Below are 55559 nucleotides of genomic sequence, written 5' to 3'. Positions count from 1 at the left end.
TTCACCCAACATGCTTTATCTTATGGGAGAGACACCTCTAGTGAACTCGTGGACCCCGGTCCTATTCTTTACATAGCATACAATCTACCGCAATTGTGTTTTACCGTTTTCTTTGCAAACATCTTCCACTCGATACGTTTAATCCTTTGTTACAGCAAGTCGGTGAGATTGACAACCTCACTGTTTCGTTGGGGCAAAGTACTTTGGTTGTGTTGTGCGGGTTCCGCGTTGGCGCCGGAATCCTCGGTGTTGCGCCGCATCACATTTCGCGACCATCAACCTTCAACGTGCTTCTTGGCTCCTACTGGTTCGATTAAACCTTGGTTTCATACTGAGGGAAACTTGCTTCTATACGCATCATACCTTCCTCTTGGGGTTCCCAACGGACGTGTGCATCTACGCGTATCAGTCCTCAAGAACGTTTGGTCATTATAAGTAAACAAACCGGCTTGTCCTTTGTGCTAAAAAGGATTGGGCCACTCGCTGCAATTATTTCTCTCGCATTTTACTTACTCGTACTTTATTCATCTATTACATCAAAACCCCTTGAATACTTGTTTGTGAGCATTTACAGTGAATCCTTCATCGAAACTGTTGTCAACACCTTCTGCTCCTCGTTGGGATCGACATTCTTACTTATCGAAGATACTACGATACACCCCCTATACTTGTGGGTCATCAAACCCCAAGTTCGTAGGTAAGAGAGTTTCAGCCTTTTCCTTTCCCATTCCTCAAAAGGAGTAATGGTTTTGTTCTTTGTGGGGACACGGTTTAGGACATGACATGCAGTCAATATCGCCTCCTGATACGTCGCAAACGTATCTATAATTTCTTATGTTCCATGCTACTTTTATTACAATACTTGAGTGTTTTACACATACTTTACAACATTATTTTACATTTTCCGTCACTAACCTATTAACAAGATGCCGAAGTGCCGCTTGTCGTTTTTCTGCTGTTTTTGGTTTCGAAATCCTAGTAAGGAAATATTCTCGGAATTGGAAGAAATCAACGCCCGTGGTCCTATTTTTGCATGAAGCTTCCGTAAGACCGAAAGGGAGACGAAGTGGGGCCACGAGGCCGCCAGACACCAGGGCGGCGCGGCCTGGGCCTGGGCCGCGCCGGCCTGTTGTGTCGGCGCCTCGTGCCGCCCTTTGACCTACCCTTCCGCCTACTTAAAGCCTCCGTCGCGAAACCCCCTGTACCGAGAGCCACGATACGGAAAACATTACTGAGAGGCCGCCGCCGTGAATCCCATCTCGGGGGATTCAGGAGATCGCCTCCGGCACCCTGCCGGAGAGGGGAATCATCACCGGAGGGGCTCTACATCATCATGCCCGCCTCCGGATTGATGCGTGAGTAGTTCATCCTTGGACTATGGGTCCATAGCAGTAGCTAGATGGTTGTCTTCTCCGCTTGTGCTTTCATTGTTATAGATCTTGTGAGCTGCCTAACATGATCAAGATCATCTATTTGTAATGCTACATGTTGTGTTTGGCGAGATCCGATGAATATAGAATATTATGTTAAGTTGATTATCAATCTATCATATATGTGTTGTTTATGTTCTTGCATGCTCTCCGTTGCTAGTAGAGGCTCGGCCAAGTTGATACTTGTAACTCCAAGAGGGGGTAATTATGCTCGATAGTGGGTTCATGCCTCCATTAAATCTGGGACAGTGACGTAAAGTTCTAAGGTTGTGGATGTGCTGTTGCTACTAGGGATAAAACATTGATGCTTTGTCTAAGGATATTTGTGTTGATTACATTACGCACCATACTTAATGCAATTATCTATTGTTCGCAACTTAATACTGGAAGGGGTTCGGATGATAACCTGAAGGTGGATTATTTAGGCATAGATGCATGCTGGATAGCGGTCTATGTACTTTGTCGTAATGCCCTGATTAAATCACATAGTAATCATCGTTGATATGTATTGAATCTTTATTTGTCAATTGCTCGCCTCGTAATTTGTTCACCCAAAGCATGTTAGTTATCTTATTGGAGAGACACCACTAGTGAACTGTGGACCCCGGTCCATTCTTTTACATCTGAATACATTCTACTCGTTTCTATCGTTCTTTGCAAATAAACACCATCTTCCACTCGATACGCTTAATCCTTTGTTTTCAGCAAGCCGGTGAGATTGACAACCTCACTGTTACGTTGGGGCAAAATACTTTGATTGTGTTGTGCAGGTTCCACGTTGGCGCCGGTTTCACTGGTGTTGCGCCGCACTACATTCCTCCACCAACAACCTTCACGTGCTTCTTGGCTCCTACTCGGTTCGATAACCTTGGTTTCTTTCTCGAGGAAAACTTGCCGCTGTGCGCATCATACCTTCTCTTGGGGTTCCCAACGGACGTGTACATCTACGCGCATCAAGCACTTTTTCTGGCGCCGTTGCCGGGGAGATCAAGACACGCTGCAAGGGGAGTCTCCACTTCCAATCTCTTTACTTTGTTTTTGTCTTGCTTTATTTTATTTACTACTTTGTTTGCTGCACTTAAACAAAACACAAAAAAATTAGTTGCTAGCTTTACTTTATTTACTGTCTTGTTCTTTATATCAAAAACACAAAAAAAATAGTTACTTGTCTCTACTTTATTTGCCTAGTTTACTTTTTGCTTATTTCATCATGCTTAATCCTAAGTTTACTTTGGAAAAGATACCGGTAGGACGAGGGTGTATCATTGGAAGAGATAATATAGAAGAATTTTTCACCCATGTTAGTATGGATGAAGATTTTGAAGATATACCATTATTAAAAACTGCTCCTACTTATGAAAGTGATGCTGCCTGTTTAATACACATATTGGAAACTAGATTTGTTAATCTCAATCCCATAATACAACATATGTTTCTTACACTTTCGGATATGGAGATGGGAGAAAAGAGGAATTTTGTTTTAAAAGTCCTTGTTAGAGAATTTGAGGATATAGCTAAAGAAGCTAGAAAAGTTTTTATTAAGCATAAGAGGCTTGGTTTCTTTCCTGATTTTAAACAAATACTTGAAAAGATGGATATGGATAGAATTAAGTATACTAGTAATGTTAATGATGGTAGGGAAATTAAAGCGCCAATACCTAGTAAGCTACTAGGGATGCATGAAGCTTTGGAAAATAACTATGCTTGGCTTGTTCCTGAAAATTTGTTTGATGAGAATAGTAAGCCTAGGAGCAATGAGAGAGGAGCTACTTACATAGACCAGATACAATGCATTGTTGAGAAAACTCCCAACTCCCAAGGTAATAATGTTGATGCTTCGTCTCTTGATGTTACTTGATTTGCACTTTCTGCGCCTAGCTGAAAGGCGTTAAAGAAAAGCACTTCTTGGGAGATAACCCATGTGTTTATTTTACTACAGCAATTTTTGTTTTGTTGAGTCTTGGAAGTTGTTTACTACTGTAGCAACCTCTCCTTATCATGTTTTTGTGCCAAGTAAAGTTTCTATGCTAAAGTTGATGTTATATTTGGGATCGCTCGCGTGAAACATGATTGCATGTCTGTCACGAATTCTGGCATAAGTCTCCGTAAAAAATTCGAAAAAATCTGCAAAATTACGAGCGTGATCCTCAGATATGTACGCAACTTTCATTAGTTTTGAGTTTTTCCATTTGAGCAAGTTAAGTGCCCAGTCCAGATGCATATTTACGGACTGTTCTGTTTTGACAGATTCTGTCTTTTATTTCGCATTGCCGCTTTTGCTATGTTGAATGAGTTTATTTGTTCCATTAACTTTCAGAAGCTATGTGAAATGTCCAGAAGTGTTAAGAATGATTGTGTCACCTCTGAATATATGAATTTGTGGTTATGCACTAACCCTCTCATGAGTTTGCTTGAAGTTTGTGTGAAGGAAGTTTTCAAGGGTCAAGAGAAGAGGATGATATACTATGATCAAGAAGAGCGAAAGGTCTAAGCTTGGGGATGCCCCGGTGGTTCATCCCTGCATATTTTAAGAAGACTCAAGCATCTAAGCTTGGGGATGCCCAAGGCATCCCCTTCTTCATCGACAACATTATCAGGTCACTTCTAGTGAAACTATATTTTTATTCCGTCACATTCTTATGTTCTTTACTTGGAGCGTCGGTTTGTTTTTGTTTTTGTTTTGTTTTGAATAAAGTTGGATTCCGCCATTCTTATATTGGAGATATTACGCTCCGCTTTTTCTTATGGAACACTTGTGTTCTTAATTGTGCTTTAATGTTCATGGCGAAAGCTTATTGCTTCGTTAGATTGCTATTTGGTTGGAATTGGAAAATGTTGCATATGGTTTGGCAATTTGGCAATTGTTTGAGCTCTCATAGATCATGTTTAAGCTCTTGCATCATGTAGTTTAATCTATTAATGAAGAACTACTGTAGAGCTTGTTTAATTTGGTTTGCATGATTGTTCTCTCTAAGTCTAGATATTTTCGGGTAAAGTGTTTGAACAACAAGGAAGACAGTCTAGAGCCTTATAATGTTTGCAATATGTTCTTGTGTGAGTTTTGATGTACCTGTTCATACTTGTGTTTGCTTCAAACAACCTTGCTAGCCCAAACCTTGTACTGAGAGGAAATGATTCTCGTGCATACAAACACCTTGAGACAAAATCCATGCCATTTGTGTCCACCATATCTACCTACTATGTGGTATTTTTCTGCCATTCCAAAGTAAATTACTTGAGTGCTACCTTTAAATTTCATTCCTCTACCTTTACAATATATAGCTCATGGGACAAATAGCTTAAAAACTATTGTGATGATGAATATGTAGTTATGTGTCTTAATTCTTATAAGTTGCTTGTTGAGCGGTAACCATGTTTTCTGGGGACGCCATCAACTTTATCTTTGTTGGATATCATGTGAGATGCTATGCATGTTCGTCTTGTCTGAAGTAGTGGACTTCGCGATCAAATGGTTTGAGTATGCATATGTTAGAGAAGAACATTGGGCCGCTAACTAAAGCCATGTATCATGGTGGAAGTTTCAGTTTGGACATACAACCTCAATCTCTTATGAGAATATTAACTATTGTTGAATGCTTAAGCATGAAAAAGAGGAGTCCATTATCTCGTTGTCTATGTTGTCCCGGTATGGATGTCTAAGTTGAGAATAATCAAAAGCGAGAAATCCAATGCGTGCTTTCTCCTTAGACACTTGTACAGGCGTGCATAGATGTACCCCTTTGTGACACTTGGTTGAAGCATATGTTATGCGATGAGAATCCGTGTTTCCGAGATAGTAGGACAAGGTGCGAGCACTATTGGTACTCTATGCATGAGGCATGCAACTTGTAGGAAGTATTATGCATAGCACATATGAATTATTACTACCGTTGACAAAATTGTTTCTATGTTTTCAAAACAAAGCTCTAGCACAAAAATAGTAATCAATGCTTCCCTCTGCGAAGGGCCAATCTTTTACTTTATTGTTGAGTCAGTTTACCCATTCCTTTCTATCTTACAAACAAACACTTGTGTTAACTGTGTGCATTGATTCTTACATGTTTACTTATTGCACCTGTTATATTACTCTATGTTGACAAATATCCATGAGATATACATGTTACAAGTTGAAAGCATTCGCTGAAACTTAATCATCCTTTGTGTTGCTTCAATGCATTCTACTATGAATTTATTGCTTATGAGGTATCTCTTATGCAAGTCTTATTGATACTTGTCTTGAAAGTACTATTCATGAAAAGTTTTGCTATATGATTCATTTGCTTAGTCATTATCTTTGTTAGCAATCTTTTGTTCAGATCACTCCATTCATCTCATATGCTTTACAATAATGTTGATCAAGATTATGTTGGTAGCATGTCACTTCAGAAATTATTTGTGTTATCGTTTACCTACTCGAGGACGAGTAGGAACTAAGCTTGGGGATGCTTGATACGTCGCAAACGTATCTATAATTTCTTATGTTCCATGCTACTTTTTTATTACAATACTTGAGTGTTTTACACATACTTTACAGCATTATTTTACATTTTCCGGCACTAACCTATTAACAAGATACCGAAGTGCCGCTTGCTCGTTTTTCTCGCTGTTTTTGGTTTCAGAAATCCTAGTAAGGAAATATTCTCGGAATTGGACGAAATCAACGCCCGTGGTCCTATTTTTGCACGAAGCTTCCAGAAGACCGAAAGGGAGACGAGGTGGGGCCACGAGGCGGCCAGACACCAGGGCGGCGCGGCCTGGGCCTGGGCCGCGCGGCCCTGTTGTGTCGGCGCCTCGTGCCGCCCTTTGACCTACCCTTCCGCCTACTTAAAGCCTCCGTCGCGAAACCCCATGTACCGAGAGCCACGATACGGAAAACATTACTGAGAGGCCGCCGCCGCGAATCCCATCTCGGGGGATTCAGGAGATCGCCTCCGGCACCCTGCCGGAGAGGGGAATCATCACCGGAGGGGCTCTACATCATCACGCCCGCCTCCGGATTGATGCGTGAGTAGTTCATCCTTGGACTATGGGTCCATAGCAGTAGCTAGATGGTTGTCTTCTCCGCTTGTGCTTTCATTGTTATAGATCTTGTGAGCTGCCTAACATGATCAAGATCATCTATTTGTAATGCTACATGTTGTGTTTGGCGAGATCCGATGAATATAGAATATTATGTTAAGTTGATTATCAATCTATCATATTGATACGTCTCAAACGTATCTATAATTTCTGATGTTCCATGCTTGTTTTATGACAATACCTACATGTTTTGTTCACACTTTATATCGTTTTGATGCGTTTTCTGGAACTAACCTATTGACGAGATGCCGAAGTGCCGGCTCTCGTTTTCTGCTGTTTTTGGTTTCGAAATCCTAGTAAGGAAATATTCTCGGAATTGGACGAAATCAACGCCCAGCATCTTAGAATCCCCGGGAGCTTCCAGAACACCCGAGAGCCGCCAGAGAGGGGCCACAGGGGGCCCACACATGGTGGCGGCGTGGCCCAGGAGGGGGGGGGCGCCGCCCTAGTGTCTGGTGGCCCCAGACCCCCTCCGAGGCTCCCCTTTCGCCTATATAAGGTCCCTGACCTAAAACCCCGAGACGAATAAGCCACGGTACGAGAAAAGTTCCAGAGCCGCCGCCATCGCGAAGGCAAGATCTGGGGGACAGGAGTCTCTGTTCCGGCACGCCGCCGGGACGGGGAAGTGCCCCCGGAAGGCTTCTCCATCGACACCGCTGCCATCTCCACCGCCATCTTCATCACCGCTGTTGCTCCCATAAGGAGGGAGTAGTTCTCCATCGAGGCTCGGGGCTGTACCGGTAGCTATGTGGTTAATATCTCTCTATGTACTTCAATACAATAATCTCATGAGCTGCTTTACATGATTGAGATTCATATGATGATGCTTGTAATCTAGATGTCATTATGCTAGTCAAGTGGGTTTTACTTATGTGATCTCCGGAGACTCCTTGTTCCACGTGTGTAAAGGTGACAGTGTGTGCACCGTGTGGGTCTCTTAGGCTATATTTCACGAAGTACTTATTCACTGTTATGAATGGCGTAGTGAAGTGCTTATTTATATCCCTTTATGATTGCAATGTGTTTTGTATCACTATTTATCTATGTGCTACTCATGTGATGTTATTAAAGTAGTCTATTCCTCCTGCATGATGTAATGGTGACAGTGTGTGCATTGTGTAGTTCTTGTCGTAGATTATGATCATAATTTCTTGTAGGTTATGGAGTTGATTATCGCTATGATAGTATTGATGTGATCTATGCCTCCTTCATAGTGTGATGGTGACATTGTGCATGCTATGTTAGTACTTGGTTTATTTTGCAAAGATCTATTATACTCTAAGGTTATTTAAACATGAATATCGAATGTTGTGGAGCTTGTTAACTCCGGCATTGAGGGTTCTTGTAGCCCTACACAATTAGTGGTGTTCATCATCCAACAAGAGTATATGTAGCACAAAGGAAAGAGAACTTATTTATTATGTGATCAATGTTGAGAGTGTCCACTAGTGAAAGTATGATCCCTAGGCCTTGTTTCCACCACAAAGAATTGCTTCCTACGCCAGACAAGCTATTTTCTCGGCACCGCTTGTTTACTTGTTTTACTGCATCTTTACTTTCTGCAATATTACCACCATCTATACCACCTGTGTTTTACTATCTCTTCGCCGAACTAGTGCACTTATACATCTGACAAGTGTATTAGGTGTGTTGGGGACACAAGAGACTTCTTGCTTTGTGGTTGCAGGGTTGCTTGAGAGGGATATCTTTGACCTCTTCCTCCCTGAGTTCGATAAACCTTGGGTGATCCACTTAAGGGAAAACTTGCTGCCGTTCTACAAACCTCTGCTCTTGGAGGCCCAAAACTGTCTACAGGAAAAGAAGCGTGATTAGACATCAAGCTATTTTCTAGCGCCGTTGCCGGGGAGGAAAGGTAAAAGGTACTCACACTCCGGATCTCGGCTACTAAGCTATTTTCCGGCGCCGTTGTAAGTACTCGAAGCTATTTCCTTTAGACTCTGCAATTGCGACATTTGGTTTCTTGTTTACACTAGTTAGGCATAATGGACAACAATGAGCTTCTTATTCTATTTCCTGAGTTAAGACATGGATTGTTTGCTGCGAAAATTAAAAAAACCTATGGAATCTTATTTGCATGCTAGTAGCAATGATATTAGTATGAACGCTTTGAACACCATTGTTGTTAATGATATGGAAAATTCTAAGCTTGGGGAAGCTGGTTTTGATGAGCTTGATATTTTTTGTTCCCCAAGCATTGAGGAGAAAATTTTCTTTGATGATACTTTGCCTCCTATTTATGATGATTATAATGATAGTGGTCTTTTGGTGCCGCCTACTATGGAGAGTAAATTTTATTATGATTATATTATGCCTCCTACACTTGATGAGAATAATAATGATAGCTACTTTGTTGAATTTGCTCCCACTACAACTAATAAAATTGATTATGCTTATGTGGAGAGTAATAGTTTTGTGCATATGGCTCATGACAAGGATGTTTTATGTGATAGTTATATTGTTGAGTTTGTTCATGATGCTACTGAAAGTTATTATGAGAGAGGGAAATATGGTTATATGCATCTTAATAATATTAAGTTTCCCCTCTTTATGTTGAGAATCTTGAAATTGCGCTTGTGTTGCTTTTCTATGCTTGTCACTTTGTTCTTCATGAATTTATTTGTGTACAAGATTCCTTTTCATAGGAAGTGGGTTAGGCTTAAATGTGTTTTGAAATTGCTTCTTGATGTTCTCTTTTACTTCATTGTCTATTTTCATGAGAGCATCATTAAAACTGCTGAGCCCATCTTAATGGCTATAAAGAAAGAACTTCTTGGGAGATAACCCATGTGTTTATTTTACTACAGCAATTTTTGTTTTGTTGAGTCTTGGAAGTTGTTACTACTGTAGCAACCTCTCCTTATCATGTTTTTGTGCCAAGTAAAGTTTCTATGTTAAAGTTGATGTTATATTTGGGATCGCTGCGCAGAAACAGCATTGCTGTCTGTCACGAATTCTGGCACAAGTCTCTGTAAAAAATTCAAAAAAATCTGCAAAATTACAAGCGTGATCCTCAGATATGTACGCAACTTTCATTAGTTTTGAGTTTTTCCATTTGAGCAAGTTAAGTGCCCAGTACAGATGCATCTTTATGGACTGTTCTGTTTTTGACAGATTCTGTCTTTTATTTCGCATTGCCGCTTTTGCTATGTTGAATGAGTTTCTTTGTTCCATTAACTTTCAGAAGCTTTGTGCAATGTCCGGAAGTGTTAAGAATGATTGTGTCACCTCTGAATATATGAATTTGTGGTTAAGCACTAACCCTCTCATGAGTTTGCTTGAAGTTTGTGTGAAGGAAGTTTTCAAGGGTCAAGAGAAGAGGATGATATACTATGATCAAGAAGAGTGAAAGGTCTAAGCTTGGGGATGCCCCGGTGGTTCATCCCTGCATATTTTAAGAAGACTCAAGCATCTAAGCTTGGGGATGCCCAAGGCATCCCCTTCTTCATCGACAACTTATCAGGTTTCTTCTAGTGAAACTATATTTTTATTCCGTCACATCTTATGTACTTTACTTGGAGCGTCTGTTTGTTTTTATTTTTGTTTTGTTTGAATAAGTTCATCCTTGTGTGGGAGAGAGACACGCTCTGCTGGTTCGTATGAACACATGTGTTCTTAGCTTTTAATGTTCATGGCGAAGGTTGAAACTGCTTCGTTAATTGTTATATGGTTGGAAACAGAAAATGCTACATGTAGTAATTGGTAAAATGTCTTGGATAATGTGATACTTGGCAATTGTTGTGCTCATGTTTAAGCTCTTGCATCATATACTTTGCACCTATTAATGAAGAAATACATAGAGCTTGCTAAAATTTGGTTTGCATAATTGGTCTCTCTAAGGTCTAGATAATTTCTAGTATTGGGTTGAACAACAAGGAAGACGGTGTAAAGTCTTATAATGTTTACAATATGTCTTTTATGTGAGTTTTGCTGCACCGGTTCATCCTTGTGTTTGTTTCAAATAACCTTGCTAGCCAAAATCTTGTATCGAGAGGGAATACTTCTCATGCATCCAAAATCCTTGAGCCAACCACTACGCCATTTGTGTCCACCATACCTACCTACTACATGGTATTTCTCCACCATTCCAAAGTAAATTGCTTGAGTGCTACCTTTAAATTTCCATCATTCGCCTTTGCAATATATAGCTCATGGGACAAAATAGCCTTAAAAACTATTGTGGTATTGAATATGTACTTATGCACTTTATCTCTTATTAAGTTGCTTGTTGTGCGATAACCATGCTTCGGGGACGCCATCAACTCTTTGTTGAATATCATGTGAGTTGCTATGCATGTCCGTCTTGTCCGAAGTAAGAGAGATCTACCACCTTAATGGTTAGAGCATGCATATTGTTAGAGAAGAACATTGGGCCGCTAACTAAAGCCATGAATCATGGTGGAAGTTTCAGTTTTGGACATATATCCTCAATCTCATATGAGAACACTAATTGTTGCCACATGCTTATGCATTAAAGAGGAGTCCATTATCGGTTGTCTATGTTGTCCCGGTATGGATGTCTAAGTTGAGAATAATCAAAAGCGAGAAATCCAAAATGCGAGCTTTCTCCTTAGACCTTTGTACAGGCGGCATGGAGGTACCCCTTTGTGACACTTGGTTAAAACATGTGTATTGCGATGATCCGGTAGTCCAAGCTAATTAGGACAAGGTGCGGGCACTATTAGTATACTATGCATGAGGCTTGCAACTTGTAAGATATAATTTACATAATACATATGCTTTATTACTACCGTTGACAAAATTGTTTCATGTTTTCAAAATAAAAGCTCTAGCACAAATATAGCAATCAATGCTTTCCTCTTTGAAGGACCTTTTTTTTACTTCTATGTTGAGTCAGTTCACCTATCTCTCTCCACCTCAAGAAGCAAACACTTGTGTGAACTGTGCATTGATTCCTACATACTTGCATATTGCACTTGTTATATTACTTTACATTGACAATATCCATGAGATATACATGTCACAAGTTGAAAGCAACCGCTAAAACTTAATCTTTCTTTATGTTGCTTCAATACCTTTTACTTTGAATTATTGCTTTATGAGTTAACTCCTATGCAAGACTTATTGATGCTCGTCTTGAAAGTACTATTCATGAAAAGTCTTTGCTTTATGATTCATTTGTTTACTCATGGCATTACCATTGTTTTTGATCACTGCATTCATTACATATGCTCTACAATAATGTTGATCAAGAATATGATGGTAGCATGTCACCTCAGAAATTATTTGTGTTATCGTTTACCTACTCGAGGACGAGTAGGAACTAAGCTTGGGGATGCTGATACGTCTCAAACGTATCTATAATTTCCGATGTTCCATGCTTGTTTTATGACAATACCTACATGTTTTGTTCACACTTTATATAGTTTTGATGCGTTTTCCGGAACTAACCTATTGACGAGATGCCGAAGTGCCGGTTCTCGTTTTCTGCTCGTTTTTGGTTTCAGAAATCCCAGTAAGGAAATATTCTCGGAATTGGACGAAATCAACGCCCAGCATCTTAGAATCCCCGGGAGCTTCCAGAACACCCGAGAGCCGCCAGAGAGGGGCCACGGGGGGCCCACACATGGTGGCGGCGCGACCCAGGAGGGGGGGCGCGCCGCCCTAGTGTCTGGTGGCCCCAGACCCCCTCCGAGGCTCCCCTTTCGCCTATATAAGGTCCCTGACCTAAAACCCCGAGACGAATAAGCCACGGTACGAGAAAAGTTTCAGAGCCGCCGCCATCGCGAAGCCAAGATCCGGGGACAGAGTCTCTGTTCCGGCACGCCGCCGGGACGGGGAAGTGCCCCGGAAGGCTTCTCCATCGACACCGCTGCCATCTCCACCGCCATCTTCATCACCGCTGCTTGCTCCCATGAGGAGGGAGTAGTTCTCCATCGAGGCTCGGGGCTGTACCGGTAGCTATGTGGTTAATCTCTCTCTATGTACTTCAATACAATAATCTCATGAGCTGCTTTACATGATTGAGATTCATATGATGATGCTTGTAATCTAGATGTCATTATGCTAGTCAAGTGGGTTTTACTTATGTGATCTCCGGAGACTCCTTGTCCCACGTGTGTAAAGGTGACGAGTGTGTGCACCGTGTGGGTCTCTTAGGCTATATTTCACAGAATACTTATTCACTGTTATGAATGGCGTAGTGAAGTGCTTATTTATATCCCTTTATGATTGCAATGTGTTTTGTATCACTATTTATCTATGTGCTACTCATGTGATGTTATTAAAGTAGTCTATTCCTCCTACATGATGTAATGGTGACAGTGTGTGCATTGTGTAGTTCTTGTCGTAGATTATGATCATAATCTCTTGTAGGTTATGGAGTTGATTATCGCTATGATAGTATTGATGTGATCTATGCCTCCTTCATAGTGTGATGCATGGTGACAGTGTGCATGCTATGTTAGTACTTGGTTTATTTTGCAAAGATCTATTATACTCTAAGGTTACTTAAACATGAATATCGAATGTTGTGGAGCTTGTTAACTCCGGCATTGAGGGTTCTTGTAGCCCTACACAATTAGTGGTGTTCATCATCCAACAAGAGTATATGTAGCACAAAGGAAAGAGAACTTATTTATTATGTGATCAATGTTGAGAGTGTCCACTAGTGAAAGTATGATCCCTAGGCCTTGTTTCCACCACAAAGAATTGCTTCCTAGGCCAGCAAGCTATTTTCTGGCGCCGCTTGTTTACTGTTTTACTGCATCTTTACTTTCTGCAATATTACCACCATCTATACCACTTATGTTTTACTATCTCTTCGCCGAACTAGTGCACTTATACATCTGACAAGTGTATTAGGTGTGTTGGGGACACAAGAGACTTCTTGCTTTGTGGTTGCAGGGTTGCTTGAGAGGGATATCTTTGACCTCTTCCTCCCTGAGTTTGATAAACCTTGGGTGATCCACTTAAGGGAAAACTTGCTGCTGTTCTACAAACCTCTGCTCTTGGAGGCCCAACACTGTCTACAGGAAAAGAAGCGTGAGTAGACATCACATATATGTGTTGTTTATGTTCTTGCATGCTCTCCGTTGCTAGTAGAGGCTCTGGCCAAGTTGATACTTGTAACTCCAAGAGGGGGTAATTATGCTCGATAGTGGGTTCATGCCTCCATTAAATGCGGGACGATGACGTGAAAGTTCTAAGGTTGTGGATGTGCTTGTTGCTACTAGGGATAAAACATTGATGCTTTGTCTAAGGATATTTGTGTTGAGTACATTACGCACCATACTTAATGCAATTATCTGTTGTTCGCAACTTAATATTGGAAGGGGTTCGGATGATAACCTGAAGGTGGATTATTTAGGCATAGATGCATGTCTGGATAGCGGTCTATGTACTTTGTCGTAATGCCCTGATTAAATCACATAGTAATCATCGTTGATATGTATTGAATCTTTATTTGTCAATTGCTCGCCTGTAATTTGTTCACCCAGCATGTTAGTTATCTTATTGGAGAGACACCACTAGTGAACTGTGGACCCCGGTCCATTCTTTTACATCTGAATACATTCTACTGTTTTTACTTGTTCTTTGCAAACAAACACCATCTTCCACTCGATACGCTTAATCCTTTGTTTTCAGCAAGCCGGTGAGATTGACAACCTCATTGTTACGTTGGGGCAAAGTACTTTGATTGTGTTGTGCAGGTTCCACGTTGGCGCCGGTTTCACTGGTGTTGCGCCGCACTACATTCCTCCACCAACAACCTTCACGTGCTTCTTGGCTCCTACTGGTTCGATAACCTTGGTTTCTTTCTGAGGGAAAACTTGCCGCTGTGCGCATCATACCTTCCTCTTGGGGTTCCCAACGGACGTGTACATCTACGCGCATCACCTCCCCCCACCATGCCTTGGATAGACCCGATGCATCTAACATGGCGTTAACCAAATCAGTTAGAGTACGGTTCTTTCTTTCGGCCACCCCATTTGACTGAGGTGAGTAGGGAGGCGTCCTCTCATGGATAATACCATGTTCCGCACAAAAAGAATCAAACTCGTTGGAAAAATACTCTCCACCACGATCAGACCTTAGCCGCTTGATCTTTCGATCAAGTTGGTTTTCTGCTTCAGCTTTAAAGATTTTGAAGTAATTAAGAGCTTCATCTTTGGATTTCAGGAGGTACACATAACAATTTCGAGTAGAGTCATCAATTAAAGTCATGAAGTATCTTTTCCCACCTTTTGTCAATTCACCATTCATTTCACAAAGATCCGAATGTATAAGCTCCAGCGGTGCCAAGTCTCTTGCCTCCGCAGTCTTCTGAGACTTACGTGGTTGCTTAGCTTGCACACATACTTGGCACTTGGATTTCTTGACAATAGCAAATTTCGGAATTATATTCATATTCGCTAGCCGCGTCATGCACCCAAAGTTAATATGACAAAGTCGTGAATGCCAAATATCGGACTCACTATCATTGTAAACATGATTAACAATTTGAGTACATAAGTCTGACAAAGATAAGCGGAACAAGCCTCCGCACACATAACCCTTTCCAACAAATTGTCCACACTTGGAAATTACAACTTTATTGGACTCAAACACCAACTTAAAACCATCTCGACATAAAAGCGATCCACTAACGAGATTCTTATTAATAGAGGGAACGTGCTGCACATTCTTCAGCTGGATGGTTTTTCTCGAAGTAAACTTCAGATCCACCGTACCAACACCACGAACAGAAGCACGTGAGCCGTTTCCCATCAGCACGGAGGAAGTCCTTGCGACCTGATAAGAAGAAAACATAGACATATCGTAACATACATGTGTATTGGCTCCGGTGTCTATCCACCAATCAGGAGAGTTACATACTGAAAGGACAGTAGGGGAAATACCGTACCCAACGTCCTTCATCTCAGTATCAACGCCAATAACAACATTTGCGGACTTGCCGCTGTTCCCACGCCGATCATGGCGTTCTGGGCAATCAGGAGCCAATGTCCAGGAGCACCACAAACATGGCAGTTCCCTTTCTTCTTATAAGGAGTCTTCCTTTTGAAGTTGGTTGAGTTGGAGGCTTTGTTCTTCTCGTCAAACTTTCCTTTTCCATTGTTCTTATTCTTAGACTTGTGAGATTGGAAGTTTTTCTTCTGTACCACATTGGCACTAGAACCTCCCTCAAAACTACGAGCGCGTGTGTCCTTTGCTCTCGCCTTCTCTTCCACATGAAGCGAGCCAATGAGATCCGAAACGGAAAACTCTTGTCTCTTATGTTTCGGAGAAGTAGCAAAGTTCCTCCACGAAGGAGGAAGCTTGGCAATAATGCCACCGGCCACAAATTTGTCCGGTAAGGTACACTTAAACTCGCTCAAGTTCTTTGGCAAGGGATCGAATCTCATGAGCCTGCTCAACCACGGAGCGCTCATCGGTCATCCTGTAGTCATAGTATTGCTTCATGACATACAATTCAGTGCCAGCGTCCGAGACCCCAAATTTGGCCTCGAGCGCATCCCACGCATCTTTACCATGGTCGAAAGCCATGTACGGGTCAACAATGTTGTCCCCAAGAATGCTGAACAAGGCCGCCTTAAACATGGCGTCGACCTTCTCAAACTTTCCCTGCTCCTCTGCGAGAGAGGCCCCTCGGAGTCTAGCATCTGTGGCGCTAAAACAGCCTAGGTTTGTAAACCATAGGACTGCCTTTGTGCGCCACCTCTTGTAATGCATACCATCAAAGGAGGGAGGTCGAGTAGCGGCAGCAATGCTGCTTGAATTGATTTGCCTATAATCAGGTTTTTGGATTGTTGAATATATAAGCAAATATCCATATGAAATAATCCGTACGAGTAATTGATAAATCATGACTATGAAAACAATAAGTAAACTAATCGTGCGGACTAGTAAGGTAGATGAACAGATCACATCTAAACAAGACAAACCGATCGCATCTACCACGAAACTAGAAGAAGAAGCTCTAACGAAACTGAAAGAGAAACGACAAGATCACATACTTCGCAGCAGCGTCGTTGTCGCCCATGTTGAGGTTGTCGAAGAAGTCGCCGAGGTCCGGGAAGAAGTTGTCGGTGTGGAGAAACTCGTCGTCCGAAGACGACGTCGTGCTTGCCGATAGTCGCGCCGGAGCGCTCCCCAAAAACCTGATTGCCCCTCACCCGTACGGGTTCACGAGAGGCGGGGTTCGGAGGCCTCGCTGTCCCGGCAGTCGGTGCACGCCGACAGACGGGATGAGGAAGACGAAGGCGGCGGCGCAAAGAACTGGAAACAGGTAGTCGCATATGTGGCACGCACAGGCTAGGGTTCTCGTCCGCGCTTATATAGTGCGGTTCGGGAAGGTCGTGGGACGCAGCCCACGTATGAGTCCACGATCCAGAGAAACCAGAACGAAACGGCTGAGTTAACGCGTTCGTTAATGACTCATAATTGTGATTGATTACACAATTAATTTTCCGAACAGCAAAAAGATAAGCTCGGCTCGGCGAGATTCCCGCAACCCGTGGCGAGGCGTGGCGAGGCGGGCGGCGGAGGAGGAGGAGTGCGCGATGGCTCTCTCTCTTCTCACTCACTTACTAGGACTAGAACAGCCCACCTTAATACCACTCCAACTCTCTCCCAACTAGCAATGTGGGACTAAACTTTAGCCCCCACTAGTGCTGCCACTGATTTATGATATGGGCCATGTGAGTTTCAGAATTTGATAATGGGCCATAGGCCAAAAGCCAAATGCCCACAAATTCCAGCATATACATTGTTAAGATTTCCGCTAAACATGTTATCTGTGAAATCTCGTATTCAAGTATAAGAACTTGTGCTCCAGTGAAACGCCGAGGGAGGACGCCAGTCGTACCGTGATCTATCACGAGGATGTCAGGAGGCCACATACAGTTCGCAAGGTGCCATTATATTGCGATTGAGCGTATATCCCAGGCAGAAGGTATGTTACATTGTTACGACCGTCTCCTGATTAGGGTGAGTATTTTAAATGATTAAGAATAGGTAGCTGCTTTGAGATAAGTGTTAACGGTGAGCTGGCGAAATCTGAGGAGGGGCCTCAAAAGCCAGACTATGCGGCCCTGCCCCATAGAATTTAAGTCTCCCCACATTCTGATCTATGTAACAGAAAAGCAACCGTGTGATTTGCCTTCAAAGAAAATCAAGAGCAAAAATCTCACGAGCGTACATGGAATAGCATAGAGGTGGAAGAGCATGGTGTGTTGGACTTCGGAAAGGCCAGGTTAACTGAACCGAACCACACAAATGTATGGTCGACAGGTTGACTGTACACATGGTTCTGCCCCTTTGATGCTAGAATTGTTGGTTTTCTCATCGTGTGGTATGTTGATGACCACTTGAGTGCAAAACTCATTCAATTCGAAGGTTTGCTTAGCTTCTATGCCGTCACCTCCATCACCCTTGGCAACGGGTGCAAGACGCCTTTTTGGACCGCCTCTTGGTTAGGGGCCGAAAACCTATCGCCATCGCCCCCCCTCATCTACAAAATTTCCAAGAGAAGGACTTGGAAGGTTTTCCATGCGCTCAAAGAGAATGCTTGGGTGCACAAAATCATTTTGGATGAGAACTTCAGTATGAACCACCTATCTCAATTTATTGACCTTTGGACTATGCTTCTTGAGGTGCACCTTGACGAGGATGTGGAAGATTCCATCTCGTGGAAGCTTACGGAAAATGGGCTCTATTAGGCAAAGTCCGCTTACGAGGTGTAATTCCTTGGCTCCACCTTTTCTATTATGCAAGACGATGTACGTGGAAGGTTTGGGCCACTCCTAAAGCAAAGTTTTCCGCTTGGCTCTTAACAAAAAACCATATTTGAACCGCCGATCGACTTCAAAAACATGGTTGGCCAAATTGTGGGTTGTGCCCTCTTTGCAAGCAGACGACGAGTGTGCCATCTCTTCGTTGAGTGCTGCTACACGATGCGGCTTTGGACCTACATACGGACGTGGCTTGCCATCCCTGACTTTCAATTGTCCCAATGGGGGGGCCTATCGTTCAAGCATTGGTGGTCCAACATGACTAGTGGTTCCACGTCAAACCGCAAAGCCGCCACCTCTCTCACACTCCTCGTCACTTGGGAAATTTAGAATGAGCGGAATGCGCGAGTTTTCCGCAACGAACATACACCTCCTTTAGCCTTGCTAGATAAGATCAAGAAAGAAGTCCGGTTATGGGTGTATGCGAGCGCTAAACGCTTGGGTGAAATTATACCGGGAGAGTGAGACATTGTATTTTCTTGTTTGTACGGACTATCGTGTCCAAACAATTTTTTAATTAATTGAATGGGGCAAAGCTTTTGCCTCCGTTAAAAAAACTTATAGGGTATTACCTCTGCTCTAAAATATAAGCCTTTAAAAAAGCTAAACTAGCTTTTTAAAAAGTTCATATTTCGGAAATGGGGTAATATTTTAGTGTACAATCATCTTTAAGATAAAGAAATGATAAATTATTATGACCGTTGTGACGCGAAGAGAAGCGATCAACCATATGCTCTCTTGCACATAGCCAACAAAAAAAGTACGGAACCGATGATGCGTCATCATTTTCCATTTAACTCTCAGCATTCAATTACGATTTTATTTGTTGAACACTAGTATGCCCAAGCCCATCCAAGCGCAAACTGTCATAAAAGGGGGCTGAAACCAAACACGATGGAGACTAGCGCGAGTGGGGAAGGAAGGAAGAAAGAGAGACACATGTTCATTTACCATGCTCCGAACATGATTTGGACATGCCATCCTGAGGTTGAGAGGCATCAGGAACTCAGCCGTTGTATCGGTGAATATAGATAGCAGCAATTGGGGAAGGACAAGCCGATCCCTAGATCCAGCCTACCGCCCAAGCACCCTCACAGCTGAATCTAACGGTTTCAGTGTTTCTTTCGTCCATTACAAGCCAAGTTTCTCACTAGCACAAACCTCGCTTAAATGACCCTTGATGCTGTCTCGCAGTGGTACAACTTACATGACCTAGTTTGGGCAGGTCATCTAGGCTAGAGCCTTCTTGCTTCTCCTGGATCTTGGTGCATTGGCATTACCATCTCCTGTAACCTCGGTTGTCGATAGAGTAGTGGCGTTGACAGGTAGGGCACGGTCGCTGGCAATCCCTCCGACGTGAATTCCTACTTGTCCAAAGCAAAGCAGGAGCTCAAGAAAATTGTTGACGTGACGAGTCGAGCATATAACACAGCCAATATGTATTGAAAGCTCATCAAATACGTACCGAGTGAAGAGTATATTACCAAGTAGCATGGATAGCTTTCGGATCCTGCAACTATAATTTTCCTTCACACGTGTATTCACAACTAAAATCAAATCGGTTAGAATCTGGCTACCAGGGTTGCTTTCTCGGTGAAATAACGATTTACATGTTGACGTTCAAAGGTTGCAAGCCAGGGTCGTGTTCACCCCTCCAAAGCTAGCTATGATGCGAACTCTTCTTACCTCGATAAGGTTTCCCAACTAAGAGATGTACTTTTTATGGAGCTTGTTGGTCTCTTCAAGGGTTGCAATTGCACGCATGCTCTATACTAAAAAAAAAACAAAAATTCTGACAAAAAACTGAAATTTTCCATCCCTATACACAACAACAAACTTTTTATTTTCGATTAAATTTTTGTTTCTCTTTATTGCAGGGCAATTGCGATTGTTGTGGCAACTGACGCGAGAGTACTGTTCGGTCTCGGGGGAGAAAGGAGGCTGCTGGAGGATTTGATGAGGGAGAATGGGCTCGGGAGTTATGAGCGCTACGAGGCCCAAACATCTCTGAATGAGTTGCAGATGGAGGTGATGCACAAGGTTGATTCACGCTGACTCTCTAGGGGAGAAATTGTCTGAGAAATCTACTCCAGACGAGCTGGATGAGGTGCCATTTGGAACCCTGTTGTCGTGGCGTGCCATTGCCTGGGAGCCGCCTGGTGCAGGTGGAGGCGCTGAGCGGACATGGATGCGTGTGAGTCAGAGGAGAAGATGACCTGGGCATCTTCAGGGAGAGGTTGTAGAACTCCCCTGATGGTGGCTAGCTCCACATGCCTTGTTGGTTTTTCTCCTCCCAGCAGATGAGTGCCTCTCTCTCCTCTTACCATTTTTTCTGATTGTGTTGAAATTGATTTTAATTTTCTGTCATTGAGCATCTCCTTGGATATTGTCAAAGCAAGGATGTAGAATAAGCAGTATTCAGATATTTAATGTACATGGACCTGAACCTGCACATCCAAATTGTGATGCTGGTAACAAAAATGATGATATTTCTTCCTGAAGATTTTGAGTTATGTGTTACCAGTGAATTGGATATCAGAAGCCTGATAGTGTAAGGAATTTAATAGAGAGACATTGTAAAATGAGATTACAGAGGAATTGTCTAGGCTAGAAAGAAAGGATGGAGGCCAAGAATAGTTTGTGATGGTCACTGAATAAGAAGTTTTCTAGAAAGATTTTTCTTTGTATTTACGGTTTACTCCTTTTGGAAATGTTAGCAGGTGAGGCGATTCATTGAAAAGATGTCTTCTGGGTGTAATGGGAGCCTTTTTCTTATGCATGTATTTGTTTCCAGTGTAGATAAATGGAGTTATATCGGTTGATGCACACAAATTCAGATCTCTTTGTGGAATTTCGAATTATTTTGGTGCTCTGGTTTTGCATACTAGGTATGTTATATTGTTTGCGAGAAATGTAGTTTTCGCCGCCAAGTTTATCTATTGCCGTTGTATGTCTTCTGATTCAATTTTCATAAAACTGATCAACATTTATGTTCGCTCTAGGGATGAAAGTGAGTTTAGTACTTCAAATGTTAAATTGGTGCGTATGTCATGTCCTCGATGGAGTAGGACTGCCGGTGTGACAAGTCGAGGTACAACATTCTTGCAAATGAAAAAATCGGATGAATCTCGGTGATCACATGGGTACGTGAGCACGTCCTAGATATCTGCCACGTAGCTAACGGCGTCTGGTAAGACGTTAAGGTGGGGTAGGCGCACATGCAGTCACGGGTAGCTAAAGTGCAGCAGGCGTCTCGCGAGAGCTGGAGTATGCATAGAGGTTTGCGTCATCCCTGGAAAAAACGATGGGTGAAGCAATTATTGCAATCTGCGTAGGGGACATGCATATCGTCTGTGTGTGGGTCACATGACCTTTTCAGCAGGTATGTGGTCTTTCCTTGGGCTACTACAACATTGTTTTGTGGGGAAAATATACGGAGAAGCACCGCACGTTTTGGTACTGTGTGCGGCGGCCCATCACGATTAGAGAAATGTCACCGCGTCCCTATAGAGGGTGTCGCGCAACCCCACTTGCAGGCCATTGCCGTTTCATCTTATCCTTATCTCGTGGCCATACAATCCACCCATCTCTCTCACCGCGGGCGTCACGCCATGGATAGGCGGATCAAGGAGCGCCACGCCGGGGGAGATTGAAGAACGCCGCTGTCGAGCCAGTAGGAGGCCCAGCGCACGGACGGCTCCGCCAGGTTGGCGTCCTCTAGCCGCCGCCGTCGAGCTAACAGGAGGCCCACCAGGTCGTCGTCCTCGAGCCGCCGCCGTCGAGCCAGGAGGAGGCCCTGCGTACGGACGGCTCCACCAGGTTGTCGTCCTCGAGCCGCCGCTGACGGGCAAGAAGGTGATGTGCAAGGGGGGCTCCATCAGGCCGCCTACGGCGATGGGGGAAGAGGAGAAGTGGCGGCTCTGGTCGCCGTCCTCGAGGTGCGACGACGAACAAGGAGGAGACGAGACACAAAGAGGGCTCCACGGCCACCGACGAGCTAGGAGGATGCGCGGCGCAACGAGGGCTTCACCAAGCCGCCGCCGACGAGGAAGCAGAAGGAGAAGGTGCGGCGCAACAAGGCTCCACAAAACCGCCTCCCGACGCAGCGGTGTCTCCGCCTAGGATGCGCCGCTGATGAACACGTGGCAGGGCGGCGGCTGACGAGTACGAAGAGATGGTGCCCGTTGTCAATGAGCACACAGAGGCGCACGGTCCTTTATTATTTCTAGCAACCCATGTGGTACTTGCCTGAGTTTTTCCTCTTCTCCATAGATTTCGATTCGTTTACAGATGCAACTCAAATTATGTGGGTGTTTTCGATCATATGTGTGTCGGTTTCGATTTTTGTGGAGGACCAGAGATGCATTCCCTCCTTTTCCATAATTAAATTGGCAATCATGCATTAAGAATTTGGCCACTATGTGAAATTAACTCTGGCAGTATCAGCTCAACCACCCATATATCTCCTCCCTCCTATTCCCGTCCAAACATAAGACCTCAACTGTATCAGCAACAACGAGTCGACGAGGGAGCTCAACTGTATTAGCAACAGCTAGCCTAGCTGCCATGCGAGCAGAATCAGGGAGGACTTCATCGTTCGGTACAGCCTAGTGGCGAAGACAACAGGGCGTGGCCCGCTGCTATTTTTTTAAGGCGGCAGGGCTTCCCTTCTTTTGCTGCTATGGGGTCCAACATCTGAGTGTTGCTGGTAAGGAGCACACATGACGACAGCAAACGTAGAAAAAGTAGATTCCATGTCCGTCTGCTCACCGTCAGTTGATGAGTTGTGAGCGAGAATCTCAAAGGGAATCGAACGTTAAAGGGACCGTGCACACCTACCCATCTGAGTACTAAATCCACTCTCATGAAAAAATATCCCGCGGTATTTCTTGAAGCCCAAGGTTGCAATGGAGCCTTTTACGGAATAGTTGGAGCAAATTATTACAGCTAAAATTCTTGTATCACTGCAAGTGGCATTTCATCATCTGCTAAAATTGATTGAGATATATTCCTTAATACCAATTGTTCTGGAGTGTGAGACAATTTATTCATGTTGGCACATTATTGCTTGCATCGGTCTAATAGTCTATGGCTGGCCCTCATGATGTCATGAGAAAATTTACTTATCTGTTGATCTTGAGTTCACTCTATTTTATTTCTTGAGTAGTTTTGCTTCAAAGCTTTATTTCACTATTTTTTCAGGGAACAATTTCTCTATTAGCCTAACATGGTTAAAGTTATTTACAATACAATGTAATGAATGTATCAGTTTCGTAGATTAACTTTTAGATCTTCTAGGTAAAAGCTTATCGTGTTGTATATAATTTATTTTGCACAAATTTAGCGCGAGTAGATTTTAGAATGATTTGTATATAATCTATTTCGAGGGATTAGAGATTGCTCAGGTAACTCTTTGAAATACCACAAGATGAACTCGTTGATTAGAGATAGAGATTAGAGATGGACTCATTGGTAAAACTTGCTCGCCGGAAAAGTATGAAACACTGCTTGGCTCTCTTCTCGCTGAGGCTTGTATCTGATGTGTCCTTTTATAACAAAGTAGTATTTTGGTAATTAACCTTGTAGCTGCTCTCTTCCAAATAAAATTTTGTTTACTGTAGCGAGATAAACCATGTTTATTCATCTTGGATAATATTGTTTCTGCTAAATGACAACTTAATTTATACATGAACTTAACTATAGTTTGCCTTCTTTATACTCCTATGTTAATTAAGAAGTTAGTGAATGCATGGAAGGATCACCTGAAAGTTTTGTAAATCGCTCCATATATTATTCACCTGAAATGATCAAGTAAAAAGTGGAACAAATGTTTCACCAGGAACCTGAACGAGCTTCCTCATAAATGCCTCGAGAACAACCCCACTGATCTCATTGTTGTACTGTGTCTGCTTCACTTCACCCCAGGAGGATTTTGAGACGCTTGTCTTCGATTTCATCTAGACGAGCTTCCTCCTAAAAAATATTACGAGCTTCCTTTAACATCTCGGAATATTGATACCTCTATTGTAAATAGAACTTACTGGTCCAAATAGTTTTCAGAATGCATGATACTAAATTTTATTTCTTGTAATCTTGTAGGTGTGCTTCTCGTTTTCACAATTGCTTTGGTTACCTACCAGTCCATTGGTATAACATGGTTCATTTCTGATCGTTGTTGTGATGCAATTTTGTATTTCATACCATCAGTTACTAAATGAGATGTCAATATTTTCTTACATTGTGGGCGGCTGTGTTGTAACTTGTAAGTACATACACCTTTTCTTGTTTATAAATTATAAGCAAATAGTACATTATGATCAGTGTCTCGAGTGCAGTACCGCTCTCTTCAGTGTCTTTGACGTTGGCCGATGTCTTTGCTGCGGGTGGAGAAACCAAAATAACGATGTAGTGCTATTGTAAAGTTGTTTTCTTGAAAGTAGTAGCATGGATGTTTAGAGATGCAAATATGAAATGAACTATGGAAACTGCAAAAAAAAATTTAAAGAGCAAGTGTGTTCTCCCAACCCGATTGAAGTGGCGAAGTCGTATTTTCTTATAATCCCTGTCGTTATTGAAGAGCATGTTGGTGTGGCAGGTGAAGGAATTTCTAGAGGATCTAGAGATAGTTTCATGCAGCGGCCTAAGGAGATTTTGTTATAAATGAATGTTTTTTCTGTTGGTGTCATGACTTGTGATAACCAATGATTTTAAATTAACATGAGAGATATTTCTATAAGTAGTATTGATTTATTTGATGATTATAATTTATGATATCTCTAATTTCTTTTGTTTTTTTCAAAATAAATTATGAATTATATATGTGTATTGAAAATTGGAATTTGAGGACCCGTGGCAACGCACGGGCATTTTAACTAGTTGCACTAATTTGTGAGACATTATACGCCCAAGCCCAACCAAACAAAAGTTATAAAAGTCGGCTGAGATCAAATAAACATGAAGGAGGCTAGTGCGAGAGTGGAAGTAAGGAAGGAAGGGCGACACAAGTTCATTTGCCAGGTTCCAAACATGATTTGAACGGGGACAAAAAAATATTACCAAGTCGTGAGATTGAGAGACGTTGGGAACTCAGCGGTGACAAGGTGTTTCCATGTCACTTCTGTAACACTACTCATTTGTTAGTGGAGCAATGATGTGGTCTGTGATTATGACCCTTAGGCATGCGTAACTTGATGTTGTCGTTGATATTTCAGCATAGATTCCCTAAAAGTCATGAACTTTGGATGACCTTGGGCGTTCATGAACCCGGTGTCCTCCCGGCACAACTCTCAGCAGCCAGATGATACGGCTCAAATTACTTGATACACTAGATCATGACGGCGCGCGTTGCTGCGCCCGTCTATTTGACAATTAAACAATACAAACTTGCATAAATACATGGAGGGAAAACTACAAATAGTTGAAAGACAACTATTAAAATGGTATTAGCTTATAAGTTCTTTCATAGAAGTTTAACCATTTAGTTGAACTTTACACGTACTCCCGTCAGACCAAAAGAGAAAAATAATCTTACCACGATGTCTAATGCCCAATTTAAGTTCGTGTATAGAATTGTAGCTCACTTCGATTTATACTGGCCATTGGACTATGAACATTAAACATTTGAAAATAAATAGCCTTCATCAAGGTGCAATAGATAGCCTTCATTCAATGGAGGAATGGCCTGAAACAAGATTTTGCAGGCATATCACAAGACTTATAAATTTATGCGGAGAAATATCAATGTGAAAATTAATTCAGGCAAAGCAGCTGGGTGGAAAGGAATATTTACACAGTAGCGTAGTACACTATTTCAGGACATGCCACATAACCACCAAACCTAAGTTCCAAACATATACAGATTTATAAAAAAATCATGAATGTGTGCATCCACATTGAAGCAAAACAACATATGATTATTCTTATACTTCAAAAGCAAAGGCATATGTAATTGCTTCACAAGTGCCTAACTAAACCAAGCTTCTCTCGCTGCAGTAGTCAGGCAAAGAGCATTCAGAGAAAGAGATCACCTAGGAAGTACCAACCGATATTCATATTAATCTTGCTTATTCATTGGTCCAGTAGTCTTCAGTAGCAAATTTTGAACAAGCAACGGTATTCATAATTTCAAATGTAAACCCTGATATCCTTATTTTCAATGATTTGTTAATTGATAGAAATTGTAGTTCACATATACACAGAGTAGGAGGGCCGAAGGCACACAACATCCAACCTATACAAGAGTATTTTGAAAAATATCATGTCTTTGGCTCCTGGATCTTTATCTTAAATAATTTACCTGGGTTGACTTCTTCCTCCTTTTGGTTTCTGATGTCATCTTGGTTCCTGGAAGCATGTGCACAAAGTATCAGTTAAAATGATCTGTAGCACAAGCAACCTCTCAATAGATGAAAACTTTTTATTGCCCGCCTTACAGAGCTACATTACACTACTTTTGGGTGACACGCATATACTGCGAGCATATATAAGTACTCCACGTGGTCAGATTCTAAAGAGTACAGTCTCGGTAAAAAGTTCACGAAATATATTGAACAAATGTGTGGATTTTGGGCATACAGTGCGACTGATTTTGCATCCTACGATTTGTTACCGGAGCACTGCTGATAGTGATGCGCGGGAATGCATTCGAATGGCATCAAGTGTACTGGCCGCTAGGCGTTTGACGGTATTGAAATTTGGATTAAGCATTGCCTAAAAAAACCAAATAAAGTCGGTTACCATTGCTGAAGATATAGAAATATATCACAGAATGGAAAGTACAGTCTAGAAATATTCTGTGAGTAATACGTAGCACATTATCAACGAATAAGAGAGCCATAAATCCAATCTCTTGATTTCTTTGAAACATTATGATAGCTGGCCTTTCTGTTAAGTGAGAATGCTAGAAAGAACACATTACCTTGTGAGCATAACTCATCGATCTCGGTCTGTTGTAATCATACTGATCTGCTAGTAAAGAATGCACACTTTAGCTGTAGTTTCTTCACCACTCTGGTCATTAGTTTGTTACTTTCTTTAGGTATTTATTAGGCATGTCACCCAGGATTTTGTCAATTGAATCACATTACAGGAAAGCAATAGCAAATCTGAACCTGCCGTTGAGCCAATTTCTCTACCGTGTGGAACAGATTGATGCAAGTACCTATCAGCAGGTTCCCAGGAAGCTCTGCAAACATAAAACAAAGCACGGATGTTATAAACTGGCATTCACTTGACTTGGCCTGTTGAACAACAGGGAAAACCTACATGCAAAGGAACTGAGTAGGGAGTAAAAGGACAACCCAACTGACGAATGCACGTACTAAGGGAGGCGCTGGATGAGCACCAGAGCAGGGAGGCTAGGCGCCCCACTGTCTCGTCCCTCTGTGGATCCATAGATGAACCAAAACACCAGAAGCCTTCACGGTCGCTACGGGATTGAACTCTGCCACCGAGGTTAGCCGTCGGATCGCTCACCGTCGCTAGGGTTCGGCGCGAGCCGCGAGGTCGTGGAGGCGCGCGCCGAGGGGAGAATGGCGCGAGGCTAGCGAGGCATGGCGAGAGCAGAGATGCGAAGCGAGAGACCGGTCGCCGTTGCTGTAGCCGCCGCCGCTGCTGTTTTCTCATCCACTCGAGTCAAGCACGAGGGACGTGGGAAGCTGAGGATGGCGCAGGGGCTGGGAGCTTTGGAGACGGCAGAAGCAACACCCACACTTCTGTTGAGCTGACGGCTGAAAGACCAATGAAGCGGCCCAATAATTGTCTCAAGGCCCGGCTAACGAGAAAACCCCGAAATCGTTCCCAGGAGTAGCGGCCCTGTCACTTTGGGCCAAGCGTAAGGCATGGTTAGCCAGGTGAAAAACGCCAGAATCAATGGCAAGAGATCTGGAGCGTTCAGCAAAGTGATCGGACGGCTGAAAAACTCAAAACGCTGAAGAGGGCCCTAGGTAGTTCAGTTTTACTGTTAACTAATGAGAATTGTGGTCCTAATCTAATTCACATTGTGCAAACTTGGCTCCATGAAATCTTTGGACCTACATACGGACGTGGCTTGCCATCCCTGACTTTCAATTGTCCTAATGGGGGGCCTATCGATCAAGCATTGGTGGTCCAACATGACTAGTGGTTCCACGCCAAACCGCAAAGCCGCCCCCTCTCTCACGCTCCTCGTCACTTGGGAAATTTAGAATGAGCGGAATGCGTGAGTTTTCCGCAACGGACATACACCTCCTTTAGCCTTGCTAGATAAGATCAAGAAAGAAGTCCGGTTATGGGTGTATGCAAACGCTAAACGCTTGGGTGAAATTATACCGGGAGAGTGAGACATTGTATTTTCTTGTTTGTACGGACTATCGTGTCCAAACAATTTTTCTTAATTAATTGAATGGGCCGTTAAAAAAACTTATAGGGTATTACCTCTGCTCTAAAATATAAGCCTTTAAAAAAGCTAAACTAGCTTTTTAAAAAGTTCATATTTCGGAAATAGGGTAATATTTTAGTGTACAATCATCTTTAAGATAAAGAAATGATAAATTATTATGACCGTTGTGACGCGAAGAGAAGCGATCAACCATATGCTCTCTTGCACATAGCCAACAAAAAAGTACTGAACCGATGATGCGTCATCATTTTCCATTTAACTCTCGGCATTCAATTACGATTTTATTTGTTGAACACTAGTATGCCCAAGCCCATCCAAGCGCAAACTCGTCATAAAAGGCTAGCTGAAACCAAACACGATGGAGACTAGCGCGAGTGGGGAAGGAAGGAAGAAAGAGAGACACATGTTCATTTACCATGCTCCGAACATGATTTGGACATGCCATCGTGAGGTTGAGAGGCATCAGGAACTCAACCGTTGTATCGGTGAATATAGATAGTAGCAATTGGGGAAGGACAAGTCGATCCCTAGATCCAGCCTACCGCCCAAGCACCCTCACAGCTGAATCTAACGGTTTCGATGTTTCTTTCGTCCATTACAAGCCAAGTTTCTCACTAGCACAAACCTCGCTTAAATGACCCTTGATGCTGTCTCGCAGTGGTACAACTTACATGACCTAGTTTGGGCTGGTCATCTAGGCTAGAGCCTTCTTGCTTCTCCTGGATCTTGGTGCATTGGCATTACCATCTCCTGTAATCTCGGTTGTCGATAGAGTAGTGGCGTTGACAGGTAGGGCACGGTTGCTGGCAATCCCTCCAACGTGAATTCCTACTTGTCCAAAGCAAAGCAGGAGCTCAAGAAAATTGTTGACGGGACGAGTCGAGCATATAACACAGCTAATATGTATTGAAAGCTCATCAAGTACTTACCGAGTGAAGAGTATATTACCAAGTAGCAGGATAGCTTTCGGATCCTGCAACTATAATTTTCCTTCACACGTGTATTCACAACTAAAATCAAATCGGTTAGAATCTGGCTACCAGGGTTGCTTTCTCGGTGGCATAACGATTGACATGTTGACGTTCAAAGGTTGCAAGCCAGGGTCTTGTTCACCCCTCCAAAGCTATGATGCGAACTCTTCTTACCTCTATAAGGTTTCCCAACTAAGAGATGTACTATCTACTTTTTATGGAGCTTGTTGGTCTCTTCAAGAGTTGCAATTGCACGCATGCTCTATACAAAAAAAAATTTCTGAAAAAAAATTGAAATTTTCCATCCCTATACACAACAACAAACTTTTGATTTTCCGTGGCTTAAAGTACAACGTAATTTCTACCGAAACTCTGCACGTGTAGTTAGATCATGTGTACGTATCATGAAATAAAATTTATGATTTTTTTAAACGTAGAATTAATTTTTCTAAATATTACGAAAATTAAAAGCACGTGCTCGGGTGGACCAAATCTCTATTCTCAAAAAACATCGCACCGGCCAGAAAGAGATTTTTTTCTTTTGAGACCCGGCCAGAAAGAGATTCGAATAGCAGGTAAACCTTTATTTATTTATAGGGTCACTTTCACCGTGAGCATGGACATACATCCAAATCGCAAGGGCACACTCAACCGTGACTCCGTGAGTACTGTAGTACTGTAGCAAGGTCAATCATGCGCCAAAATAAACCAACAAAATCTGCACGTCAGCAAACACCAAATCCTTGTTCTCTTGCGCTTTTCGGCAGCAGCCGAAAGCAACCCGATTGCTCCTCCAAATCATACCACACGCTCACGCGCTGACGCGCCCGTGAAAAATGATTTTAATCACACGAAACACTCACGCTGGACGTCCTGCGGTCCAGCCGTCCCGCGCAGGCCCGGATCCCGAAGCCTCGAGAGAGAGAAACGAATCGATGCTGCCTGGCACGCGGCGGATCATGTCTCCTTCCTCGCTGGATAGATAAATAATCATCCCCCGCAACCTACCCTCTCACTATCCCCCATCGCCCTCTCAACCTCGCCGCGGATCAACCACTACTAGCATTCCGCCGCCGTCGCCATGACTGTGGAGGTGTGCGTCAAGGCCGCCGTCGGCCACCCCGACACGCTCGGCGACTGTGAGTGCCCCCGCGCCCCGCCCCGTCGCTCGTGCCCTCGCCGGCCCTGGCTGGATTCGGTGCTGATCTGTTGACCGATTTTGGACAGGCCCCTTCTCCCAGAGGGTGCTGCTCACGCTGGAGGAGAAGAAGGTGGCCTACCAGATGAAGCTCATCGACGTCAGCAACAAGCCCAAGTGGTGCGTCACCCTCTCATCCCCCCTCCTCCCCCCCAAAAAATTGTTCCACCCACAAAAGTCCAAACCAGTGCTTGATGGATTACTAGTCGGCCGGTGACTGATTTTCGAAATTCTTTGAGCCAGTGATCCAGCTCTGCACAAATCGTTGGCTGGTTCATTTTTGGTGAAGTAAATTACGAGACTGAGATTTTTTTGTTGTTGCTATGGGTGAGGCTTGTGGCGCTGTCTAGATAGATTCGGTGTGGTGGATTTGGTAGATCCGATGCGGAATGCAGCCGTCTCTGAACTGGAACTGAGGTTGATTTGATACTTGGTAGTTGGTACTAGGTTCGGTCGCTCTACAGTCTCTGCAATTTAGGATGCAGAAAAACCACGCATGAAGTGGCATCTTCTCCTACTAGCAGATCTATGATATCCACTGTGATGTTTGGAGCACAGTTAATGCTTGAACGATTATGAATTCTCTTGTTGGTGGTTTACTTCTGCACAAGCGGTGGTTCAGCTTCAGTATTATGGTTTTACTCCACTGGAAACCGAGATTTATAGTATGGGTTTCAAGTCTGATTCTTGGGCTACTACGTTTCCAAAATAATTTATCTACCCAATGCACTACAAGTTCATGTTTACAACTATCCTTTTCTAGAAAAAATTGAGACACTTGTCTTGAAAAATTGAGGGAGTATAACTAGCAATATAGTTGTATTAATAATCTAATTTTAAAATGTTTGTTTTTAGTTTTTTTTCAGAGAAAATGTCTGAATATCAATTGAGTAGCTACCCTTACAGATCTTGTAGCAGATCATTATTCTGCTATAGTGTGCCCGTGAGTGCAGCGTCCAGTCTCTGAACACATTTCAGATGGGTTTTGTACCCAGATAACAGGCGGGCCCTATGATGCAGATACTTGATTGTGCATTTGATGGGTACCAAATAAACACGTGCTTGTTTGCTGCGATTGCCTGTGCGGTACAAACCTTTGAGATGATTCTGAAAGTATTTTCCTGTTTTTTTAGACCCAAACAGTCAACATTGTTTTCGTAGCTAACTGGTTCCTTGCACAGATATCTGTTCCTTTTTTGCTTACAGATATTTGTTACTTCAGTTTTTCTTGTTCACTAGGGTCGATGTAAGGAAAACAAATTGAAACGACTCTGAAAGTATACTCTGAAATTAAACTATTCCTGGTTTGCCTCCAAATTGCAATGGCGCAATGCACTGCACACTCAGATACCCAAATCATGCGCAAGGAAGCACGTCAGCCGCTGGGTAAGCAGGCACCCAAAACCGGGAGACTTGCAGCCGCGGAGAGCAACACGATTGGTACTGATCATCCTGTCACACGCGGCTCGCGCGCGCCCGCAGAATCTAACCAATCCCACACGCTGCACCCACCCGGCTCTCCGGTCCGGTGCAGAGCCCCGGATCCCGAACATTCCAGAACCAAATCAATGCGTCAGGGGTCGCGATCTCCGCCGCCCCGCCCGTCGGTCTCCGGCGAGCCACCACGCACCCCCGATAAATACCCACAACCCCACGCACCCCCTCCCTATCGCTGAAACCTCGCCGCAGATCAACAGCACTCTCACGACTTCCAGGATTCCGTCGCCATGACTGTGGAGGTGCTGGTCAAGGCCGCCGCCGGGAGCCCGGACACGCTCGGCGACTGTGAGCACCTCCCTACCGCACCCCCATCTTTCCTCGGGTCGGTTCGGCGCAGAGCCCTAACCCTCTAACTATCTCTGGGGCCGTGTCCAGGTCCCTTCGCACAGAGGGTGCTCCTCACGCTGGAGGAGAAGAAGGAGCCCTACCAGACGAAGCTCGTCGACCTGAGCAACAAACCCGAGTGGTTCGTCCGTCTCCCATCCTCCTCCCCAACTCTAAATGTTCCGCGCACACAAACACTGGAAAAAGTGCATGGTGGGTCGGTCTGTGTCTGATTTTCTGAATTTTTTCAGCCATTACTGCACTAATTTCACTCAAATGTTTAGTTGCTTCGTGTCTGCTGAAGTAGGAACAGTGCAGGACTGAGAATTTTTTGGTTTTGCTATGGGTGAGGATTGTGAAGCTGTGTACATACCTTCTGATTCGGTAGATCCATTGCGGAATGGAACTGGGACTGAGGTTGATGCTTGGTAATGGTAGGCTTGGGGCTCTGCGCTATACATGTCGTTTGGGATTGTGAAATCCCTAATACATATGAGACTTCATCTGCTCCAAGTTGCATATATCCTTAGAATTCTGTGCCCACATACCATAGTAAATTATGCTAATCTGCGTGGATTTTCTTCATTTCAGACATGAGCTGTATATACTATGGTAACCCTCTCAGAGGTGGTCTGTATATGGAGCATGCGTAGGAAAGTTGTGATTAAATAGCTCATTATAGAAGACAGAGATAAAGGTTAAATTCATTTCTGGTAAACTGGGACATGACTCCACAAACATATTTGTAGCACTTCAAATCCCAGGAGGCTTGGGAATTAGATATTCTCTTCGTTTATTTACGCACACATGCGTCAGTGTTTTGAATTTACTTTGCTGGATACAAGTTGCAGGATAACTTTTTCAGCCTGATTATTTGGGATACATTTCAATGCGGTGTACCCAATGCACTAAGAAAACAATTTTGTAACTAACTAGCAGTAGCCAATATAGTGTGATTATAAAATGCCTGCCTGGATTAATTTTTTGGGGTAAAATGGGTCAACATAAGTTGCCAGATATTGCAATATCTTGTCTTGGACAATAAATCGGTATACAACTGGTATCATAGCATTTTTATGCAACTGTGAGTACATATCCTATGTTAGCACACATGATACAGTTGTTTGCATTTTAGCATGTGACCAGAGGATGGCCCTATAATTCCAAAAAAAAAAAGGATAGCCCTGTGATGAAATACTTGATAATGCATTAAAAAAACAGACAAGCTACCGCAAAGCTTCTGCATGCATAAGCCACACTGGACCTCCTCTTGAACACAAATCTCTATTTCCAAGTTCTAAACATGCTGGAGAAACTGCACTGGGATAACAAGACTTCTCAGGTTTAAATTAATCACCATTTTAATTTGTAAATTGTGAGGTAGATTGATTATAAGAGATAGTTTAGTGTGTTCCCCTCATGTACATAGTTCTTCTACCGGGCTTATCTATGTACATGTTCTTCTCGGGATAGCTGTAAGGTGTTGAGGTGATTCTGAAAGTATATTTTCCTAGTTTCTTAAACGAAAACAGTTTCAACATATCAAAACCATTAGAGATGTAAGATGGACCATATAGCCTGAGAAAAAGCATTTGACTTTAAATTATCAATCAGATTTGTGTAGTAGTTTGGAATTTCTTTGTTTTACTATTTCTAGAGTTTGTCCTTTATATGCATTTCTGAGTTGTATTTTGAAAATTTGAAATGAACAAATGAAACTTCTGGACTTCAGTTGGTGTTTTTAGGAGTGTGTTTCCAGCCTTTTGTCATGTAGGGGGCCACGGAAGGCCAGAAAAACGCCAGGTTTCCCAAAACAGGTAGATGACCTCCAGGTAGATAGTTTTCGTAGTGCAGGAGAATGTGCTGTGTAGCATGGTCTTCATGGCGCCTAACCATATTTGTGACCTGGCTTTGGGGTCCAAATGCACTGGGTGTTCTTCCTTCTTTCGTGAGATTATCGCCTTAAGCGTAGATATTTCATGTAAATATTGTTACTCTTTCTTCAACCGAAATGAATGGGGTTTGCTCTTGCTATTATTCCAAAAACAAGTAAAGAAGTTTGTTGTCTTATAGTTCTATGCCTTCCCATGTAGGGCAAATTTCAAGTTATTGCTACCTCTTGATGCTTGAGGAAAGAGAAACAATAATCTATAATGACAAATAAACTACCAGATGCTTGGATGCTATCATTTATTAGATTATTTGTTACCAATTCCACGATATTCTAGAGCTTTACTTGCAATAAAGATGTGATTTAGAGAAGATACAGTTTTGCATTGTTAGACTAAATTTTGTTGAAGCCTGCCTTTTTGGGTGTTGGAGCTTATCCCTGTTTGCGAACTTCTTGAACTAACCTGACTGTTTTCAGGTTCCTGGAGATCAACCCAGAGGGGAAGGTGCCTGTGTTTAACAGTGGTGATGGTAAATGGATTGCTGATTCCGATGTAATCACTCAGATCATTGAGGAGAAGTACCCAACTCCATCACTTGTCACCCCTCCTGAGTATGCATCAGTGTAAGTTTTCCCAATGGCATGTCACTTTTATTTATCGAGAGATTAAAAGCTTTGTTATTTCTTGCATTTTGAGATCCTTGTAACATCGATGGTCTTGTAAGCAGAAAGACGCAGCTGTTTCAGTCATTCTCTTTTTTATACTGTTTACTTTGTACGTTTGGCAGATCATAACCATGATACTCATCAATTATACTTCTAGAGATCTTTCGGTCTCGGAATTGTGCAATTATTAGTTTCGCGGATGGTTTGAGCATGATCACCTATAAAAATATCTGAATTAGGCATTCCTCCGTATGACTTGATTTGGATAACACACTGAAATAGTACAGTAACTTGAAATACTTGCTACCTATAAAAATATACTTCTAGAAAACTTTGGATTTGAAACTTGCCGCTGGTAGTTTCATCAACAGTTTTGGCACAATGTGCTCCTACAGTAAGATACTTATGCTTTGTCAAGTTGAAATACTTTCTTTTGATACTACTGAAATGATTGTAATAATTTGGCCAGTCTATGGTTTGTATTTATATATTTGGTATCTCATCTTTTATATCAAGGGTTTTGGGCATTTCTCTACAGTTAGCTACAGTAGGAACTGTCTATTACTTCATTTTCATTGCTCGGTGAAATGCTAGTACTGACTTGATATCTTCTTGCATAAGATCCTTTGTGAGTCATTCGGCTTTGTAAATTGCAATTGGTATTTTCATGGACACTTTGGGCTTGATGTCCTCTTACAGGAAGGTAGTTCTGCATTTGCGGGAGTTAGCTAAATAGTATATGTCAAGCACTAAATGACTGTAATAACTTGATTTCCTGCCCTAAAAAAAGCACATCTTCAGTTTCAATGTTGTCTGCTATCACAAAAAAAAAGCAGTTTCCTTGTTTGTCATACCATTTTTTTTAATCATGTTCTATTTGTGTATGATGCCTTTGGTTGGACTTATAATAACAGGGGCTCAAAGATCTTCTCAACCTTCATCGCGTTCTTGAAGAGCAAGGATGCCACGGATGGCACAGAGAAGGCACTTGTTGACGAGCTGGAGGCACTCGATGCGCACCTAAAAGCTCATGTAAGTCAGCTGACACTATGTTTCGAAGTCGATGTGGCAGCTGCTTCCACAGCCATTCCATTATATCGAAGTCTCACTATCCAAGCACTACAACTGCCTGGATATGACATACTGCAATAGTTTCACTGTCTCAGTAGTGCCTTAGCGTGCAAGACGTGTGCCTTAGTTCAGTCTGAACATCTGTCTTGGTTGATCTTGCTCGAACCGAGCTTGTGCTAACACCATGACAAAAACTGTGCTGGCAGGGCCCCTACATCAACGGGGAGAATGTATCGGCTGCAGATCTGAGCCTGGGCCCGAAGCTGTTCCATCTCCAGGTTGCCCTGGATCATTTCAAGGGCTGGAAGATTCCTGAAACCCTGACCGGCGTCCACGCCTACACTGAGGTACGCAAGCTGATAACTCAAGCAGGCATAACCGTTTGCATCATTCCCAGACATTGTCTAGGACCGAGCTAAGGATACTTTCATTGTCTACCACGCAGGCCCTCTTCAGCCGAGAATCCTTCGTGAAGACAAAGCCAGCCAAGGAGCACCTGATCGCCGGATGGGCGCCCAAGGTGAACCCGTAAGCTCCTGCTGCTCAAAGACCACCGTTCGCGTCTGTCAGGTCCTTATCAGTAGTGGTAGTGATGGGCGGTAGGCCTCCTACCTAGCCTGATTGCCTGATCTGGGTTGGAATAATGCAAAGCCTTGCTGGCTGTGGTTGTCGCAATCGTGCACTTTGTGCGTGAACTTGTCTCCCTTCCTGTTCTGGTGCTACTAGAGTGCATGTATTGTGGCGTGAACCTCTTTTCGTGTCAATAATGGAGCTGCGGCTGTGAGCCTCTTCCTGCATAAAACTGAGATTTGTGATGTCTAATAGTATCAGCAGTTCTTATGTAAAGATTGGGAGCAACTCCTCTTAGGTAGTAACGTAGCAAACAACTGCTTCTTCAGGGCAATGGTGTTGTCTCTGATGTGAGGAGGAGATGGGGCCATTTCAGTGTTCGCTGTATTCCGGCGACGGCGATGTGTGAGCCGTTCCATTGCTGCGTCACAAGATGAAATGAACTGTTGATAGGGTCAATCTTCAATGCTGCGTGCGTCAAATTAATCATGTGGATTCCTCCTAATCAATCTCTGTCAGAAAAAAAGGTGAACGATGTGTGTATGTTTTATAGGTTTGTCGCGTCCCTGAACTATTCACAGATATACTCCATCTTCTAGGATTTCAGAACAAGAGAAATACTCCTAAAAAAAACCAAGAACCTCTGCCGGTATACGGAACGGAACGGCTTCACCCGCCGCCTCCAGAGAAAAAGCCCTAGCCGCCTCCACTTCGTCTCCTCCATAGATCGGTTCCCCCTCCTCCGGCCGGCTTCACCGGCGTCAGGAGGAGTGGGGAACCCGATCTATGCGTAGAGTTTTTAATAAAAGTAGTTTTTACAGTAGTCTATGTTAGGGTTTTGGTCGCTGTTTTCTTGTTGGTTTCCCCGCAATGGAGATGGCATCGTCTGCAATGAGTGATCTTCGGCCTTTCGTTCGACGACGAGATCTTCTTCCTGGCGTCAATGGTGGTGTTGAAAGATTACAATTATCTAGGTATGGGTGTTCGGATCTTGCTTCGCCGGATCGATCTTGGATCTTTTCTCATGGTTGCCGCGAGGAGGATTATCCTCGCAGCTTTTGTCCCGATTGCTACGTCCTCGACAATGGTGATTCGTACTCTTGGCTCTCCATCAACGTCGACAAGGCAGATCGGTTTTATTCCCGACATACCTGGTGTTGGTACTCTTGCCGATGTTGATTGACTACTTTAATGGTTGCGTGCGTGCACGCAACTTTCAGCATTGCGGCTCAAATTAAAATTATGGGAGAACCTTCGTTGGTATTTACAGGTTTATGGTTTGTTATCAATATTTGGATGCCTTCAGGAAAGTACAAGATTATGTCTTGGAAGAAGAAAGAGTTTGAAGACCTCAAAGATTTGCTAGTATCTTTTAGACTTTATTTTGTAATCGCTGGAGACAGCTTGTGTATCTCTACCATGTACTATTTATTATTATGAATATATGTGGTATTGATTGTCAAAAAAAAGAAAAATACTCCTATTATCCTCTCGTTACTTTGGAGTCGGACTCATTCGAGAGGTGTGCGCTGAGACGATTCCTCACGGGTTCGCGGACGTGCACTTCAGTTCCCCGCGGCCACGCCAGCGCACGCCGTTCTCGTGTCGCACTTTCTTTTCCAGCGAGATTCGCCTCGTATAAAAATTCCGTTCGTTTTGCACGATGATTTTTCTTTAATTTTCTGCGTTCAAGAATAATTCCTCGCCATGTGATCGTTACAAAAATCATCTACTCCATATATCTACTCGTAAACAAATGGACATTATTGAGCGGTTGGCCAAACTTTCGTCGGAAGAAATAACAATCTTATCTAGAAATTTTAACTTATAATACCACAACAGTTACAAACCGATCAAGAATTTCTTTTTCTTCAAACAAAAGCCAATGCACGAACCATTTAACACCAAACAGAAAGAGGATAACCCTCTGCCACGTGGCCCCATTAATCTCAATAATCTCCTCCCAGCCCGGGTGGGCCAGGCCAGTCAGCGAGTACTCCCGTGGTGAAAAGCGGAAATTAGTTACCGCGGATAAGATCATCACCCGGTAACCCCGGCCAACCCGATAAACCTTACCACGGTTAATCTAATCTAACCTTAATTAATCCTGATCCAAACCACGGTTAGCACCTATAAATACACCGCACCCCGAGCCCTGCTCTCCTCATCACATCACGCCCTCCTCCACCTCCCGGCACTTCCTTCCAGAACCTTCCACCGTAGCCTCGTGCTTCTCCAGCTCTCGCCATGGCCGTCGATCTGACCCCGAGGCAGCCCACCAAGGCCTACGGCGGCGACGGCGGCGCCTACTTCGAGTGGAGCCCCGCGGAGCTGCCCATGCTCGGCGTCGCCTCCATCGGCGCCGCCAAGCTCTCGCTCGCCGCCGGCGGCATGTCCCTCCCCAGCTACTCCGACTCCGCCAAGGTCGCCTACGTCCTCCAAGGTACCGCCGCGCCGCCGATCCGCTCCCCTCGCCCCCGCGATCGCGGTTCCGTTTGCTTGCTGTTCCGTTCCGTTCCGTTCCGAGTGCGATCGATCCCAACAGTTCGATCGTGGCCTCTGCGGGACCTGAATTTTGGTAGTTCGTTGATGGCCACGGATTTGTAATTTAGATCGAATGTAGTGGTGGACCTTCCGCTCCCCAATTGTCTGTCGACTGCATGATAAGATCAGTACTCTAGTCGTAGCTGTTTTGTTTCGTCAGGTTAGGCGTCTGTTTCAGATCCCACTTTTTTCATTCAATATTCACAACTGTTCGATACTGATTTCTGGGGGACTCGATATTTGGTAGTATCCCTGAAAAAAAAAGATCGAATGCAGTAGTAGGTTGCACTTGAACTGAGTTGTGGCTCTCCAGTTTTGTTTCGACTAGTGTTGTCGGTTCTGAACTCGTAGTTGTTTACAGTTTAGTTTCGTCAGGTTATCTGTCTGCGTCGTGTCCCACTTATTTGGATTAATAAAAACATTAGTTCTGAGCTGAATATTACTTTACTGAATTAGTTTAGTTTCGTCAGGCTAGGTGTCTGTTTCAGATCCCACTGTTTTTTTTTTCTGTATTTATTCACAACTGTTCGATGATGTTCTGTGGGTGACTCCATCTTTGCTTCGTAGATTGCCATAGATTACTTGAATTAATTAGTTCGTTTCATTTTTTTGTTTGACTTGAGATGCACTTGAACAGAGTTGTCGCTCTCCAGTTATCTGTCGACTGGTCTATGTTGTCGGTTCTGAACTCGTGGTTGTTTACGGTTTCGTTTCGTCAGCGTATCTGTTTCAGATCCCACTTACTTGGATTAATAATAACGTAGTTGCGAGCTAAATATTTGTTTACTGAATTGTTATTGAAATTATTTTGATTATTAAATCTCTTTTCTCTCTGAGAGGTCGTGATCGCTATGTGTTTTATCAAATCAACGCACACTACTGTGTCCCAGCCTGTATATAATTTGTTTACAGAATTGTTATTGAAATTGCCCGTTGCTGGTTTTGACAGGCAAGGGAACCGTCGGCATTGTTCTGCCTGAGGCCACCAAGGAGAAGGTGGTTGCCATCAAGGAGGGTGACGCTCTGGCGCTCCCCTTCGGCGTTACCACCTGGTGGCACAACACCCCCGAGGCGTCGACCGAGCTGGTCGTCCTCTTCCTCGGCGACACTTCCAAGGGCCACAAGCCCGGCCAGTTCACCAACTTCCAGCTCACTGGCTCTAGCGGCATCTTCACCGGCTTCTCCACGGAGTTTGTCGGCCGTGCCTGGGACCTCAAGCAGGATGACGCCGCAAAGCTCGTCTCCAGCCAGCCTGCCTCCGGCATCGTCAAGCTCACCGCCGGGAAGAAGCTCCCGGAGCCCGTCCCTGAGGACCGCAAGGGCATGGCACTCAACTGCCTGGAGGCCAAGCTGGACGTGGACATCCCCAACGGTGGCCGCGTGGTGGTGCTCAACACCGTGAACCTGCCGCTGGTGAAGGAGGTCGGCCTTGGTGCTGACCTTGTCAGGATCGATGCCCACTCCATGTGCTCGCCTGGGTTCTCCTGCGATTCTGCCTATCAGGTGACTTACATCGTCCGTGGCAGTGGCCGTGTTCAGGTCGTTGGCCCTGATGGCAAGCGTGTTCTGGAGACCCGCATTGAGGGAGGCTCCCTTTTCATCGTGCCCCGCTTCCACGTCGTGTCCAAGATCGCCGATGCCTCCGGCATGGAGTGGTTCTCCATCATCACCACCCCCAAGTAAGTAAAAGAAACCATCTGATTCTGACTTTGTTGGCATTGCATAAATCCATGATTGGTGAGCTAATTACAATGCTATGTTTGTGCAGCCCGATCTTCAGCCACCTTGCTGGGAAGACCTCGGTGTGGAAGGCGATCTCGCCGGAGGTGCTGGAGGCGTCCTTCAACACGACGCCCGAGATGGAGAAGCTCTTCCGGTCCAAGAGGCTCGACTCCGAGATCTTCTTCGCCCCCAACTAGAGTCAGCCATTCGTCTGGCGCACATCCGCAGCTGTCGATAGGAAATAAATAAATTTAGGAGATTGAAACTCGTTTGGTGCTTCGTTAGGGTCTGAGTCTGTCAGTTAAATCTTTTTCTGAAACGAAATGTTATTGTCAGACTGTGGTTGGTTAATTGAGCTGCACTGTGCTATGGCTGTAAGCTTCTTCCTGAAACTATAATCCTGCAGGAAAGTACTCATATTTGCCATGCCAAGTTCTTATGGAATGGATGTGAGTGCCTCGGACGAAGTAACATACAGTAGCAAAACTGCTGCTTCAGGCCTATGGCGAACATGGAGTGTCGCAGCTTAGCGGGCAGTAGCTTCTTTTGGTGAGCACGCATTAGCTTTTTTTTTTCTTTTCTTTTTGAGAATTCAGTGGCCTCTTTATATCTAAATTGTTCATGGGGATACAAGCCAAACCTGACGTCCAAAATTATGTTATGGCCGTGGTTCAGAGTTTGAATATCTACTCATGTGTAAACGAAACATCATCAGACTTATCTTTGATCTCCTAAAACAACATTATCGATCCCTTATAGCTAGCGATGACTCACGACGAAACTTGTGCTCAGCTCATCCCCTTCCTGTCTTGGGCACGGCGGCATCCAAATTGATCTTCACATAGGCTGCAGGTGTTCGAGATCGACAGATCGCTCAAGTATCTCTTGATGAAGAGATGAGTAGAGAGCGGGCTCTAAAACTTGCCGTCATGTAGTCTTCTGCCGTGCATTACTAGATCGCCCTAACCTCAACATAAGTAAAATATTCCTATGGCATAGATTCCCTTGCAGAAAAAAGCCAGTTCTCCGCCGATGATTCCTCAGAGCTGATCACATATTCGGCCACACAACGAGCTACTATGCAACAATTAATCAGGGAGTCCCTCCATGAGTCTTCAACAAGCTACTACGCAACAATTAATCAGGGAGTCCCTCCATGAGTCTTCCTCCCCGCATATAGAACACACCCTTGACACCGCCATTTGTCTGTGACAGTGGACGTTGTTAGACGCCACAAGAACACCCCTCAATTTTGAGGGAACCTGCACCTTCCACATCTTCGTCCACAACCTGCCTTATCTATCTTTCTTGTTTTGTTTGAACTATGAGTCGGTACACTGACTAATTTTACGCCCATGGGTCAGCCATCTTTCGAGTGCTCAACGAGATGTACCATATTATTTCAGCATTCATAGGAAGCAAATTCTCTGCGATAACATCATACCTCCAAGTGGTGCTTGTTGTGTCGATGAAAGACGATGCAAGCATTGGAGGGCCGTTCATGTTGAGTCTCACAAGCAAGCCGGTTTTGGTTCCATACGTTAGTTGATTCATTTGTTCCAATCTGCCGTATCACCTGCTGCAATGTGTCACGACCTTCCACGAGGGCCCTCCAGATTCATTTGGGATAATACATCGCCTTCCGAACCCTAGAACTCAAAGCTTCCGGATTGTGTAGAATACGCCACGCTTGTCAAGCGAGCATCGCCAAATTGAATACCTCGATGTCACAAAAGCCCAAACCTCGATCATATTTTTGTCAGAACATGGTTTCCCAAGAGAGCCACCCATGTTTTTGACTCCTATCCTTGCTGCCCCACCAAACATTCTGTAGAATAGAGTTAATCGTGTGCCATAAACCCCATGGTGGCAAAACCTCATTCTCCGGCAGCGGAGTTGATGCCAATACCATTGGCTTGGCCCTTCGCACAATGGGAGCTCGATATGGTGGGAAAACTATACAAGTCCTGGCCAGGGGGATACGTATATTTGCTAGTGGTTGTCGACAAATTCACCAAGTGGATCGAGGCAGTACCGGTAACTTCAGCAGATGCAGCATCGGTGGTGAGTTTCATCAAGGACATAGTTTTTTTGATTTGGCGTCCCAAACAACATAGTTACGGACAATGGCAGCAACTTCACCTCCAAAGAATTCAAGGCATATTGTGAAGAAGTAGGCATCAAACTACACTTCGCATCAGTGGCGCACCCGCAAACCAATGGCCAAGTCGAAAAATCAAACGGCATCATCTGCAATGGCATCAAGAAGCAATTGTTAACACCATGGGAAAAAACTCGACATACCTGGATTGATGAGTTGCCTAGCGTACTATGGAGAATACGGACAACACCCAACACAGCAACACAAGAAACTCCGTTCTTTTTGGTCCACGGGGCTGAGGCAGTGCTCCCGACAGAAATAGAGCATAATTCTCTAAGAGTTGCAGAATATGATGAGGAAACTTCAAATAAAGCGCTAGAGGATGATGTGGATGCACTCGATGAAGCAAGGGACGAGGTGCTGTCGAGAGTCACCACGTATCAACACAACCTGAAAAATTACCATAGTCGACGTCTGCGACCAAGATCCTTCCAAGTTGGCGACCTGGTGCTTCGGCTCACCCAGGATAGTCATGAAAAAATCGAGTCTCCATATATAGTCACTTAAGTTATCCCAGGAGGAGCTTACAGATTGAAGGACAAAAAATTGGGCAAGGAGGAAGGAAACCCGTGGAACGTGGCGCAGCTACGACGATTCTATGCCTAGAAGTCCAAGCAGTACAACCTTTGTAAACATACATTGTATCTGAAGAGCTCGCAAGATTTCAGACGCACTCTTTTCCTTTCAGGGCAGCGAGTGGGGCTGGAAGGTTTTTAATGAGGCGGGCTTGCGAAGCTGCAATATAGCATGATTGAAATAAAAATATTGATGCATATGACTATCTTGCAAACAAGGCTCGGGGGCTTGCACCCGACAAAATTTTCAATATACTCGACACTCGCAAAATACAAAGCCTTGGTTTTATAATAAACCTCGCGAAAAATACAGCCACGACAAAGAGGGTCATTAAAAGACTTGAGAAAAACATATACTGATAACTTTACATAAGTTTTGCAATATATACAATATATACATGACTCTCGCAATATACAAACTTTACACTCTGTTTCAATAAAACGCGACAGCAGAAAAAGAAGAAGGTTTACATCAAGTCATCTATATTTATTCTTTCACCTCCAGCAGGAACATCCAAGGCGTCGGCATAATGGCACTCTTCAAAGAAAGCAGCGTCCATCCGCAGAAGTTCCTCAATCATCTTCTCAGCTACGGGTGTTACCGCATCATTGAGCTTGTCGACGTTTTTTTTTCTTTTCTTTAACTTGGAGTGGCAGACATCGACAACGTTGTTCAAATCCAACTTCGGATAGCAAATTTGCAACCAGATCAAAACAAACCTGGCGCTGGCCATTAGTTGAGCCTTTATAAAAAAGTGAATCTGGTGCACGTTCTTGAACTTGTTCATCAACTGGGGAAGACCTGCAGGTTGAGGATTCCGAGAAAACATTGCGTTGTACACCATGACCAACGCATTGGTGCAGAAGTCCAAAAAATCTCGAACTTGGGATGCGCGGTCTTGAAATTGCACAATCCGACGAGTGCGGTCTACGTCCGCCCAGAAGTCGCTACTGTTTTGTTCGGCGAGTCGAAGAAGAATTTCGACTCGAGCATTAACGCGTTGACCTTCGGCCGCGGTGTCTAAGAATGAGCCTGTGTGCAACAAAGGAAGCAAAAAAACGTAAGAAGAAGGGCGAGGAATTAAAGGAAGAAAAAGAATAAAACAGCGCCACACACCCGTCATATCTTGACTTGCGTCAGTCATAAGGTCAAGCATGTAATCTTCGCGTCTGGAAGCGCGTGAAGCTTCAGCAGTAGCATCTTCTTTCAATTTAAGAGCTTCCTGGGCATGTTGAAGCGCAGCTCGCTCGCGGTCTGTAGATTTTCGGGATTGGTCCATAACAATCACGACTTGTTTTTTCATCGACTGAAGCTGCTGTAGAAGTTCATCTAACTCTTGGAATGGATCAACACACGAAGAATCGTCCAAAAAATCGTCGACATGAGCCCTCCTCGAATGAGAGGCGGCAGGTGAAGTATCAGAAGGCCCAGCAACCACGGTATAGTTATCAAGAACCAACTGGAAAAGGGAAATATCGACATCAATTATTCGGAAAGGGATACTTTCATTAATCATCAAGATATTTACATGTTCATTACAAAAGTCGACTCCTATTAAGCCAATAAAATTTGTCGCAAGTTGATACGTCTCAAACGTATCTATAATTTCTTATGTTCCATGCTACATTATTGATGATATCTACATGTTTTATGCACACTTTATGTCATATTTATGCATTTTCTGGAACTAACCTATTAACAAGATGCCGAAGTGCCGCTTCTGTTTTCGCTGTTTTTGGTTTCGAAATCCTAGTAACGAAATATTCTCGGAATCGGACGAAATCAACGCCCGGGTTCCTATTTTTCCCGGAACCATCCGAACACCCGAGAGCCGCCGGAGGGAAGCCCCGGGGGCCCCACACCACACCCTGGCGCGGCCAGAGGGGGGGCCGCGCCGCCCTATGGTGTGGTGGCCCCAGGCCCCCTCCGAGGCCGCCCTTCCGCCTATTTAAAGCCTCCGTCGCGAAAACCCTATGACGTTGGACGAAACTCGAGAAAACCTTCCAGAGCCGCCGCCATCGCGAAATCAAGATTCGGGGGACAGAAGTCTCGTTCCGCACGCCGCCGGGACGGGGAATTGCCCCCGGAGCCGTCTCCATCGACACCGCTGCCATCTCCACCGCCATCTTCATCACCGCTCGCTGTCTCCCATGAGGAGGGAGTAGTTCTCCATCGAGGCTAAGGGCTGTACCGGTAGCTATGTGGTTAATCTCTCTCCTATGTACTTCAATACAATGATCTCATGAGCTGCTTTACATGATTGAGATCCATATGATGAGCTTTGTATCGCTACTAGTTATGTGCTACTCATGTGATGTTATTAAAGTAGTCTATTCCTCCTGCATGGTGTAAAGGTGACTAGTGTGTGCACCGTGTGGTTCTTGTCGTAGATTATGATCATGATCTCTCGTAGATTGTGGAGTTAATTATCATTATGATAGTATTGATGTGATCTATTCCTCCTTTCATAGTGTAATGTGGACAGTGTGTGCGCTATGTTAGTTCTTGGCTTATTTTGCAATGATCTATTATGCTCTAAGGTTACTTAAACATGAATATCGAATGTTGTGGAGCTTGTTAACTCCGGCATTGAGGGTTCGTGTAATCCTACGCAACGAATGATGTTCATTATCAAACAAGAGTGTATGTAGCACATATGAGAAGAAGTATTTATTATGCGATCAATGTTGAGAGTGTCCACTAGTGAAAGTATGATCCCTAGGCCTTGTTTCCAATACTGCAAACACCGCTTATTTACCGTTCTGTTGCATGTTTACTCGCTGCCATATTTTATTCAGATTGCTATTACCACTCATATACATCCATATTACTTGTATTTCACTATCTCTTCGCCGAACTAGTGCACCTATACACCCGACAAGTGTATTTGGTGTGTTGGGGACACAAGAGACTTCTTGCTTTGTGATTACGGGGTTGCTTGAGAGGGATATCTTTGACCTCTTCCTCCCTGAGTTCGATAAACCTTGGGTAATCCACTTAAGGGAAACTTGCTGCTGTTCTACAAACCTCTGCTCTTGGAGGCCCAACACTATCTACAAGAATAGAAGCACCCGTAGACATCAAGCACTTTTCTGGCGCCGTTGCCGGGGAGGAAAGGTAAAAGGTACTCACACTCCAGATCTCGGCTACTAAGTTATTTTCCGGCGCCGTTGTAAGTACTCGAAGCTATTTCCTTTAGATCCTGCAATTGCATCTTTTTGTTTCTTGTTTTTATTTTCACTAGTTAGGCATAATGGAAAACAACAAAAAAATTGGTGAGCTTTTTAATCTTTTTCCTAATCTAGAATTGTTTGATGCGAAAATTAAAAAACCTATGGAACCTTATTTACATGATAGTAGCAATAATGTTATTAGTATGAATGCGATTCATCGCTAATGCTATGAAGAAGTCTAAGCTTGGGGAAGCTGGTTTTTGTGATCTTTTTAGCTTCCCATCTTTAGGGGAGAAAATTTGCTCTGATAATATTTTATCTCCCATATGCGATAACTCTAATGATGCTTCTGATATTTTAAATCCACCTGCTGAAAGTAATCCTTACAAGATACCTATGAAAATTATTGAACGTGTTATGGATAACCGCTATGAAGGGGATGGAACTGTTCATCCTGAAGATCATTTACTGTTTTTGCATGAATTATGCGGGTTATTCAAGTGTGCAGGTATTTCAATGGATGAAGTTAGGAAGAAATTATTTGTTATGTCGCTATCTGGTGAAGCGGCGCATTGGTATAAACCGTCGAAGGACGGGCGCTCTCTTGATTGGAAGGATATTGTGCCTCTATTTTATTCCAAGTTCTATCCTCCAAGTGAAATTCACAAAGATCGAAACCGTATATATAATTTTTGGCCTCATGATGGAGAGAATATTGCCCAAGCATGGGAGAGATTGAAGTCCTTAATGCTCAAATGCCCCAATCATGAGTTTCCTGGTAATGTCATCATTGATAATTTTTATGCAAGACTTTCTTTTCAGGATAAAACCTTGGTGGATACTTCTTGTTCTGGATCATTCACACGCAATAAAGAAGAGTTTAAATGGGACCTTCTTAATCGGATTCAGGAGAACGCTGAAGATTGGGAGAATAGCAAAGGTGAAGAGTCAGGTATAAATTATGATTATGAATGCATTGAAACTTTTATGGATACTGATAAATTTCGAGATATGAGTGCTACTTATGGTCTTGACTCTCAAGTTGCTGCAAATCTTTATAAAGCCTTTGCTTCTCATTTAGAATTGCCTAAAAAGAATTTTGATAAGTATCATGAACCTTTTAAAGAGGCTTGCATGAAGAATGACATTGTTGTAAATGATTGCAATAAGCATGCTCAAACTCCTAAGAATGCTATTTCCTATAAGCATGTTAATTTTTGTGGAATGCATAGACCTTGTGGAATTAATCAAATCGAAGATGAATATTGTATCCATCATAGGAATGAAAAAACTAGGAAGTGGTCTAGGGCTCTAGATGATCTAGGTAAAAAAGTTTGTGCCCTCTATCCTTTTATTTGTGAAGTTTGCCATGAAGTGGGTCATTTTAATTTTCAATGCCCCTCCAATGATAATTTGAACCCAATGAGTGCTGCAAATTTGTATTGTGATGATGAAATTACTCCTAATCAGCATGATGAACTTACTTTATTTTTGTGGTGTGAAGAGCTCTCAAGAAAAATCTCTTTGTTACATATGAGTGATCTTGATATTGATGATGTCCTGCATGGGTGTTTTTCTTATTGCATTGATAATAGCCATACAAATACTTACATACAAAAAAATTTAGAAGATGACACCTTGCCAAAATATGATAGGACCGCTGTGTGTTTTCAACTAATTAATGAAAAGGAGGGATCCTCCCAAGTTTCTTCTATTGTTTCTAAAAGAAAATCAGGTTATGCGGACAAGCCACCCTTCAAGCCTCTTCCTCCTAAAGAAGGGAACGAGGAGAAGGAAGAGAAGAAGAAGAAGAAGAAGAAGAAGAAGAAGAAGAAGAAGAAGAAGAAGAAGAAGAAGATGAAGAAGAAGGGAACGAAGAAGAAGAAGAAGAAGAAGAAGAAGAAGAAGAAGAAGAAGAAGAAGAAGGAGAATAAAAAGAAAGAGGTAACGGCGTATCCCCGCGTGAATGAGATAACGCTAGGTAACCGTAAGTATGTTGCTCCTAATGATTATTGTGATAATGAATCTGAATACGATGATCTTCCTATGCCCTTTACATACATTAGCGATCATGATTTGAATGAGCACACTACTTTTGATATTACAAATCTCTGGGAAACTAATTCTGAAAATGATAATAATTGCCATAGTGTCAGTGATATCCATGCTTCCTCCCATAATGATATAGAAAGCTCTAAGCTTGGGGAAGAGGTGTTTGAAAATCCTTTTGCTACTGGTCATTATGTTCTTGATACATCTCCTTCTAATAACAATGATGGTATGGTCATAGATAAATCGACTCGTGAAAGATAACTATTCTATTTCTTATGATGACACCGTGCCTCCGATCTTTGATGATTATTATAAAGAATGCTATGATATAGGTTATAACTATCCTTATGAAACTTGTCATAGTCATGATTGGATTACCAAAAACAATTCTTTTAATATGCAACTTGTTTACCATGTTCAAATTCTTGATAATAATCTTGCTCCAATTACTATTAATGAGAATAACTCTTCTTATGCCAAAATTAATGATACTTCTATGCATATGAACCATGATAAGAATGTTTTAAGTGATGGGTATATTGTGGATTTCATCAATGATGCTACTGAAAGTTATTATGAGAGAGGGAAATATGGCTATATGCATCTTAATAATATTAAGTTTCCCCTCTTTATGTTGAGAATCTTGAAGTTACTCGTGTTTTATCCTCTTATGCTTGTCACTTTGTTCTTCATGAATTCATTTGTGTACAAGATTCCTCTGCACAGGAAGCATGTTAGGCTTAAACGTGTTTTGAATTTTCCTCTTGAAGCTCTCTTTTGCTTCAAATACTATTTTTTGCGGGTGCATCACCAAAACTGCTGAGCCCATCTTAATGGCTATAAAGAAAGAACTTCTTGGAAGATAACCCATGTGTTTATTTTGCTACAGTACTTTGTTTTATATTTGTGTCTTGGAAGTTGTTTACTACTGTAGCAACCTCTCCTTATCTTAGTTTTGTGTTTTGTTGTGCCAAGTAAAGTCGTTGATAGCAAGGTTGATACTAGATTTGGATTACTGCGCAGAAACAGATTTCTTTGCTGTCACGAATCTGGGCCTAATTCTCTGTAGGTAACTCAGAAAATTATGCCAATTTACGTGAGTGATCTTAAGATATGTACGCAACTTTCATTAGTTTTGAGTTTTTCCATTTGAGCAAGTCTGGTGCCATTTTAAAATTCGTCTTTACGAACTGTTCTGTTTTGACAGATTCTGCCTTTTATTTCGCATTGCCTCTTTTGCTATGTTGGATGAATTTCTTTGATCCATTCATGTCCAGTAGCTTTATGCAATGTCCAGAAGTGTAAAGAATGATTGTGTCACCTCTGAACATGTAAGTTTTTATTGTGCACTAACCCTCTAATGAGTTTGCTTGAAGTTTGGTGTAAAGGAAGTTTTCAAGGATCAAGAGAGGAGTATGATATACTATGATCAAGAGGAGCGAAAGCTCTAAGCTTGGGGATGCCACCGTGGTTCACCCCTGCATATTCTAAGAAGACTCAAGCGTCTAAGCTTGGGGATGCCCAAGGCATCCCTTTCTTCATCGACAACATCATCAGGTTCCTCCCCTGAAACTACATTTTTATTCAGTCACATCTTATGTACTTTACTTGGAGCGTCTGTATGTTTTTGTTTTTGTTTTTGCTTGAATAAATGCTTGTGTGGGAGAGAGACACGCTCCGCTGGTTCGTATGAACACATGTGTTCTTAGCTCATAATATTCATGGCGAAGTTTCCTCTTCGTTAAATTGTTATATGGTTGGAATTGGAAAATGCTACATGTAGTAATTGGTAAAATGTCTTGGATAATGTGATACTTGGCAATTGTTGTGCTCATGTTTAAGCTCTTGCATCATATACTTTGCACCCATTAATGAAGAAATACATAGATCTTGCTAAAATTTGGTTTGCATATTTGGTCTCTCTAAGGTCTAGATAATTTCTAGTATTGAGTTTTAAACAACAAGGAGGACGGTGTAGAGTTTTATAATGTTTACAATATGTCTTTTATGTGAGTTTTGCTGCACCAGTTCATCCTTGTGTTTGTTTCAAATAAACCTTGCTAGCCTAAACCTTGTATCGAGAGGGAATACTTCTCATGCATCCAAAATCCTTGAGTCAACCACTATGCCATTTGTGTCCACCATACCTACCTACTACATGGTATTTTTCCGCCATTCCAAAGTAAATTGCTTGAGTGCTACCTTTAAACAATTCAAAATTTATCACCTCTTATTTGTGTCAATGTTTAATAGCTCATGAGGAAGTATGTGGTGTTTATCTTTCAATCTTGTTGGGCAACTTTCACCAATGGACTAGTGGCTTCATCCGCTTATCCAATAATTTTGCAAAAAGAGCCGGCAATGGGATTCCCAGTCCCAAATTAATTAACAAAAATAGACACTCCTCCATGGTATGTGATTGTTGGACGGCACCCGAAGGATTCGGTTAGCCATGGCTTGAGAAAGCAAAGGTGGGGAGGAGTGTCATCTAAATAAAACTAAAATAAAAAGGCACTCCTTCATGGTATGAGATTGTTGGTAGGCACCCGAGGATTCGGTTAGCCATGGTTTGTGAAAGAAAGGTTGGAAGGAGTGCCACCCAAAAATAAAATAAAATGGGAGCCGCTCTTTGAAGGTTTGTCTGGCAAGGGGGTTAGAGTACCCGCTACCATTCGTTGACAACAACAAACACCTCTCAAAACTTTATTTTTTATGCTCTCTTTATATTTTCAAAATAAAAGCTCTAGCACAAATATAGCAATCGATGCTTTCCTCTTTGAAGGACCTTTCTTTTACTTTTATTGTTGAGTCAGTTTACCTATCTCTCTCCACCTTAAGAAGCAAACACTTGTGTGAACTGTGCATTGATTCCTACATACTTGCATATTGCATTTGTTATATTGCTCTATGTTGACAATTATCCATGAGATATACATGTTACAAGTTGAAAGCAACCGCTGAAACTTAATCTTCCATTGTGTTGCTTCAATACCTCTACTTTGAATTATTGCTTTACGAGCTAACTCTTATGCAAGACTTATTGATGCTTGTCTTGAAGTACTATTCATGAAAAGTCTTTGCTTTATGATTCATTTGTTTACTCATGTCATTATCATTGTTTTGATCGCTGCATTCATTACATATGTTTACAATAGTATAATCAAGATTATGATGGCATGTCACTCCAGAAATTATCCTTGTTATCGTTTTACCTGCTCGGGACGAGCAGAACTAAGCTTGGGGATGCTTGATACGTCTCAAACGTATCTATAATTTCTTATGTTCCATGCTACATTATTGATGATATCTACATGTTTTATGCACACTTTATGTCATATTTATGCATTTTCTGGAACTAACCTATTAACAAGATGCCGAAGTGCCAGTTCCTGTTTTCTGCTGTTTTTGGTTTCGTAAATCCTAGTAACGAAATATTCTCGGAATCGGACGAAATCAACGCCCGGGTTCCTATTTTTCCCGGAACCATCCAGAACACCCGAGAGCCGCCAGAGGGAAGCCCTGGGGGCCCCACACCACACCCTGGTGCGGCCAGAGGGGGGGCCGCGCCGCCCTATGGTGTGGTGGCCCCAGGCCCCCTCCGAGGCCGCCCTTCCGCCTATTTAAAGCCTCCGTCGCGAAAACCCTATGACGTTGGACGAAACTCGAGAAAACCTTCCAGAGCCGCCGCCATCGCGAAATCAAGATTCGGGGGACAGAAGTCTCTGTTCCGGCACGCCGCCGGGACGGGGAATTGCCCCCGGAGCCGTCTCCATCGACACCGCTGCCATCTCCACCGCCATCTTCATCACCGCTGCTATCTCCCATGAGGAGGGAGTAGTTCTCCATCGAGGCTAAGGGCTGTACCGGTAGCTATGTGGTTAATCTCTCTCCTATGTACTTCAATACAATGATCTCATGAGCTGCTTTACATGATTGAGATCCATATGATGAGCTTTGTAGCGCTACTAGTTATGTGCTACTCATGTGATGTTATTAAAGTAGTCTATTCCTCCTGCATGGTGTAAAGGTGACTAGTGTGTGCACCGTGTGGTTCTTGTCGTAGATTATGATCATGATCTCTCGTAGATTGTGGAGTTAATTATCATTATGATAGTATTGATGTGATCTATTCCTCCTTTCATAGTGTAATGTGGACAGTGTGTGCGCTATGTTAGTTCTTGGCTTATTTTGCAATGATCTATTATGCTCTAAGGTTACTTAAACATGAATATCGAATGTTGTGGAGCTTGTTAACTCCGGCATTGAGGGTTCGTGTAATCCTACGCAACGAATGATGTTCATTATCAAACAAGAGTGTATGTAGCACATATGAGAAGAAGTATTTATTATGCGATCAATGTTGAGAGTGTCCACTAGTGAAAGTATGATCCCTAGGCCTTGTTTCCAATACCGCAAACACCGCTTATTTACTCGTTCTGTTGCATGTTTACTCACCGCCATATTTTATTCAGATTGCTATTACCACTCATATACATCCATATTACTTGTATTTCACTATCTCTTCGCCGAACTAGTGCACCTATACACCCGACAAGTGTATTTGGTGTGTTGGGGACACAAGAGACTTCTTGCTTTGTGATTACAGGGTTGCTTGAGAGGGATATCTTTGACCTCTTCCTCCCTGAGTTCGATAAACCTTGGGTAATCCACTTAAGGGAAACTTGCCGCTGTTCTACAAACCTCTGCTCTTGGAGGCCCAACACTGTCTACAAGAATAGAAGCACCCGTAGACATCACAAGTCACTACAAAAGGAAAAGAAAAAACATAGAGACAGAGTGGTCTACTTGACCTCCGTCTTGGAAGTACTAGTGGAGGCAGCAGGCTTCGGGCTCAGGAACGCAAGGATTTTCTTCGAATGGGGCTTGGCATCCTTCACCAAAGCCTTCCACTTTTCCTTTTGTTCATCTTTGCGGGACTGCCAACCTTTGCCCAATCGACGTTCTGCTGGCTATCGGCAACTAGGGCGATGGTCCCCTCAACCCCAATCTTCAAGTTGTCCTGTCGATAGGCCAACTCAAGATCTTCCTTGGGAAGGAAACGCTTGACAAGCTCAGAGAAAATCTACGGCAGTGTTTCCTTGGGAAAGAAATGGGGGAAGAGGCACGTGAAGGCAGCCCGTGCATCGGAAATATTGGTGCACGCCAGATCTCCTTGCAACTGGAGGATTGAGAGGGTGTCGAGAAGACGATCCTCCTCAGCTTCATGCAAGGTGAATTCTTCACCCATTCTTCCTGCTGAAACAAATTACGAGTTCATCAATATGCAGAGAACCAAATCAAGATAAACTTAAAAGATAAAGGAAAAAACTTACTGACGAAGCGCCGATTTTGGGTGTCGAACCGAGCTATTATGGCTTGTTCGTGCTTGATTTGTTGAGCAATCTTGTCGGTTAACGCATTTTCAGTATTGTTAAGCCGCTGGCGAAGATCCTCGACGGTAGCAGCATCTGCTTCAGCCTTTTTGTGAGCTTTTTAACTGAGCTCCAGCTTAGCCGCAAGAGCATCAGCGCGTTCTTTGGCTTGGCGCAGCACAACTAACAAAATAGTCAAGAATGAGTATTCACTATCAGAAGGTAAAAATAGGTGTGGCAAAAAAGTGAGTCATCAAAAATAGTGGTTTTACCTTTCAAGGCATCGGCTTCATTACGGAACCCAATAGATTGGGAGCCGGGACTGATGAAGTGCTCCATCAGAGGCTGTCGAAAAGCAGATTTGAAAAGAAATTGAGAAAAGAACAATCGTGCAAGGACACTAAAGATCAGCACAAAAGGGAAAAAGCATCATCAAAATAGTAAACCAAGGAAACTTACATCATTTAGCAGAGGAGTCGAGGAACTCCCCGCGACAATTGCATGAGTGTCGCCCGCCCCAGTCTTTGCTTTCTTCGGTGCAGGCGCTCGGGGGCTGGCCGGTGGAGTCGACGTCTCCATGTTCTGTTGAGGAGGAGGTGAAGATTCCGGAGCAGTGCGGTGTTCTTCAGAAATAACCAAGGTGTTGGACGTGATCGTGGGAGCCGTGCCATGGACCGCGGTTTCGTCTTTTTCTCTTACTTCCTCAGACCTGCAAATATAGAAAAATAAGCATTCCGAAGAAAAAAGAGTTGGACAAGAAACAAACAACAAAGAAACTTACGAGCTAACGGAGCCAGCGTCATCGTAAGGGTTAAAGGAACCCTCAGGTGAAGTTTCTTCGGCTCCTGACCCAGTGGGTTTGGAGGTGCCGGAATCTTCGACTTCATCTCTTTTCCTCTTGTTCCTTGGAGAAACGGCGAGAGGAGGAGAGATGGAGCGACCAGATTCAGAAGGATCTGACTCACTCTCTTTTTCGGAGGAAGCCGCAGATTTGTGAGATCCTGCGACTTCACTCTCAGGACGAGAGGATTCTTGCGAGTCGTCGGTGACAATAGCTCGCTCATCCACCTCTCCACCTTCAGGAAGGGGGAAGAGAAGATAGGACATGGT

The 55559-nt window shown here is 43.2% G+C and overlaps 2 protein-coding genes and 1 long non-coding RNA gene across 3 annotated transcripts; 2 read left to right on the top strand and 1 right to left on the bottom strand.

Moving 5' to 3' along the window:
* Positions 1 to 25688: 25688 nt before the first annotated feature.
* LOC124708243 lies at positions 25689 to 26623 on the bottom strand. Its single transcript, XR_007005071.1, has 2 exons — positions 26577 to 26623; positions 25689 to 25961 (listed from the first exon to the last, which is right to left on the bottom strand). It is a non-coding gene; the product is annotated as an uncharacterized LOC124708243 (long non-coding RNA).
* Positions 26624 to 30678: 4055 nt separating this feature from the next.
* Positions 30679 to 37081, top strand: LOC124708242 (probable glutathione S-transferase DHAR1, cytosolic). The gene is made up of 6 exons (XM_047239929.1): positions 30679 to 30768; positions 30857 to 30947; positions 35020 to 35166; positions 36123 to 36240; positions 36486 to 36626; positions 36725 to 37081. The coding sequence occupies exons 1-6, from the start codon at positions 30711 to 30713 to the stop codon at positions 36809 to 36811; spliced, it is 642 nt and encodes a 213-aa protein (XP_047095885.1). The 5' UTR covers positions 30679 to 30710; the 3' UTR covers positions 36812 to 37081.
* A 2003-nt stretch (positions 37082 to 39084) lies between these two features.
* LOC124708043 (legumin B-like) lies at positions 39085 to 41561 on the top strand. Its single transcript, XM_047239734.1, has 3 exons — positions 39085 to 39292; positions 40343 to 41072; positions 41162 to 41561. The coding sequence occupies exons 1-3, from the start codon at positions 39097 to 39099 to the stop codon at positions 41310 to 41312; spliced, it is 1077 nt and encodes a 358-aa protein (XP_047095690.1). The 5' UTR covers positions 39085 to 39096; the 3' UTR covers positions 41313 to 41561.
* The last annotated feature ends 13998 nt before the right edge of the window (positions 41562 to 55559 follow it).

This window comes from Lolium rigidum, chromosome 4 (assembly GCF_022539505.1).
Source record: "Lolium rigidum isolate FL_2022 chromosome 4, APGP_CSIRO_Lrig_0.1, whole genome shotgun sequence".
Taxonomy (NCBI): Eukaryota; Viridiplantae; Streptophyta; class Magnoliopsida; order Poales; family Poaceae; genus Lolium; species Lolium rigidum.
This window is presented reverse-complemented; position numbering and strand designations above follow the sequence as displayed.

Coding starts and splice junctions, on each gene's coding strand:
- LOC124708242 (XM_047239929.1), top strand. CDS start 30,711: ATGACTGTGGAGGTGTGCGTCAAGGCCGCCGTCGGCCACCCCGACACG. Junction 35,167..36,122: donor CCTCCTGAGTATGCATCAGT/GTAAGTTTTCCC, acceptor TTATAATAACAG/GGGCTCAAAGATCTTCTCAA. Junction 36,627..36,724: donor GCGTCCACGCCTACACTGAG/GTACGCAAGCTG, acceptor TCTACCACGCAG/GCCCTCTTCAGCCGAGAATC.
- LOC124708043 (XM_047239734.1), top strand. CDS start 39,097: ATGGCCGTCGATCTGACCCCGAGGCAGCCCACCAAGGCCTACGGCGGC. Junction 39,293..40,342: donor GGTCGCCTACGTCCTCCAAG/GTACCGCCGCGC, acceptor TGGTTTTGACAG/GCAAGGGAACCGTCGGCATT. Junction 41,073..41,161: donor TCCATCATCACCACCCCCAA/GTAAGTAAAAGA, acceptor ATGTTTGTGCAG/CCCGATCTTCAGCCACCTTG.